The sequence below is a fragment of the Macaca mulatta genome, chromosome 6, assembly GCF_049350105.2.
Source record: "Macaca mulatta isolate MMU2019108-1 chromosome 6, T2T-MMU8v2.0, whole genome shotgun sequence".
Lineage (NCBI taxonomy): Eukaryota > Metazoa > Chordata > Mammalia > Primates > Cercopithecidae > Macaca > Macaca mulatta.
This window is the reverse complement of record NC_133411.1, coordinates 30489834-30561922: the sequence shown is the minus strand read 5'-3', so window position 1 is coordinate 30561922 and position 72089 is coordinate 30489834.

The following is a 72089-nucleotide window of genomic DNA, read 5'->3' as shown; positions in this document are numbered from 1 at the left end:
TTAAATAGTTATATATAGTATATCTTGACATTAATTGAAGTTCCCCTCTCTTGATTTGTATGTGATTTTTTCTCATCAATTATATTACAAAGATTATCTAGATAAAATTCAAGAGATATACTTACCTTCCTGATTGTCAGAATCACTTGTTAATTATAAAGATAATATTAAAATGAAATGAGAACTCTGCTTTTCAATATGATGGCTATTAGCCACATGTGACTAATGAGAAGTTGGAATATGGGTAGTCTGAAATGAGGTGTGCTATAAGCTCTGAATACACCAAATACACCGAAAAATACACACTGAATTCTTGAGACAGTTTGGACAAAAAAAACAGTAAACCCCACTTGAAGAAAAAACAAATTGTTATCAAGAAATTGACTTTGTTGCATATGCAATGGCCAGCATTCAAATGAATAACAAATAATGAATAAATGAGCACCAAGTAGGACAAAAGATAAGACCAAATATCTGAAAATCAGCAGAAACAAAACTAACAATGTCAGTGTCAAAAGTAAACAACATAAACTTTAAAAGCTGCAATATATTTAAAAAGTTGATTATTTCTACTCATAATAAATCTAGAAAAAAATAAATTTGCATTTTAAAAATGTAGAGTGTAATAAGTAAAATAAAGCACTAGCAATGTGACACATTCAATAGATACTTTATCAATATATTAGACAAAGGACAATATAAGGTTAGCGAACCGGAAAATAGAGCACTAGACAATACTCAGACTATTGATTACATATGCTTAAAAAAGGAGGGGAGACAGAAGAAAGAGGAAAAGAAGAAAGAAAGAATAGTATGAAGGGAGAAAAGGAGGGAGACAGAGAGGAAGAAAGAAAATTTCTTAAAAGTTTAAGAGACATATGATACAAAGTGAAAATGTGTAAAATACATGTCATTGAATGACCAGAGAGAGTAGAGTTTTAAGGAATAGAATTAATATTGGAAGTTATACACACTCTGTATATTTTCCACAATTATGAAAAACATCAAGCCACAAACTCAAAATTTTTTAATTATCACATGGATGGATAATATATATTTTTAAAGCATACGTAAGTACATTATAGTAAAGTGCATGCTATGATCTGAATGTCTGTATCTCATTCAGATTCATGTTTTGAAGCCCAAACCCCAAAACAATAGTATTAAGGGGTGGCATATTTGGGAGGATATTAGGTCATGAGGGTGGAACCTTTTTGAATAAGATTAGTGCCTTTATAAAATAGGTGAAAGTGAGTTTATGTTTCCCTTCCATCATGTAAGAACACAAGAAGGCACCATGTGTGAAGCAGACAGATCCTTTACCAAACACTGTATCTGCAGTGCTGTGATCTTGGACTTCCCAGCCTCCAGAATTGTGAGCAATAAATATTTGTTGTTCTTAAGTTACTCTGTCTAAGATGTTTTGTTATAGCAGTTTGAATACACTAAGACAGTACAAAACACACACACACACACACACACACATACACACAAAACAAAGTAAAACACCCAGAAGCAACCGATAAAATTTAAAACAATATAATGAAAATAGCCTGATGTACTAATATAATTATATTTAATATAATATTTTAAAGTACACAGAGAACATTTCCCAGAATTGATCATATGTTGGCCCATAAAGCAAGTCACAACAAATTTCCAGATGGTGTATAGGGCCATATATATTCTACTACTTGAATCCTTTTTCTAAACTCATGTCACAATTCTTTCTGCTTCACAGCTTAAGTTCCAATAATTTGTCCTTTCTGCCTTCTACATTGATATGATTTAGCTGTGCCCCCAACCAAATCTCATCTTAAATTGTAGCTCCCATAATTCCCACATGTCCTGGGAGGGACCCAGTGGAAGGTATTTTAATCACAGGAATAAGTCTTTCCCATGCTGTTCTTGTGTTAGTGGATAAGTCTTACGAGATCTCATGGTTTTATAAAGAGGAGTTCCCCTGAACATATTCTCTCTTGCCTGCCGCCATGTAAGACATTCCTTTGTTTTCCTTTTATCTTCTGCCATGATTGTGAGACCTCCCTAGCCATGTGAAACTGTGAGTCCATTAAACCTATTTTCTTTATAGGTTATCCAATCTCAGAGTATGTCTTTATTAGCAGCGTCAGAACAGATTAATACATATATGAAGTTCCCTTTGTATTAAAATGTCCTTTCCAATTCCTTCTCTGACCTAATTACTACCAGTCATATAAAAGTAATCTCAGTTACAGCTTCTTTCAGAAAATATTTTTAATTATTCCTGAGACCTCATCCAAACAAAATTAGGTACCTCACAGTTTTGTACCCCCAAAGCCTAGGGTCTTCATATATTTTTTGAATTACCTCAACTTTTCATTCTAATTAACTTATTCTTGCTAGAATGTAAGTTTCTAAAGAGATATAGTCAAATTTGTACATACTTAGTGAATGCATTAATCAGTATTCACAGGATGTCTATTTTTTATTGAATTATAACACTATATGAATTTTGGCATTGCACAAATTCTAAGAATTTTATGCTTCCTTACTAGAGATAATCATGCAACAGCTAAACTAATTAAATCAATATTCTCTACTATGACAAAAGATCTGACTTTTCTACACCAGAAACTCACTAGCATGGAATTCTGTCTATGTCAAGGGAGAAACAAGTAATGATGCATCTACCTGTATTTCTTCTCAATAACTTTGAGTAATTCTAGAAAAGAAAATACAGTATTCATTATTATTATGTGCATACTTTTTTGCTATAAAATGAGGTATTCAAAATAAGGTTAGTGTTAATGATACAATGAGAATTCAAAGAACAGGTGTTTTCAGGAATCAATAGATACCTAGAGTTGTTTTGTTTGTTGTAATTTTCCATAATTCTTATCTTATTTGTACTTGTTTACAATTTTATTATTTCCAAAGTTTCACCACAAATCATTTTTAATGTAACCACTTTTTATGTCTTTGTTGATGTGTAATTCTTTGGAACTAATTAACTTTTAAAATCCCTCATTCCTAATTGCAAACTCTATAGTAACATATCTACTTATATTTTGATATTGTCATAAATATGTAGTAAACATATTTCAAGGACTTGTATTCAGCCACTAAAGTCATTTTATAACTTTCATAATCCCAAGATGACAAAACAAACAAACAAATAACACATGTGTTGGGCCTTATATATATTTAGAAGGGGTTACTATACTTAAAAAGTCATTCTTTAATACATTACCCTTTATCACCAGAAGGAGAAAAATTGTTCTTATGGATATAATTTACCTCTCAAAGGAAGGACAGAGCAATTATCAGATATTTAATTCTGAAAGAAAAATATTGATCTTCAAAACAAACAAAAAACTATAGAAACTACACTGAAAAGACAGTTCACTAAGAACAAAGTAGGCAGTTTGAGAAATCTGAAAATTCAGCAAATACAGGAAAGGATGATCATACTCTTGAGTAACTAGAGAAATACTCAATTAAAATTTATATACTATTTTATAAGAGCTTGTCAAAGTTTATAAAGGTAGATAATATCTAGCATTGGTGAAATTATGGTATAATGGAAAGCTTTATGTACCAAGAATAGTATAAAGTGGTATAAGCATTATGACCAGAAATTTAAAAGAACTTAATAAAACTAAGTATTCTATACCCTATCATTCTTTAGCTACATTTCTAGGAATATATCTCAGAAATTTCTTTATATATGTCTAAAAAGGAAACACATGGATATGTTAGGGATTGTAGTCAAGATTTAGAGGCAACTTTATGTGTCCATTATTCTGCCAATAGCTACATATAATGTAGTCTTGTACTGTGGAATATTATGGAACAGTTAAAATCAGTAGGGGTAGAAATTAAAGACAATGTCAAATTTTAAAAATTTAACCATGGAATGGAATCTGTAGTACATAGTACTTATGCAAATTAAATGTATAGCCAGAACAATCTGCATAAATATCACATGATACATATCCACATATAGCACATGTCAAGCGTATGTTGAAGTAGGTGGAGGTGAATGAAAGTGAAGAATACCTTTAAATGAGAAGATGTAAAATAAAGTGGGGTCTTGCAAAAAGCAAGTATGCTAATATGTCACAACTCTTAGTACAGTGAAGCTGATTTGAAAGTCTTGGTGGTCCTATTAATTTTTTCATGAGTCAATATGAATAAGAGAGATGGAAATACTGGAAAGAATGGAGAATTGTTCCTCACTTTATTATATCATGAAGTTTCGAGTAAAGAAGCTTGGGACTACTGTGGAAGTGAGAGGTGGGGCTTGCTCTCTAATGACCCGGCGTGTTTAGAAAGACCATTTTATTTCAAGGGGTATGTAATTTATATCTTTTCCCCTACTAATATAGATCTGTTTTATGACATTTTCAGTATTGCAGTTGGTCACAATAGCATTTTAAAATTTCAAAACACATTTGGACATACTGGCTTTCATTTACTGTAAGACCTTTTGATCTTCCCATTTTCACTTTATATCGTACATTAACAGATTACCTATTTTACTGGAAATCCTATGAAGACTATTAAAAATTATGAATCAGAAGTTAAAATATAGCCATATAGGGACTCAATCTAGCTTATTTAAATGTATCCCTGTAAAATGGGAATTATGTTCCATAACGTGACTTTTGTCCAAGTAATTGATTTTAAATTGCATCTTAAAATGAACATTTGTAGGTGCTTTGGGATATTCTAGTCATTTACCCACATGGAATATTACAGATTTGGTGAAAATTACTATTATATTGTATGTGTATTAAACTTTACTTTTAAAATCATTACTCAGGTCTGACAGAAAAGATACACATGTACTAGAAAAACCCACAATTGGATAATGTTTCTTATCTTTAATAAGTAATCAGTATTTCTTAACAATTTTCAATGTTTTTAAATATAGAACTGTGTCCTGCTTTTTGTTTATTTAAATGCAATATAAATACTTGTGTGATTTCACTTTTATTGATAATTTGGAAAAGTGTATCTTCAGATTATATTATATTAACTTGTATTTAGACTTCCCATTTCTCTGATAACCTTTGCTAAATCTTTTGAAGAATAAAATTACTATACTATACAAAACTATTCCTGTGTTTTTACATTTTGCTCAATTCATCTTACACCGTAATTCTATCTCAATAAAACAATGCACAACAGTTACTGTGTCTTAATAAAGGCAAAATATTAATGCATATTCAAATACAGTTTTAACAGATAATATATTTACATAAATACATTCTAATATGTGTAGCCCTTTTATTTTAAAAGCAGCATGTTGTTTTGATCAGGTCTATTGTTGGTGAATTTAGTAGGGGTTCAGAATACCACACCTGTTATGTCCTTTAATTACAGATAATGCCTACAGCTACTGCCTTATACTCTACCATCTTCATAACCATAAAACTGTAAGAGTTGTTTTCATATAAACCCAGTGTTTTGCTACACTCCAGTCCATTTTGTTATACACCTTCTTACTTGGGATCTGCTACTATTGCTCAACCAAAATTTCTCCTACAGTCACCATCGATTTCCATGATACCAAAGTGAAGGGCAACTTTTATACATTTCACTTTAGCACACTTTACTAGATTTCATGGCAGCATTTATTTATCTCAGTTTGTAATATCTTTTTTAAATTATTTGTATGATATAGCTCGTCATGCACTTTCTCTTTTCTCCTTCTGCCAATTCTTTCTTCTCTCTCTCTCTCTCTCTCTCTCCCTCTCTACCACTCCCCATTCTTGTTTCTTCTTTCTTGGTGTCCTTTTCCACTTGTTCCCTCTTTAATAGTCATGTAGTTTTGCAGTAACTCAGGACTCAAGCTGCAGCCTTTTTGCTCCCAGTCTTTCCATAATTGCACAATGCAGTTCTGCAATTAAATTTCAAGGGCTTGATAGTTACGAAATGTAATGTATGTGTGTGTGAACTATATAGTTATTTTTTGTTTTTTTGTTGTTGTTGTTTGTTTTTTAGAAATGAGTTCTCACTTCCCCGGGCTGGAGTACAGTTGCATGATTATAGCTCACTGAAGCCTCAAACTCCTGGGTTCACGTATCCCTCCTGATTCAGCCTCCCAAATAACTGGGACTACAGGTGCACACCACCGTGCATGACAACTTTATTTTTATTTTTAGTAGAAACAGGGTCTTGCTTTGTTGTCCAAACTGGTCTTGAACTCCTGGCTTCAAGCAATTCTCTTGTCTTAGCCTCTCAAAGCGTTGGGATTACAGGAATGAGACACAGTTCCTGGTCTTAAAATTTAGTTTTTAAATAGACAATTTTACTTTTTAACTTTGGTTTCAAAGAGTAACACTGTGGAAAGAATAGCAACTTCCTTCTAGCACTTTATCCCAACCTAGTCTCTTGATGTTTGACAAGAGGCATTTCTTGTCTCCTGACATATCTTTGAGATCTCACAAAGCTCTCTAATGTACCCTTTCAAAAACTGAATTATATATTTGTTTCTTTTTATCCCCTTGTTTTATAGGAAGATCTTCTTCTTCTTTGCTGGAATTAGTATTCTAAGGAGTCTATCTTGTTTTACTTTTCCTTTTCTTACAGACTGTGGCTTATAACCTGCTTACTACATCATAATGACTAAATTATCCATCCAGCCTTCTGTTGAGCACTTTGTACTTTTTCACCATAGTAACTGCATCATTGCCATCCACATACACACATATTCATTTAATAAAACACACACATACATGTATCTATGATGTCTTCAAAAGAGCTATAACATAATTAATATAAAAATTTTAACTGACTGACTTATTATTTCAACCTCCATTTCTTACATCATATGTGACATACATTTCAATATCATTATACACTTGGAAATAAATGAACTGCAGGATTTAAACTCTTGAAGACCAGGGTTTTCCTTTTTTGGCTAACGCTGAATAGAGTTTTTCCACATTTTATTTTCTTCAGAATTCATAATACTCTGGTTTGTTTATAATAATTTCTATATCCTATTTCTCATCCATATGTTATGTTCTGTATATTATGTTTTTTAAAACTTTGCATACAGAACATAACAGATAGAAAATATTAAATACAAATGTTTTGAATTAATGAACAAAAGACTATAGTAAACATGTTATCATCATTGAAAAATAAATGCAACTGTCTTACAATGTTTTGAAGGACATTTCATTACCTGCCTACATGTTAAGAATGTCACCTAGTCATATAATAAAAGATAATTTTCCTAATAAACCATAATTCTCTGTTACTTTAGTATGTATTTCTATGGGAAATATATTTGCAGATAATTCCTTAGACATACAAATGATTTTTATGATAAACTAAAGCATTATAATTTTGAATTATGCAAATAATTCCATTAAAATTATAACTAAGCACATTTCTAGAACATGTTTCTGTCACTAAGACTGAGTTTTTAATAAATGATAGAACTTTAATATTGAAGAAAATCTCTCCCCTTGCCTATCCTGCGTCTAAATCTGCCTATCTAACAGCACAAACTTTCTCGAGAACAGGATTTATTTTACTTTAGAAATAAAAATGCATGCCTGTAATCCACTGACCCCAAAACTCAGGAGTTAAGCATATTAGTGTTTTCCCTAAGCTCTGAACACTTGTGAAAGTTTGCTAAATATAGAGCATCTTTTCCATATTTTGTTTTATCCCATTTACATTCAGAGCTACCGTTTCATCTTATCATTTTCTTTTCACTTGCTCCAGACAATAAAAAAGGGTTATCCTTAGCTTATAGCACCATTGTGATTTCTGTACTATATTACACTTCTTTCTCAAGGCAAGGCAAGGAAGGCGAAAAGGGTATGCAAACAGCGAGTAGAGACTTGCCAATGATATTGAAAGAATAAGTACATAATAGCCAACCTAATTTTAAATACATCTATCCATAAATGTATTTTAATAGTTATGTATTAAACATTTTGATAAAAATAAATGTGTTGATTATCCAATTCACTGAAATTGTCAATTGACATAAAAATGGTAAACTTTATAAAGCAGGCAGCAGGTTACATTTTATTTGATGAAATAATAGCTATATTTTTAAAAAGTTCTTTGACATTGATATTGATTTTCATTTTGTGTTCCTGACTTATTGTAGGCAATGTTTAACTGAGGAAACCTATGTGTGTGTGTGTGTGTGTGTGTGTGTGTACATATATATATAATTTGTTCTAATAAACTTAGATTTTATTTGGATATTAACAATTTTTATGTATTTCTTTGTTCATATATGTTGTGTAATTTGGTCTTCACCATACTCCTAGAGGTACAAGACATTTACTTTTACTGCTACTTTAAACCACACAAAGCTAAACCTGGGATCCAAATTTAGCTAAAAACATGTACAAAGATGATGTAAAAGATGCAATAGTTCCATTATTGTAGAACTGCCCCACAGAGAACTGCCTGTGATTCAAAGTTTTACCCTAGCTTTCTTTGGTGTTGGCTGTCCTGCAACAACACATTGCCTTCCTTGGATACAGCACAGTTCTATGGAATTATAAACATTTATCAAATCACTTTCATATTCTGTTACTAGTTTGATACTGTGTAAACTCCATGCTTTTAAATTCTCTCAAAGGACATTGTTTTGAAATTCTGATAATTTATAGCCATTGTATATAGGGTCCAAAATATTTTTTATAGATATCCTGCCTTATATCTATTCACAGGCCTGTGAGGAGACTTGGTGCCTATTGTTGCTTAATCTCCCATTCTCTTTCCCAATATACAATGAGGAGAGAGCAAGACTTTTTATTTCACTCCACAACAAAACCAAATATATATATATATATATATATATATATATATATGTGTGTGTGTGTGTGTGTGTGTGTATATATATATATATATATATATATAAAACATTGGTTGGACCTTGTTTTTTAGGAAGATCTTCTTCTTCTTTGCTGGAATTAGCTTTCTCAGGAGTTTATCTTGTAACGAAGACATTGGCTGTTTTTTCTTTTCCTTTAGGTCAGGCAATATAGAAACGATATAGCTGTGAGAAAAAAGAATATTCCAGCTTTCCTTACTGATTCCTGCGAAGTAACAATTTAAAAAAATTGCTCTAAACATGTGAGCACATATTTCCTTGATCCAGGGCCTCTGGCCTGTCTACATGATTGGGACACCTGGACCAGAATTACATTGTACTATAATTAAGAAATAGCATTTACATGGTTCAGACTAGTTTTCTAGGGCCTACAATTGGACATGGTGGCAATCCTCGTATCTCTATATAATTTCTTTTTGTAGAAATTTCTTTTTAAGACTTTCTTCTTAAAGAAGGATTATTGGTTTAAAAGAACACTTTGTCTTTAAAAAATATGGTCCCTTTGTGAAAAGACATAATATTATCTGGTTTCCTATATTTACTGTTCACTATCTAACCCAGACTGCAAGAATCATAAATCCTTTAATTCTGTTATTTCACTGTTCTTTATCCTCTAATGTCTTTGCCCGCATTTTTACCCAGTTGAAATCCATGGTCACAAACTTGATTCTCATGCTCTCTCTTGCTTCTTTTCACTCGAATGACAAAATCACACTCTACACCCATGAAGTTTGACATGAATGGAGAAAAATACACAACCGGATTGACAGGTCTCACTGAAGAATTTTGACATGAACTTCAAGTGGAAACTTAATGCATTTTAGCAACCATACTAAATATCCTTAGCACATTAAATCTTAATTATTAGCCATCCTTTCCTCTCTCCAAACGTCCATATTGCCTATTCCTTAGCTGCAGCTCATGAAATTATGGCTTCTACCACAGAAAGCAAACTTACAGACTCCAATCACCAAATCTATGCATGTATGGTATCTATACCACATCCTATAACTGTTCTTTGACCACTGTAGAGCAAGGTGTTAAACTGAATGCCAGTATCCCCCAAATTGGCTCACACCACTGGCAAGTGTGAAGGCTGGAGAGCAGCAGGCTGGAGATGAGGGGAGAGTTGATGCTTGAGTCCTGAATCTGGCCAATCTAAAGTCAGAATTCTTTTCCCTTAGTGGAACCTCAGTGTTTTTTTTTTTCCTTTTAAGGCCTTCAGCTGATTGGAGGAGGTCCACCCACATTATGAAGGGTAATCTGCTTTAATAGAAATTTACTGATTTAAATATTAACCATGTCTAAAACATACGTTAACAGTAGCCTCTAGACTGGTGTTTGATGAAGCAACTGTGGACAACGCACTCACCAAGTTGATACATAAAATTAACAATCCCATCAGGTCATTATCATCAGCATAATAATGAACTGAAATTTATCTCATTTAAAAATGTAATTTATCTTGACCTGATCCTATTTCCTTTACTAGGTATCAATCTACTTCTCTGCCTCCCTTTTCAGTAAACTTCCTTAAGAGAGTTGTGTACATACACTGTTCCCAAATTCCCTTTACATATGCTGTCATGAAGCTACGGTGATCATACGTTTATTCCCACTCTAGCAAAAGTGTTCTTAGTGTAATCATTGACCTCTACCTTGCTAAAGCTAATATTTGATTTTATATTGCCCATCAGAACCATATAATGCAGCCCACCTTTATCTCCTTCTTGATACACTTTTCTTATTTTGCCTGCAGGATACTACTCTTCTTATTTGCTTTCCTAACTCTTATCTTCTTTCTTTTCCTTCTTTTATACCTTACACATTATTATTACACAATAATAATGACTTCCAAGACCCAATCCTCAAATCTCTCCTCTACTTCTCCACTGCAGTGGTTATCTCATCCAATCAAATGGCTTATGTCCCAATGAATTCCAAATACCATCTCTAATACAGACCTCCCTCTTGAAAATACAGATTAGTCAAACTACTTACTCAGCTTCTCAACTAGAGTGTCTTATAGACATTTCAAATTCCACATATCTAATATTGAATTGTTCCTATCTTCCCTAAAATCTACTTCACCTACCACCTTTTCCAATTCAGTTGATGATAATTTCAGCTTTTCATGCCTTCAGACACAAATGGCATGTGATGTTATACTTAAGTATATCTTTCCTTCACATAAGGCACTCAGAAACATTTCTGCCTCTGCCTTTAAAAATGTAAACAGACTCTGACTACTTCTAACAATCTCATTGATATCTCACTCCCGTCATTCTAACCCAAGCCACCATCATTACTAGTCTAGATTTCTCCAATGGCTTCCTCACTGTCTCTGTGCTCTATCTTTGCTCCCATCCTGTCTATTTGTAGCAGAGCAGCTGGAATGATTCTTTAATTATATGTGAAATCATGCCACTTATCCACTCAAAATCCTGCTTATAGGATTCCATGTAACTAAAAGTAACAACGAAATATCCTTAAATTGGTACAAGTCCCTCCGTGTGGTTGGGCCTCTGATTCTTCTCTAACCTCATCTTCTGCTGTCCCGATAACTCATGGCCTTCATATCACAGACGGCACAGAGGGAGGAGTATTTCTTGAAATTCCTGGGACATGCCAGCCACATTTTCACTTTACAGCATTTGTACTTGTCGTCTCCCCATATACCTTCATCACAAATGCTTTTACCTCTAATCACTAGCTCCCACGTGTTCTTCTTACTGAGGCCTAACACAGTCTCACTTTTAAAATCATAATCCATACTTCCACTGTCTATACATAACATAATCTTGCTATGATTTTATTTTGCCAAAGGGCTTTTTTTCCTGTGTATGTCTCAAGATCTCTTTTAGGAGATTAGCTATCAACTTTGGCCCTGCCCTGATGGGGCTCCAGAGGATTTGTGTTTGGTTGAACATGTTACAATATGCCTTTCACAGAATGCTTCTTTATCCCTTCTTTACTAATGCTACTTTATTATTAGTATCCATTCTAATATTTAAGTATTCAATTTGCGACCACTTGTCCCTTTCACAGGAAACTTGTTTATACGGGCAGACATTTTGGTGGTTCTTGTCTCACTTGTGTCCAGTTTATTTCTACCATAGCCACTCTCTAGGAGCACTCTGACCAGGAAAGAAGACAAGTTTTGTTGTGTTGCTCAGGTGAGCCACAGTGGAGGCAACTCAAAAAACACATGAAATAGGCCGGGCGCGGTGGCTCAAGCCTGTAATCCCAGCACTTTGGGAGGCTGAGACAGGCGGATCACGAGGTCAGGAGATCGAGACCATCCTGGCTAACACGAACCCCGTCTCTACTAAAAAAAATACCAAAAAAACTAGCCGGGCGTGGTGGCGAGCACCTGTAGTCTCAGCTACTCGGGAGGATTGAGGCAGGAGAATGGTGTAAACCCGGGAGACGGAGCTTGCAGTGAGCTGAGATCCGGCCACTGCACTCCAGCCTGGGTGACGGAGTGAGACTCCGTCTCAAAACAAAACAAAACAAAACACATGAAATAACAGAAGCAGTTTATTACTTACGGATCCAGAGAAAAAAGAGCAAGTCTTGCAGGGGCAGTAGGAAATGGGAAACCATATAGCACACACATTCAACCATCAGGTGGAGAGCAAGAGAGGCAGAGAGACTTGTGAGTTGAAGCCTTTTTTGGTTGTTGAGGGCATTATTCAAGCAAGTTTCCAAGGGAAGTTTTAATGGGCAGGTGATATAGTTTGTCATTGTCCCCACTCAAATATCTTTTTTTTTTTTTTTTTTTTTTTCAGATGGAGTCTGACTCTGTCACCCAGGCTGGAGTACAGTGGCACCATTAGGCTCACCGCAACTTCTGCCTCCCGGATTCAAGCTATTTTTCTGCCTCAGCCGCCCACGTAGCTGAAATTACAGGCGCCCACGACCAAGCCTGGCTAATTTTTGTATTTTTAGTAGAGATGGGGTTTTGTCACGTTGGCCAGGCTGGTCTCAAACCCCTGACCTCAGATGATCTGCCGCCTTGGGCTTTCAAAGTCCTGGGGTCACAGGCATGAGCCACCATGCTCGGCCTTACAAATACCATCTTGAATTGTAGTTCCCCTAATACTCACATATCGTGGGAGGGACCCAGTGAGAGGTAGTTGAATCACGGCGACCTTTTCCCCCATGCTATTTCCCTGATGGTGAGTGAGTTCTCAGGAGATCTGATAGTTTTCAGTGGCTTCCCCCTTCACTCAGCTCTCATTCTTCTCTCTCCTCCCACCATGTAAAGATGGATGTGTTTGCTTCCCCTTCCGCCATGATTGTAAGTTTCCTGAGGACTCCCCAGACACGCAAAACTGTGAGTCAATTAAACCTCCTTTCTGTATAAATTTCCCAGTTTCAGGTATGTCTTTATTAGCAGCATAAGAAAAGACTAATACAGTGGATTTATAGCAAGCAGGCACGAGTTCAGTAGTCACACTGTAAGTGAGAGGGGGCCACAGCAGCATGTACACAGTCCGTTAGTGGTGAGAAGGCCGGAGGGATGGGTCAGGTAGGCCGTATCTGCTTTCCCACAGGGTGGTGGTCACCAGGAGACAGTTGTATAAGGCAGATATCGGGGGCGACCACATACAGGACTTTGGAGGAAGTGAAAACTCCTTCGAGGGTCACTAAGCCAAGCTTCTGGTATGAGCAAGTTAAATCTATATTCAAAATGGATGCTGAGGTAACATACAATTATAAGAATTTGCTAAATATTATACTTAGTATAACAATGGTGTAGTGTATGTCTCCCACAGATAGAATGCAAGCTCCACAAAGGTAAAGAAAGTGGTCTTTTTTCTTTTCTTTTTTATAAAAAATGGTGTGTTCACTGAAGTATTTCAAACATCTGGAACAGGTTCCAGTATAGAGTAGATACTCAATAAATACTTGTTGAATTATGTTGAGCTGCATAGCTCATTGCTTCTTCTTGTGAAGTTATTTAGGAGAAATTTTCCAGTTGTTGTTATTTAAGGAAAAGTGTAGTATTCCTTGAGAGATAGAAAGCAAATGAAAATTACAGCTGAATTTGGCTTTAACACTTCACTGTTTCATGAGATGAATGAGATGCATTCACCTCATTATTGGATAATGGTGACTTTTAAGCCATTCTGTTCCAGTTTTCAATATTGCTATATTAAAATCAGATTAGATTTATTTGCCTAGAATGAAAATAATTAAGCTCATATCAAAATACCTGTTAACAGAAATGCCATCTTTGCCTCAGCTCCCCACCCCCCAACACACACATGCCTTTGGACTTTTGAGAAATGCTGGCTTATTTTATCTGTAGGTATTCAGGTTTAACAGGGTACAAAATACAGTTACGTTTTTCTAGTTTTACTTAATTCTTTATCTCTCTATTGCTTCTCTCCTGCTTCTTCTTGTTCTTTCTTTTTCTCCTTTCATTTATAAATAATAGGTACATACTTTTTTTTTTTTCTAGAGAAAAAACTCTTAATTATTCCATCCTTGGAAATTTATCTGATTACCAAAAGGTTTAGGAGACCATTTTGGCAATATATAGCAGTGGTTCAAATCCCAGATCTGATAAAAATTAACCACTAGAGAATGCAAAATGATTGTGCTGTACTTCGGTTTCCTCGTGTGTCAAATTAAGAAAATAAGAGTATTTAAGAGTTATCTAGAAATTAAATTATTTTACACATTTGCAGTTTATAAAATTGTACATTGCAAACACTAAAAAGTCAATATTAGCTCTCTGCTTCTTATATTTATAATCCTAAGGGATGTTAATAAAAGTTCTCAGTACATAGACAAGGTGTTTAAGCTACTATTAGGATAATTAGAACTGAATAAAACACTTAGAAAACATATTTTCTTCTGCATTTGTTCGTATAGAATGACTGTTTTATTAGATAGTTAAGGCCATCTGTTGAATTATCATGTGTGACCAGTTAGAAGTTTATATTAATCCTGAAAACTTATTTCGGTTTTTAAAAAATCCTCCACTTTTAGCTCTACATTTTAAATTATATATTTAACTTTTTTCCATGGGAAAAATATAAACTTTATAATCTTGTAAAAATTGTCAGAATCAAAATGGAATTACTAATGTTAAAAAAATATCCCCCACAAATAGAGCCAGGAAAAGCCACGAAGAGAATGTTCTCATGCTTGTATGCCTAATAATAAAAATTATCACAGTAGCCTCTGCAAAAACCACACCCTTGTGCAAAGACCATCACAAACTTACACAAAACATACTCCTGCAAAGATATTTGCCCAGCAATTGCCTGTCCAAATTCAGACTGGCATCACCCTTGTGATCATTGTAACCAGGGATAATGCTTTCAAAACAGTTATGCAATTCTCCTCATTCTTTTTTTCTTTTAGAAACCATGGTTTTTCTTTACATCTCTAAATATCCACATGGTTTAATATGGCAAGAGTATTCTCATTGCAATGCTCTAGTCCCAAATAAACATGTGTTTCTCTTTTAGAAAGCCAAAGTTTGTTGTTTAGATGGTCAGTCTTTTTATGATCTTTTCCTGATCTTTGTTTTTACTTTTCTTTAGATTTATTTTCTTTGTTTTTATGAACTTAGACTTTCAAAGTTATCCTATGCGACCTTGAATATTGAAAAATGTTTCTTTAGGTTTTTTTTACTATCATGATTTTTTTTTTCCATTAAGAAAGTGCTCTGTGAAAAAGGGCAAGTGGGATAACATCCTATATTTTGAATTTGTTGAGAGTTCGTCAGAGACACAACACCTTATGGGGAATTACCTCCCCACCAAGATAAGAGTACACACTGAGTTTCAGTTGCTGCATTTCATCTTTCAACGTAAAGGGGGCTAAATATCATCTAAAAATACTCATGCACTTGGAAAGACTTTTGAACTAAGCTTCATTCCATATGCATGGCGGCTAGCTTGTCATAGGATTCCTTTCCAACTTGTCTGTGTGCTGTCCAGCAGGAAGGAGCATTCCCTAATACGTTGGCACTTGCTTCCTAGTTGCAGCAAGCAGGGAATTAACATCTGCAAAGAGGAGATTACACTCATGCATCATACTGAGATTTTTCACACACTTCTGTTACTCCTTCAAAAGTAACTCCCTTGTGACATATTCCATGATGGAACTAACAAATCTGCAGGCAGCAGACAACCTTGAAAAGTAATTAATGATAATATCTTTTCCTTACCACTATGCTTGCCTTTTTTTTTTTTTTTTTTTTTTAGCTCTTGAATAAATCCCTCATGTAATTTTTTTTTTTTAAGTTAGAAGTTTCCTTGCATAGTATTCCCTAAACCACCTCATTCTTTATTATTAATTCCAAAACACCCTCAGCTAAACAAAGGTATATTATTCTGTCAAATGAGAAAGTGTTTGTGTATATCAAGATACAAAGTTAGACTATATTATTAGAGTATAAATGGTGTTTTCACTTGAGTGTTTCCTTTTATAATATATGGTTTTATGTATCTTGTAATAATCTTTAAATTGCTCTGTGATTCTTCACCTGTTTATCCCAGAGGATGCTATTTGAGCTGAGAGAGAGAGAAAGAAAGAGAGAGAGAGGGAGCATGAGAGAGAGAGAGAAAACAAATTGATATCAAGATAACCTGATTATTGACTGATTACTTCAATGATTCTGTATTATATACAAACTGCATCTTGGAAGCATTTATCATATTGGTAGAAAATAAGCAAACTTTTTCCTCTACACGTATCAAAAAGTGTCATAAATTCTTATTTTTATAGGTAAAATACTTTTTGTTAGGGCCAAAAGTTCAAATTCTCAGATGATTGTAAGTGGGTGAGTGAGCTAGACTTATCTTTAAAATGTATATTACATCAAATTATTGGTATAATTCTATTTGCCTGATATAAACACGTTAAAGTTCATCTTGAATATCAAAGAAAAATGGATTATAAATATCTTCTTACATTATTAGATAGCCAATGTTCACTCAGTGTTTATTAAGTGCCATCCACTATGCAAAGCATTTTATATAAATTATCTCATGCAATTTTTAAACCAACCTTAGAAAATGAGTGCCATAATTATTTTCTTTTTTTCAGTGGAAGAAACTGCAGCTCAGAGAGGTTAAATAAATTTCCCAAAGCCATAAACAAAGTAGAGCCTGGAATTAGTGCCAGAAAATTTTTAAAATTCCAGCACCTACTATAATTGTCATATTTCTTTAAGTCTCTTTATTTTCAAGCAATAGTAATAACCATAAAAAGGCAACTAAAGTAGTTTCCCACATAGTTGAAAATGTTGCAAATTCTTAATATTCTTTTCTCAGAGGAATCTTTTTGAGTTCTTTATTGTCCTACTGTGTAAATTTGCTGGAGATTTTTAAGTTGTTCTACTTATGTGTCTTCGTTTTTGTTAATCAATATAATTAAAATATACTATTCTATAAATGGGAGAAGTCAATAAGGATATCAAAATTATTTATTCTTAAATTCATTTTATATAGATATTACTGTAGTTTTATGATTATACAAAATAGTAATTTAATAATCAAGTAAATTAAAATTTACCATAAAATTAATGTACATAACAAACATTATCAATCTGTATTTCACAAAAGAAAAGCCCCTCAACTATGAAAAAAATGACTGATATATTTAGTCTTTCTGTATTCTTTGTGTGAAAATGAACTTTCAGTAAACAAATTAAAAATAAAATTTGATTCTAGGAATTAAATTTATATTACTGCCTCCTGATGCAGATTCTAACTATAATCATGAATTAAAATATTCAGATCTAGTAAATTTTACCCCATAATCTGGCAATCCATTAAAACTGCCACATAAGTCCAGGCGTGGTGGCTCACACCTGTAATCCCAGCACTTTGGGAGGTGGGGGTGGGTGGATCACCTGAGGTCGGGAGTTTGAGACCAGCCTGACCAACATGGAGAAACCCCGTCTCTACTAAAAATACAAAATTAGCCGGGCGTGGTGGCGGGCATGCCTGTAGTCCCAGCTACTCTGAAGGTCAAGGCAGGAGAATGGCTTGAACCCCGGAGGGGGAAGTTGTTGTGAGCCAAGATTGCGCCATTGCACTCCAGCCTGGGAAAAAAGAGTGAAACTCATGAAACTCAGTTGTTTCCAAAAGAAAAAAAAAAAAAAAAAAAAAAGAAAAAAGGCCGGGCGCGGTGGCTCAAGCCTGTAATCCCAGCACTTTGGGAGGCGGAGGCGGGCGGATCACAAGGTCAGGAGATCGAGACCATCCTGGCTAACACGGTGAAACCCCGTCTCTACTAAAAATACAAAAAACTAGCCGGGCGAGGTGGCGGGCGCCTGTAGTCCCAGCTACTCTGAAGGTCAAGGCAGGAGAATGGCTTGAACCCCGGAGGCGGAAGTTGTTGTGAGCCAAGATTGCGCCACTGCACTCCAGCCTGGGAAACAAGAGTGAAACTCAGTTTCCAAAAAAAAAAAAAAAAAAAAAGGCCGGGCGCGGTGGCTCAAGCCTGTAATCCCAGCACTTTGGGAGGCCGAGGCGGGCGGATCACGAGGTCAGGAGATCGAGACCATCCTGGCTAACACGGTGAAACCCCGTCTCTACTAAAAATACAAAAAAACTAGCCGGGCGAGGTAGCGGGCGCCTATAGTCCCAGCTACTCGGGAGGCTGAGGCAGGAGAATGTCGTAAACCCAGGAGGCGGAGCTTGCAGTGAGCCGAGATCGCGCCACTGCACTCCAGCCTGGGGGACAGAGCAAGACTCCGTCTCAAAAAAAAAAAAAAAAAAAAAAAAAAAAAAACGAAAAAAGAAAGAAAAGGAAAACACCAAAACAAACAAGAAAAGCCTGTCACATAAATTGCATTTTCAATACTAATTTCTTTACATCATAATGGTGTGCACTCAATTCTTAGGTCTTCTACTGTTTCATGGCAAAAGCACAACATACCTTTTATCAGGTAAAGTTAATGGAAAATTGATTCACAAGTTGTATTAGTCTGCTCAGTTTGCCATAACAAAATCACATAAACTTGGTAGAATAAACCACAGAAATTTATTTTCTCTGCGTCCTGAGGCTGGAATTCCAAGATCAAGGTGCCAGCAGGACTGGTTTCTGGTGAGGCCCCACCCCTCTGCTGGCAGATGTTCGCCTTCTCCCTGTGTGTTTATATGGCCTTTCCTCTGTGCTCCAGCAGAGAGAGTGAGCTCGGGTGTCTCTCCCTCATTTTAAAAGGACATTAATCATATTGGATTAGGGCCCCTATTTTTTTTTTTTTTTTTGTTAGACAGAATCTCACTCTATAACCCAAGCTGGAGTGCAGTGGCTCAATCTCAGCTCCCTGCAACCTCCGACTCCCGGGTTCAAGCCATCCTCCAACTTCAGCCTCCTGAGTAGCTGGGATTATAGGTGTGCACCACCACATCTGGCTAGTTTTTGTATTTTTAGTAGAGACAGAGTTTCACCGTGTTGGCCAGGCTGGCCTTGAACTCCTGAACTGAGGTGATCCACCTGCTTTGGCCTCCCAAAGTGCTGGGCCACCTTTTTCAACTAATTTAACATTAATTACCTCCTTAAGGGCCCTGTCTCCAAGTATTTTCACATTGAGCATTAGGGCATCCACAGATGAATTTTTGAGAGAAATTATTCAGTCCAAAACACAAGTAAAACATCAAGATCAACAATCTAAATGGGATTGATGTCTTTCATTCAGGAAATGAAAATCACCTAAAATATATCTAATTTCATACCTACGTAACATGTTGAACCACAACACTTTGGATCCCGTTTACAGACCTCATAAATGAAAACAATTATGTGACATCTCAAATATCTACCTGAAATTTGGACTGTATGACCACAGAGTCAATGACCACACACAAATAATAAAGTGGTTTTCATTTGACAAATGCAAGTCTTACATTTTGTATTTCTTTCAAAGTCAGAGGTGACTTGTTTCTTTGAACTAACTTAATATTGAAAGTTTAAGTTCCAAGGCAAATTGTTTTTTCTGCAATATTATGCCAAGAGACATATCAATCTTAGTCTTTATTCAATATACAAAATAAGAGTTATCAATCTTAAGATATTGCCAACATTCATTTAAACCCTTAAAATATCACCCCACCCACAACACACATACTTTCAGGCACAGCGGTGGGGAAGATCACAGATCATTTTGAGTACATTTTGATGACTGCTTCGATGAAGTGCAGAGTAAACTTCTGATTCTTAGTAGAACATTGAGTAGGGCGTAAAGTATTTGTCATTGTTAAAACCATTGATACAATAAAATAGTTTAAGTAGTAGATTTTAAAAATTAATTTGGTGGCAATATTATGCTGCAAGTCGTCACAGTTTCCAAAGTAATTCCTCACAGGAAACTCAAAAGAAACGTATCTTCTAATTTTTTTCAATAAGACAAATTTAAGTCAAAAATTTTCAATGTCGTTTGTTTTCTAAGAAAACAAATAATGCCTTATAAAGTTGTGGAAATTATCGGGTCTGTTATAATATATAGATCTTGTCTATCATACAAAATGAGACCGCTGAATGTATACCAATTTATTCAGTGGTCTCATGTTAACACCAATCACAAATCTCTTGATGTTAAGCAAACATTCTGTAGTATCTATTGCAGGCTATGTAAAGTTCTAGGCTGCAAAGATTCAGAGAGAAACAAGATTTACTGCCTCCAAGTTGTTTGCATTCGAGCAGCTTCTAATAGCTCTAGAGATTTTCTAAGTAGATCATGATAGAGAAAAAAGGTGAGGGAAAGCTAATGCCACGGCCTGAATTTCTAGCATTGATGTCCCTTAAAAATTCACGTGGGTTGGATTTAGTGCCTGGGTGGGTTGTTGTTATTGCTGTGTTATGGAGTCAGGGGATGCTTGATTGTTGGCAGACTTTCAAAACAGCGCACATTGAGTTGTCTAATATATTTAATATATACCAGGAGGAAGAAGCAGGTTGGTACTGCATGTGAGCGTGAATATGGAACTTAGAGATGAAGTATAGATATAGTTTTGGGAAAAGGTAACATTTAGGTAGATGAGTGTGTATGAACGTGAATGTTATATCACATGAGAAGTGACGAACAACAGCCAGAGTCAAGCAAAATTTCAGAGACAGAAAAATAGTTAACCCAACACCCATTCCCAAACAACTGCTCCCTTGTCAACTTCACTCCAGAAATTGGAGAAGCCAAATACCTGTGCCTACTCTCCAGTGTTGCTAGAAATGACCACTGAAATAATTTATATTAGACAAACTAGAGAAGAACTCCGCTGGGAATCTTCAACGAAAACGAGGCTCTGTCGCCCAGTCTGGAGTGCAGTGGCGCGATCTCGGCTCACTGCAAGCTCCGCCTCCTGCGTTCACGCCATTCTCCCGCCTCAGCCTCCTGAGTAGCTGGGACTACAGGAGCCCGCTACCGCGCCCGGTTAATTTTTTGGTATTTTTAGTAGAGACGGGGTTTCACCGTGTTAGCCATGGTCTCGATCTCCTGATCTTGTGATCCGCCTGCCTCGGCCTCCCAAAGTGCTGGGATTACAGGCATGAGTCACCGCGCCCGGCCTCAAGGAAAACGTTTACTCTCCTGTTACAAGTGAGTGATTTTTCTGCCATCTTTTTCTCTCTTCTTTGTTGAATATGATTACGATGACTGAAGTTACAGGATAGATCTTATAGAAACGGCCGCAGAAATCTCAAGCAACGTTGTCCCTTTTACTCTGAATTGCTCACCAAACAGTAGCAGCCACATGCCTCCAGATATTATGTTATCTTGAGACGACACTTCTGCTTAAGGCACTAAGTAAAATTCTCACCTCTTGAAGATGGCCGCATGCTATCTATTACAATGAAGTAATTCATGAAACAAAGACAGCTCCAACAGAAACAGTCAATATGTTAATGTCTATCGCCAACTTTATAACAATAAGTCAAGGGAAAGCAACTCTAAAATGGTAACATAAATCAATAACAGAACATGATTTAATTTGCAAAGATTTGATTTATATTTTAAAATTTAGAAAATGTGCACACACAAACCTAAATTTATGACAGATACCTCTTTTGTTAAATAATGCTTTCCACCTGCTTTAAAAATTAGTTTTAAGTTCATTTTGCACAGATCTATCTGGATTAAATAAGACATTTCAATGAGCAGATTATTTATAAGATTAAAAGCTGTTTGCTCTATTTTTCTCCCAAGTTAGAAATAACCCCTTTAAATTTCTATAGGAGGAGCACGTGCACAATAGAAAAAGCCAGATATTATAGTTAAGTAAAATGCAATGACAAAAATATCTGGCACTCCCAATACCAAAAGAAATCTTTTCACGGATTGGTACTTCAGTTTCCAGATTTGTTTCTTTTGGTTTAGACACAATTTGATACATACCAACCTATAGTGACACAAACATGGTATATAGAAATAAATGGATTATATGAATAATAGTATTTTGTAGAGAAATATTTTTGTGACATAGTTCAGAGAGTAATATATTAGCTTTATAGTTACTTTTCCACTCATTGCTTTTTTTAAAATAAATATGACTTTTTTTTTTTTTTTTTTTTTTTTTGAGGCGGGGAATCTCTCCGTCGCCCAGGCTGGAGTGCAGTGGCGCGATCTTGGCTCACTGCCACCTTCGCCTACCAAGTTCAAGCGATTCTCCTGCCTCAGCCTCCCTAGTATCTGGGACTACAGGCACCCGACACCATGCCCAGCTACTTTTTTTGTAGTTTTAGTGGAGATGGGGTTTCACCATGTTAGTCAGGATAGTCTCAATTGCCTGACCTGGTGATCCATCCGCCACGGCCTCCCAAAGTGCTAGGATTAAGGCATGAGCCACCGTGCCCTGCCAATATGCCTTATTTCTAATAGTGTATTTCAGAAATAAGTCTTTTTTTTTTTGGATTGTATTATTGCAGGAGAGCTTATATTCCAAAGTACATTTGCTGTTAATTTGATAACTTTAAATTAGAGAAACAAAAAGTCATAGTTTGTACACCTAAAAATGTTTGAGAATACTATCCTCAATATTAAGGCAACCATGAATAGATTAATTTTCCTTTGGGGACAAATACTGCAACCTCTAAGTGAATAAAAATTGTGATTTTTATTGTTTTCTTTATTGTGCTTGTCATTGACTTAATTAAATACACACTTATCTTACTAATAGAATTATTTCAATTTATTTTATTTCATTATTATTCAAGATAGTATGGTTTATTAACAAGACACAAACAATGTAGAATTTTGAAACTTCATCTGAAGTATGCTAAGTCATATGAATAAAACATGTGGTTGACCTTTGCATTTTATAGTTTGTCTTTTTCTTTTTCTTAAATTGGGAATCATATAGTATATGTTTTTAATATGTGTACACCTCTGTTTCTCAACTAATATGGTCACAGAACAATAGATATGGATCCAAATCGTCAGTTCTTATTAAATGCTCCATTTGGTAGAGACATCTTAATTTGAAAGAGTAATATTTAATATTCAACTAATATGAAAACTTTACCCTGTCAAGAGATGGTCTATATTTTTATTGCTTTAATTTAATTTAATCAACAACAGTTGATGTTGTTTATTTTAAAAATTATATATTTCATTAACATGCTCCAAAACATGCACTTTGCAATTTTTTTTGATGGTAGAGACAAGTATTTTTGGTTTAACCAAAATAAGTAAATTAAAATCCTTATTCCGTTATTTTAATCAGTTTAACAATTGCAACATCAACTTCTCTATCCATTTTAATGTGTCTTTACTCACAATCTGAGCTAATAAACTAGTGACAAAAAGTTCTACTACAAGAGTAGAAAGAGTTGGTGAGTAAAGTGAAAGATTTGTCTATAAAGAAATACATGGTTTTAAATTTAGGACTTGGCTTATTAAATACTATCAGAAATAAAATATCACGTTAATATTTTTAGAACCATCCCACTACAAATAACCATTTGATTTCATGGTGATTATTAAATAGTTTGTGAAAAATAAGCACATAAGCTAGACTATTGTAATGAAAAATAGTTAATTTCAAATATATCTTTTTCTATGCGTGGCACTTAGCAGATTGATAAAAATAAAAGTAGGCAAACATTTAGAAACAATCAAGTTACAAGGGTATTTAACTAACCAAACAAATTAATCAGTCAAATTAGGACATCTGGTCACCTTTGCTTAGAAACAATTTTGTGGAGTTAATACCATCCCAATTTTAAAGCATTTATTTCAACTGCAAGTCCATTTACTGTCAAAATAATTCCTTTTGTCCTAGCTGTGGTGCTGGATAAGTGTTTGCTTTGCCCTCTGTACTGCTGTGTTTACAGAGAATATGTTGACATATCAAGCTTCAATGCACCAAAGGCAAGGCATCATAAAGCATGCAACAGGACTTTAGCAATCGTAGGTAGAAACAAATATTATCATTATAAGAAATGAATTTCTTTTACTGGTTCAGGAAAGTCAGGATCATCGTTACACAGATCTCAGAAGCATTAAACAGCCAAAACAGCAGCAAATGGGATTCAAAAAGCAAAAGCAGATACTTTAACAACAACTTCGTAGCTTCTTCTGCACATCCATTCAAAGGCTTCATTAAGTCAGCTTGCAATATCAGTGCCCATCATGTCTCAGAGAGCTAGAAAGACTAAGTTGCTAGCTTAAAACAAAGCATGTCCTGTGGCTTGCAATCTCTTTTTGGAGTCTAAAGGACATATAAAATTATTCAAACGGTTAAATTACAAAGATTAGGAAATTGTACTCGAATAGTGACGGGCTTTTGGCTCGAAATTCAGGCTACTGAAGGACTGTGCATAAAGGAAATTTGAAACAAAATTTGATGGAAGTGAGAAGACAGTTCCTGCCATTAACTATTTGAATATAAATTTGAAAAACTCAACAGTGTTTTACAAGCTTTAGTTTGAAGCACCTTTTTTCAACTTAAGCCTTTTGTGTTTTAATGTCTTGCACCACCACTTAGCTATTTTATGTTATCCATGAGAGTTTCTAAATTGCTGCCTCCACCTAATGGAAGCCTCAGGAAATTATGAAGCCCATTTCACTATAGTTTATTAAGCAGGAGTTTTCTAAATTATCCAGGAGACACTAGGTAGTAGCATGAAGGCAAAAGGTTAATAGAAGTTAGAGAGGTTAACTAGTGGTTTTTTGTTTTGTTTTGTTTTGTTTTGTTTTGTTTTTTCACATTCTCTTGCTTACTGCAACAGTGAAGAGAAAGGCAGAGTGAAGAGCAAACATATTGTGTAATCAGCATTCACTTGCTTTGCTTTTTCATGAGCCTTGGCCTTTCTGCAACATTCTAGCATTAGGTTTGGGCTCTATGATTATCACATATATGTATTTTTAACACTATTGATAACAAATTGTGCTAGGAAATCTGTGTTGAGCTTTTTGAAAAAAATAGTTAAAAATAGAGAGGTGGTTGTACAGCCAAGGTAGTACAGTGAATTTACACATCAACAATCATTTTTGCTGCAAATACATTAATGGACAGTATGCAAAACAAAAGTTACAAAACTGGGCTTATAAAATGAATACACATCTACAACTAAAAAAAATGACCACTACCAATAAATCAAAATAACATGAAAAGACAGCAACAATAAAAAAATAGTGAACATAATTATGCTATTGTCCAAAGGGGTTTTAGTTCCATAAGCAGGTGGCAAAAATTTGACTCTTGCAGCAAAACATGGACTAAACCCGTTCCATACATCGATGAGAACCTACATCAAGACTTACAGGTCAAATTTAAGAGAGAGAACCATAGGGAGGAAAGAGGGAAAAGCAGGCTGAGAGAGAGAGAGAGAGAGAGAGAAAGAGCGCAAGAGTATGCAAAAGAGAGAGAAGTCCAAAGTAACAAAAAAATATAAAATTAGAAGATAAATCTAAGAAATATAACCAATATAATCTATAATTAAAATATAAATTCACAACAGAAAAAAAAATGTTACTTAACAACATGAAAGATACTAAGAATATTGAAGATATATACAGGAATAAAATTGAGATCTTTATTTTAAAATATATAGTCAAAAATTATGAAACAAAAATATATACAGCTATTATGAGTCAGTTCTAAGTATTTTAAAAATTTTACAAGTTAGAAATCTTGGATAAGATCTAAATAATACCTACTATTGAAGATTTGAAACATCAAGTACACACAAACAAATTAGTACATTCCAACATAATTCCAAGGATTTTATGGCAATTTAAGCAAAGAGAAAAGCTGCTTCTACCTATCATGTGTAAGATAATTATGAATCTTCTTTAACAATAATAAGTAGAAAACCAACAAATTTTTAAAAGCATATAAGAACTCATGTCCCAAAAATCCCAATGAACTAAAGCACAATTTAATAAATACTTCTTGTCCACAAAGAGGCTCATAGTTGCTTTTATCCTTGTAGAGCAATGGATGCAAAAAGAAAAGACCTGGGTAAGAAAACAGAAAATGAGAATTCTTTTTATGACTCTTTTAAAGGCAAAATTATGGCTAGCGTAAGAATGTGCACTCTCTACAGGCATAGATTTAAAGACAGGAGATGTTCACAGACAGATTTTAGGCAAAGCAAAACACCTGGAGATACTCCCCTGTGTAGTATAGATGCATCAGGCCTGCAGGAAAGTTAGGGCAAGATTGGGAAACTGAGATGAACACTATAAGCACTTCAGGCTTTAACTGTGTCCAAGGCAGCCACCCTCTACAGTTGGGGAAACAGTGGATAAGTCTGTGCTCAATACACACAGGAGAGCTGACGGAGTCTGTGGCTCACTAATGACTGTGAAAAAGTCTCTCCTAGTCTTACAGTGAGTATTAAACACTGGATATCTGCATCTGGATGAGGTGCAAGAAAGTTAGGAGAGATCTCTCCTGGGTTGCAGTTGCCTCAGGCTAGCTGAAGGCTAAAAGCCAAAAGAGCTAATTGAAATACGACTTTTTGAAAAATAGAAGCTTCTGGTCCTGAAGACAAAAAAGCCTCAAGTATGCGATTAATTGAACCCCACAAAGCAAAATAATAATAAACAAAGCTGTTTCAATGCAGACTTGATTACCTCAAAAATATTCAACTTGACAGCAGAGAAAGCCTACAATTTTCTGTGGACAAATGTAACCTACTTTCATTTGTAAGACTATATGACCAAAATGTCTGGCATCCAATTAAGCAAAAGATTACAAAGCACATAGGAACAGGGCCCCATACGGTACATCATCAAGAAAGGAAACCATCAATAGAACAAGAGTGAGAGATAACAAATTCTAGAATTACTACAGATAGACTTAAAATAACAAGATAAATACATTAAAAAACCTTGTCAATAAAGACAATGTTCATTACATACAGGGAAAAAAAGTGAAATTTAAAAATAAATTAATAAAAGCAAAATGAAAATTATCAAACCTAAAAGTATTGGCTGAGTGCGGTGTCTCACACCTGTAATCCCAGCACTTTGGGATGCTGAGGCGGCTACCTCATGAGGTCAGAAGATCAAGAGCATCCTGGCTAACATGGTGAAGCCCCATCTCTACTAAAAATACAAAAAATTAGTCTGGTGTGGTGATATGCGCCTATAGTCCCAGCTACTCGGGATGTTGAAGCAGGAGAATCACTTGAACCCAGGAAGAGGAAGTTGCACTGAGCCCAGATTGTGCCACCGGGTGACAGAGAGAGACTAGGCGACAGAGAGAAACTCAGTCTTAGAAAAAAAAAAATCCCAAAAAAGTAAGTGTTATATAAATTGTTTGTTGACTCATTAGCAGAGAGAATAATAAATAACGTTGAAAACAGGTAGAAAATATAAATATAGTTTGAAATCAAAAATGAAAAAGAGAATATATAAACAAGAAAATGAGGATGAGTAATCTGAAATTTATGAGACAATATCACATAGTCTAATATACATAGTATTGGAGTCCCAGATAAAATATAAAAGATAATGAATTGGTGTTAAAAGTATTTGAGAAATGATGTTTTATAGTATTTTTAATTGATGAATGACATCAACCCAGATATTTAAAGAGTTCAGCACATTCCAACCAGAATATGTGCAGAGAAAAGCACACCTATGCACATTATATTCAAATTGAAAAAAAATAACATTTAAAAGTCATTAGATGTAGAAAATAAAACAGCATAAGGAGAAATGCAATGAAAATGACAGATCACTGCAGCAAATGAGCAATAGAGCTCAGAAAACAATGACATAAGAACAATTATAAAAAAAACAACTGTCAGCCTAGAATTTTCATGAAAATGTCTTTCATAAATAAAGTTAAAATAAATACATCTTTAGGTAAGCTGAAACATTTTTCTTGAACAGATCTGCTGTAGAGGAAATAAAATATAAAAACATGCTTTTTAATATTTTTCTTTTAAACCAGAGAAATGCTATCCGATAGAAACAGGCTTTTACAAAAACTGGGGGAAAAGAGTAATGATGATATACATGCAAAAGGAAAGATATTTTAAAAATAATTTTTGATATGATCTGGGATTTATATTATATATACAGAAATCAAATAAGTGACTTTAGAAGTATGCCAGAAAAGAGAAAACATATTAAAAGTTTTCCCTTGTAATGTTTTTATCTGTTGGTTAAGCATTAGAATATGTTTGAAGACAGATTGGTTAAGCATTAGACTGTGTTTGACGACAGATTGTGAAACCTTAAAGATGTATATTTTAGTACTGAGAGTGACTACACAAAAATTCATTGTGAAATTTTCTTCCGATTGCTTTAAAGTGTCCAGTGCAACAGTACATAATATAATTGGAGAATGTATTTGATATATGAGAAGATTAGAAAAAATGTGAAATGGTTGTTTAGAATTGAATAATGCTTTATGATTTCTGTTCAGTAAGAATCTACCTGAGGTACATTGTCAAGAATTTCATGAGAGCAGTCAGAAAAGTATTTTTGTCCAGTTGCTTCAGTTGCATGAAAATGTAAAGAATTGTATTTAAGTAGGGTTTTGCTCCTGGTAAGCAGGTAAAACAGCAAGGAAGGGAAAAGGAATTGAGCACGTCTGCAGATTAATGATTATGACAAAACATGAATTTAGGCAGAGTAAAGAAGATGAAAGGACTTGAGTTGGGTAAAAAAAGTCAGAGAAAGGTGGTCAGACCAATGGGTGGTTGTTCTGGTGGGACTGAAGTTGGAATTTTTAGAGAGAATATAATTGAAATCCAGCGGGTGCTGTTCATAGACTGGAGTGCTACAAATTAATGAAGTAGTGAATGTGTTAAATATAAAATTTTACACGAAGATTCTGTAATTAGCAGAGTGTAACAATGTTGGGACTTCTTTTAATTAGGTTCCAATGTCCTATTATGTCCAGGAGTAGTTTACAAGAAGAGTAGTGATAAACCTGTCTACAATTTCCCTCATGATCTAAAAACAGAACAAAACTCAATGGAAGGAAGTTTAAGGCATGTCATTCAATACTGCATAGCAAAAAGTGCACACAGCTTGTCCTGCAGTCCATTTGGAACTTAATTCTTTTCAGTGTAAATTTAGGTCTTCAGAACTTCTTAAACAATTAGGCTAAATTTTCAACACATCCTCAGTATATAAAATACTAGTATGCTAAAAGACTCTTTTCTTCTCTATATATCATTGTTTCTGCCATGCCAGGTTAGTAAAAATAAACTTACATAAATGATAATGGTCATTTGCAAAGGATATCATAGTTTTAGTTACCAGGCTTGCCAGTGACCTATTAAGCATCAGTCTTTTCACAACTAAATAAACTCTATGATTGAGATGAAACAAGAGTAGTCTTGAGTGAAAAGCTGCTGTCAAAACCTTGCCTGGACTGTATTTACTAAAATTAAAATTTGAAGCCAGTCACTCGGACGGCTTTAGATTGCTCCATGTCTGTTGTTTATTTTTCTTCTTCAAGGTTTCAGACCAATTCACTAAAAAGTTAAAATTTTAAGGTACTATTCTGTTATATATTTTTCTTCCCCTCCTGCTATGGTTTGAATGTATGTATCTGCTCACAATTCATATGTTGGAGTGTCAGACTCAATGTGATAGTATTAAGACTTGGGACTTTTAGGTGGTGATTTTTATCAGGGCTTGAGGCAACTGGCAAGACCCTTTTGCCCCTTCCACTTTTCGACATCTGAGAACAGCAACCGTTAAGTTCCATCTTGGAAGCAAAGATCAAAACTTCACCAGACACTGAATCTGCCAGCACTTTGAATTTGTACTTCCCAACCTCTACAACTTTGAGAAAATGGATTTCTGTTGTTGATAAATTGCTGTGTCTCAGATATTTTGTTATAGCAGCAGGAGCCTTCTAAGATACCTGCTAGAATACAAGCAAATTAAAAAATAAAATGGGACAGACAGATCATTAAAACTATGATGCATGTTTTAACACTGACAAATGCATTTATATAATATGGATTTACATTTATAGCCAAAAGACTAATGATCTATGAATTGCCATCTTTCTAGCCTAAACAATGAGATTCTCAACCTGGAAAATATTGAGGAGAGTAGCGTATTCTTACCTAACTAGGATTATTGCTTCATATCAGTTTAGGAAAGAGTCAACAACCTCCAACTCCCTGGTTCAAGCGATTCTCTTGCCTCAGCCTCCCGAGTAGCTGGGACTGCAGGCACGCGCCACCACACCCAGAAGATTTTTGTATTGTTAGTAGAGATGGGGTTTCACCATGTTGGCCAGGATGGTCTCCATCTCCTGACCTTGTGATCCACCTGCCTTGGCCTTCCAAAGTACTGGGATTACAGGCGTGAGCCACCGTGACAAGCCTTCAGGATTCTTATAGATTAATAAATTACTATCAGGAAAACTGGACCGGTAGATATCAGAGAGCAATCAGTGATCACACTCAGCCTCTAAGGGAGAGATGAGTAAGGAAAGTGAAGGGAAAATTTTATGAATTTTTCTTATCATGAAAGATATTTCCTGTGGAACCTTAAACACAGAAGAAATGTTAGCCCTCTAACAAATTAGAACTATAAGACATTTAGCCTCCAAATGCAGTAATCCAAATCAGAACTGTGGCATGTAGCAAACCAAAACATATTCAGTACAATGTCCTAGACTTTAAAGTATTTATTTAGAAATAAGTATATAAAAATTATTAGTCAAAATGACAGCATAAACTAAAAGAAAATGTAAAGAAAAATAAATATATGAATAGGAATATGAAGCAGAGGAGGGAGAGATAAAGGTAGTGAGAGAGAGAAAAATAAACAAGCAAGCTGAAACTGAAGTTTTTGGGGAAAAACCAACAAAGTAGAAAAACTTCTTATAAGTTCTAACTAATCAAGAAAATAAAGGGAAGGCAGAAGTGACAAATCAACAAAGTTGGAAATAAGAAACGTATATAAGCAAATGTGTATATGAAGATCATTAAAGTGCAGAGTACAGATCAGAATAGTCAGTAGAGAACACTTTAAAAAGTATGTTAAAGTGGTGAAAACCTAAGAGAAATTCAAGTCTCTGAAAAAATTAAAAATTAGAATTTCCATTTAAAGAAGAGCTAGAAAGCATCCAAAATCAGTCTTTATAACATGCATTGGTAATTTAAAGCATCATGCATAAAAAGAAATGTGGATCAGTGAGTCCTTGAGGTTTATTAAAATTAGACTTTAAGGAACACATAATCCCCACTTTGTATCAATGTTTTTAACTGAATATAAAGAAATCTACTTATTGTATTTTAGAAGAATATAATTACACACACACACACACACACACACACATTCATATATAGAGAAGTAATGAAAATAAAAGGAAAGAGTTGTTTTTAACTAGACTGTTAGTCAGATACAATCTCCAACTTCCGAAGCTAGTTTTCCAAGGCCTGGTACACTATCTATACAAACTCAACACTCACGGTGTACATACTATAGTACTGTATCTATAAAAACTCAAACTCCACAGGGCATTAATGGATGACTAAGAAGATAGAATTTAATCTTTGACTTCACAGAGCTTTTTATCTAGTAGAATTGATAATATTCGTATATAAATGTAGTAAAAGATGAAAAGTGAAAAATGTTATTATAAATGTACCAAAATCTGTAAAACTGGTTAAGTGGTAAAAGAGGGGAAGGGGAAGGGTGAGAGTGAACATAGGATTCATCAAGAATGCTCTAAATAAGTTAAGGAAATAGTATGATTAGACTCGAAGGCTCATTTAGGGACTTCTATTAAAGTTCTGATAACACAGCATTTCATACTATAGACTATTCAGCATTCAGTTAATTGAAAGTAATCTGGAAATTCAAAAAGGCCTTCCTTTGGATATTTGCTCACTTGCAATATGGTCTCATTTTTATGATGTATTTAGCTAGTGGATTAGTGAAGTGGGTATGTCAGAACCATTCAGCTTGCTAATTAGCGTTTTTAATGAGTTTTTACTGTGTCACTCCCTAGCAGTCTATTTACCATTTTCCATACTATAGTTCGGAAGCCAAAATCTTAGTGGGTTGCAATTAACTAAAATTATTTCTAGTGAAATAAGCCCAGTCAAAATATTTAGTAAATTCAACAATAGTAAACATAGTAATAACAAGACAAGGTATAAGAACAAATATATACAAAATAAATATAAAAACATCAGAACATTAAAATTATAAAGTCAGAGTAGAAATGTGTTCATGTAGAATTGAGCAAAGAAGATCTCTATATGTTACTATATATGAAATAATGCTTGTTTAAATGAAACATTAATGAATTTGCAGTTACATTTAAATAATTTTAGTTTCACAAGCTGTAGACTATGTAATAGATTATTTCATTTGCAAATTCTGTGGCTTTGATGAATATAAAGTAACTTATAAGCAGCACTTGTATATTAACTGAATTGATTTATTAGTATATTATTACTGCATTATTATACCTTTATAGTAAATCCTGTATTAGTTCACCACAAATAATAGCAAAATGAAGATATGTGTGTCAATCATGTGCATCTGAGTGTGTGTGGCAGTCTATAGACCAGAACAATGCAGGAGTAAGTTAATCCTAATGTACTATATATTATCATCCTCACTGTATTACAACCTCACCTCAGAGAGAGTTTAAAGTCATATTTCAGACTTGGTGAGTTCTAAGTTTTGTACAAGACTGAGGTACATCAACTGTGTCCAAGGTGAGATTTTCTTTTAACTTTCCTGAGTATTTGTGTGGAAGACGTGACATAGATGATAAGTTCTTCAATAATAGTATGTTTTTCCCTTTCACATTACATGGCTGTCATTAGGAAGCTGGCTTCTCAGCTAAGGATGGCATTCTCTTTGACCCATTGTCTTTGATGGTAGTGTGATTTCTCTCCAACAAAATCTAAGCAGAAATGGTAGGCATCCTTTCCAGGAAGGTTGACCAGGGAGGCATCTCCTTTTCCCTGTTGAGGACTGAGGGCAGAGAGTTATAAATACCGAGCGGATTGTAGAACTATACTCTGGAAGCAGCTTGGTTCCTGAATCAGCATAGAGAGCAAACAATCCCACGTTAGATAGGAATGCTTACATATATCAGCTAAATGGATGAGAAGTAAATTTCTGTTCTGTTAAACCACTGAATGGTTGTTTTATTTATTTGTTTATTTATTTATTTATTTATGTAGTTAGTTAGTTAGTTAATTAGTTAGTTCATTCCTTAGTTAATATTGTGGAGAGCTATTCTAACTACAGAAAAAAATTAGAATTCCTCTACATACATGATTATTTTTTTAAAAATTCAGTGTCTCAGCAATCATTTGAATGCTTATTGGTTACATTTACAAATTGGCCTCCTAATGGAAACCTATGAAATGAAATCCAATGTCTTTATATCCACAGGAATTATACATATTTAAAGAATGAAGTGAAACTAAATGTTAAATGTTAATATCTAGAAAAATGCCTAAAATGCAACTTCCCCTCCCCCAATGCACATTTTAATTCATCCAGCCTGTCAACAGATTGTGATGAAAAGGTAAACACAAATATATGTTTTGTTTCATTAGGGATTGCTTCACATCCTCTTTTCTCTTTATTTTATGTGTGTTGCTTTGAGGAATTGGGAGCCTATTATTTAAAAAGTTTTTAATCTTAAGAGAAAGAAAATAAACTGATGACACAGACGGAAATTATGTGAAGAGAATGAGCTACAAGGAAGAAAGGGTTCAACAAAATCATATTACAGAAATAAAGGTGCAAGAACTCTGGCTTCCCCATAGGAATCTCTGATTATACAAAATTAACTTGAAATCCCCTTTGTTTGTTATCACTTATTGATGGTTGGAGGCAACATAGCTAAAATGTGAAAAGTGAAAATTAATCACTTGACTCTACTTACAATGAAATGATAGTTACTTATTTACTAAATATATACATATAATAAAATTCTCAGGCATAATTATCGGAAGTTCCCTCAAAGAGTGAGTATGAGTTCAGTTTCTAACATTTGTATGGTGGTAGGATCAGAACACTTTATTTGCAGAGAGAGTCTACTCAATCCATCAGTTGCACGTAACTGGACAAGAAGTGGCTACCTATTCTAAATTAGTGGCTACCTATTAAATTTTAAATCAACAATCAGGACTTCTTTCCACAGAACTTTCAATTGATATTAGAATCACTTTTCCCATGTCCTTTGGATATTTAACTTGTAAACTCATGAAATCTGAATAGGCACTTTTGTCATATAAATTCAGTTGCCCATCCAGAGGAAGAATAATGGAGCAGGAGACCAGCAAAATAAGAGAAAGAGATACATGAATGACAAGCTTCTCAGGGATGCTTGAGGCCTTCCTGCTCACTAATTCTTCTGTCTGCAGCTTGGGAGGAGACCCCATAACCATTTTACTTAAGTTGACTTCATTCATTTTCTGTTATTTCAAATCTAAAAAAGTTCTAGGTAATAGAAATATATGATATAATTTTGGAAGAATAAATGAATTTCATATTCTGGGATCTCCTTGAATCATTTATGCTTCTTGACTTGCAGGAGAACTGCACCAGCAAAATTTCATAGCATCAATGACTGTTATTTCTCTATATTGGGAACAGAGGAAAGACAACCAACTCTTTATTTTTCTGAACCTTAGAATACATTTTTTTTTCATTGAAATCTGTGAAGTTATTTCTGTTTTATGTGCAAAAGTGTAACTTACATTCACCTGACAGCAGTTAAGAACAAAGCCTCATTCTGTTCTATGTGGTCTCATTCCATCTATTTAGCAAAGCACAAGACAATTAGCATACTTCTAAGTTTTACTTTCCTTTATGCTTAATATATTTATGAAAGTTTATTGAAAGTAGAAGTGTTCACTTGAAGTTAAACCTCACACAACTTAACCTTACATAACTTACCTGATAAATTTTTTAAATGTTTAAAATATGACTATAAACAACAAGGTTAGGTCCTGAGATTGTATGCTGTTGAAGCTCAAAAAAAATTTTGAATAACTTTAAATCTTAGACTAGGACATATACTTTATGTTTTAAGGTGTTACTGTAATTTATTTACTAACAGAAGTTGGTAATATTTAATACTTTTAGATTATTACTCTTGCTTGAGGAAAACTGATGAAACCACTTCACTATTTGTCTCATAAACATTTTTATTTAGAATGGAGCAAATAAGTTTCAGCTTATTCTATTTTCTGTGCATTCACTGCATGAAAGACTGCAAGACTCAACCTGGGCAGCAAGGACCTAAATTACATTTATGCATAATGGACAGAATGCATATCCCAAATGACAGATCTTATTCTGCTGATGGAGGAGGTCAGTGTCAAGCGGGATGCAAGAGGCAAGGGGATGAGTATTAATGACACTGAGATGCCTGCAAGTGGAAGAATAGTAATTAGTTCTAGAATTCAGGTAAGGAGTGGGTGATTCTGGAGATTGTAGTTCAGGCAGACTCCTGCGTTGGAATCTGTGGATGAAAACTGCACATGAGTTCCAGGGCATTTTTCTGCCTTGGTTAGGCTGTAAACTTGGCTTACAGTAGGGAATGATACACTTGGAAATGGAGTCAGTGCCCAGAAAAGGTGGTGCTCACAACATAAATTTTATTCAAGCTACTCAGCACCCACACTACGGAAACATCTTTTCAAAGACCTGGAAACTGAAGCACAACTGTAAATAGTTTTACAGCAAGTGATTCTAGCATCCTGCAAACACCGAAGCACTTTTGTTTTCAAGCCTTTTGAAGTGTCAAGGCACATGAAGATTGATAAAGAGGTATTTTGCCAACCCCAGCACCTCTTCCTTGGGGTACACCTGACTCTATTCAGAGTAACAGTCAACCCAAACTATGTACAGATTTGAGGAAAACAGACATCCACGTAACTTCACATGTCCACACCTAATGAAGTAGTGATTCTCCACAAGACCGCCCTCACTGCAGACACCAGCTACATGCTCCAAGGCCACTCTCAATTCTGAGCAGCCGGCTATAAACTCTGGGGCTCTCAATACCTCCTCAGGTTTGATAATTGGCTACAATTCACAGAACTCAGAAAGAGTTATAATTACAGTTTTATTATTATAGCAAAATCATACAGATCAAAATCAGCCAAAGGAAGAGACATATAGGGCAAATTCTGGGAGGATTCCAACTACAGACCTATATTGTTTCCTCCCCATGGAGTCAGGACACATTACCCTCTTAGAACCACGATGTATGACAATACACGGCACTCTCAACCAGAGAAACTCAGTCAAGCTTCCATGTCTAGAGTTTTTGTTAGATTTTCATTACCTAGGAATGATAGACTAAATCACTATCCATGCTATTGAGCTCATCCTCCAGCTTCCTTCCCGTCTCCAGTTGTCTGGCTGATATAATGTGGCTCAAAGCTCTAAACTTTACAAGGTTGCTCTTTCTGGCATGACCAGTCCCCATCTTAAATCATGTCTTTAGAACAAATTATCTAAAGGTACACCCTGAGTCACCTCCACATAAACTATCAGGTGTGGTCAACAGAGTCCACCATGAATAACAAACATACTTCTATCGCTGAAGACATTCCCAGTATTTAGAGGTTACCTCCCAGGAACTGGGGGCAAAGGCCAATTCTTTATCACAGAACTGCTCAATCACAACCAAAAATGAGTTAAAAATGATTTCTGCAGTGCGGGTCACATTCTATTATAAAAATTGAGAAACAAAATCAATGCTCTCACTCTCATAATAAGCCATTCAAACATTACAGAAAAGTTGACTGGTCACTACCTGCTGATAATGCTAGAATTGTTCTCTGAAAATATTTTTGGGTACATTCTAGTGTATGAAAAAAAATAAGAAAATATAATATTTTCTCCCAGAGTTCAATACCACAGCAGGTATCAGAAAGAGAAAATGTATTCTTAATCAGAAAATGTATACTTAATCATTAGTGAAGACTGTGTGTCTGAGGGGAGAAGAAATGTACTCAGGAATGACCACATAGGCCAGGAAATTCTGAAGGGAATTATGTCTACATTTGCCTACAGAACAAATTAGAAGTAAAATCATACCTCATATACTTGAACAGCTTACATTAGTGTACATGTCATTATCTGTGACCCACCTGCGGAGGAATTATGTCCAGATGTTGCTAAATCCAATGTAACAAAGTGCTTTGGAATGACTTTCCTGAAGGGAGCCTACCTGGGTTAAAATATTTATTCATTATTCACTTACCAACTGTGTGCCTCAGGAAAGTAATTATTTGCCATGTGGATATTAATAATACTCGCTAAGAAAAATTGTTAAATTTTACTAAAAAAATTTCAAGAAAATGATTAAATAATACCTGACTCAGCAAATATTCAATTAATGTAAGCTAATGGTAATAGTCGTAGTAGTAAAAGTGATATCAGTAGGACTTTTAACACACTTTCTTTATCTAAACTATGCAGGGTTATTTAAATTACCAATTAAAAATCCAAAAGTGTGCATGTTAGAACAGAGAGAACACTAATTTTAATTGAAATACATTTTTTTTTTTTTTTTTTTTTTAAAGAGGGTAGATATGTTTAGGGGGAATTAAGCTCCAGCTTTTACTCTTGGTGCGCAATTTTCGATAGTTCAGCAATTGTTCCATAGAGAGTAACAAGAAAAAAGTGCATGCTTGACAGTGAGGTCAACAAAGGGATTTCTCTTTTTCTCTCTTTTGCATTTCTTGAATTGCTCCACAACCGCATATCTCATTTAGCCACGTGGTCACTTCCAGTTAGTGAATAAGGGCATCCCCTTGTTTGTTTCTGACTGACACTGAATTGGTAAGGGTTTTGTTTTCATTAATACTGGTATGTCTACTTTGAAATTTCCTCTTCTTAACACATTGCCCAAAGTATGCGTATCAGTCAGGGTTCCTCAGAGAGACAAAAACCAGTAAGACAGATAGATGATAGATAGATAGATGGATGGATAGATAGATAGATAGATAGATAGATAGATAGATAGATAGATAGATATAGATGCATAGATACATAGATAGATAGAAGAAAGGAAGTTTATCAGGAAAATTGGCTCATGGGATTATGGAAGCTAAGAAGTCTCATGATAGGCTGTCTGAATTTGCAGATCCAGGGATATTAGTAGGTTGGTTCAGTCTAAATCCAAAAACCTCAGAAGCAGGGAAGCTGATGGTATAACTTTCAGTTGGAGGTCAAAGGCCTGAGATCCGAGGGGGCTGTGGGTACAAGTCCCAGAGCCCAAAGACCAGACAGCCTGATGATTCAATGTCCAAGGGCAGAAGTATGTCCCAACTTCAGGTGAGACTGAATTCACCTTTCTCCTACCTTTTTACTTTACTTGGTCCTCAGCTGATTCGATGCTGCCTCCTACATTGAGGGTGAATCTTCCTTACTCAGTCCAGTGATTTCAAATGGCAATCTATTCTGGAAACTCCCACAGATACACCCAGAAACAATGCTTTACTAGTTATTTATGTGTCCTTTAGGCCAGCAAGGTTGACACCTCAACTTAACCATCACGGTAGAGTTTCTTTTATCCTCCAGTCATCCAAGACTCATTTCCTTACCATATTGTCAGTCTCTCAGTTACTACCTAAGAAACTGTATAAACTCTTACCTTGCTATTATTGTTATTATGTATTTTTTTCCTAAGGCAATGGAAACACCCTTATAATTCTGCTCATTTAGAAGATACATATTTTTCTTCTTCAGTAAAATGCCCAGATCACAGGACACAATGTAGATGCCTTCCAGACTGAATGTGGAGTCTCCATCCTGAGCAATGCTGCCTGTTAGGAAGTCCTCTAATAACTGATTATACAAGAGAGCTTTTAAACTTTTTAAATTTATGGGGTTAACATCTAAAATTGAATTTAACACAGGACCCAACGACTTATGAGCTACCTGTTCATAGATGTGATCAAACTGCCTGTGGCCAATTCTGATGCATATTCTTAAATACACCATTTTCATTTGATGAGGGGGTTCCTCTGTACCTTTTTCTCTGTACTGGAATGTTGTTCTTATATAAATCCTCATATGAATGTTTCAGTTTCCATTAAAGTCCAATAAAAGGCCATTATTTCCCTTTCAAGGAGAGTAGACATGAAGGCAGCCTCAGATTATTTTCCAGTGACTACTACTAGGTGGTACTTATTGGCCTTTGCCAAAGGCTCCATCCAGCATAAGTGTCATTGCTGACACTTCTTATATCTTTTAAGCATAAGGGTCACACATGGTCTTATGTTATTGATCTATTGCTGTGTAACAAATTGTCATAAATGTAAGTGTTTAAAACAACACACGTTTGTTTTCTCATAATTTCTGTGGATCAGGATTCTCTCTATGCCTTCGCTGGCTTTTCTGTTTCTGTCTATCACAAGACTATAATACAGGTATTAGCCAAGGTTGGGGTCTCAACTGAACTCTAGACTGGGAATGAATCCGCTTTTATGCTCATACAGTTGTTAGCAAGATTCATTTCCTTGCGAGGTGTTAGAATGAGAGCCTCAGTTCTTTGCTAGCTGTTGTTCAGGGAATTTCTCATTTCCTTGTCCATGTAGACCTCATATATATGGCTGTTCCCTTTATTGAAGCCAACAAAATAGCAAGGCAGAACTCATATCTTGTATAAACTAATTAAGAAAGTGATATCCCATCTCCTTTGCTGTATTCTGTTGATAAGGAGCAAGTCACTAAACCAGCCTATACTCAAATGAGAGAGATTGCATAAGAGTGTAAATACTAAGAGGTGAAGAATATTAGGGGCCAAATTAAAATCTATCTGCTATAGTGATCAATGCAGCAATGACTCTCTAAAATTCAGTCAACCCTAGTGTTGTTTAGGTTGCCATTTAATTCCAGATTATTTCACAACTTTTTGTAGAGGAACTAAGACAATATCCAGATAGGGTACACGATTTCTTCAGAAACCAGACAACCAGAGCAATCTTTCTCTATCATCTTCTGATTTTAGAACTGGAAAAATACAATAATTTATTTTGGTTGATTGAGGAATGTCTTTAGCTACTCTGGCCCAAGTAATAAATACACATTTTACTATTTGCCCTGTACTTCATTCAAATTAATCCATATAATTAATAATGTAACTATTCCCCATGTAGTTATATAAATAACCATTACTTTTCATTCATTTTTAGCTTAATCTTCAGTTTAAAATATATATCAGCATTATATCATCAACATAATAAATTACAATAGCTTTCAATTAAATCAAAATTATTTATTCTTATTGAGTAGTGTCAACACACACACACAGATTTCAGTGTCCTTATAGGAGAACAATAAATGTGTATTTTATTTCATCTCACATTAATGAAAATTGGCCCTGAGTTTTCCATCACAAAATACCAATTTACCTTCACAAGCGAATTAACACCATATCAGGCATAGATGATGATGTTGTAGACATCACTTTACTCAGTATTTGACTGTCTATAGTTAATCTGCAGGATCCACCAGTTTTTCTCACAAACACTCCTGGATTCTGAAGCAATAAATGCATAGGTACTGTTATACCTGCAGCTAATATATAATTATTTAAAACCAACATTTCTGGATGGCCCCCAAATAAACAACATTGTTTCAAATTAAACATGCCGGTGGATTTAAATAATTTTTAAGCTCTCATTAGCATGCCCAACTAGAAGAAGATATGGACTCAATTTGGACAATATTTGTTCCCTTAATATTTGAGAGAGGGAATAATACTCATTTAAATATCACATACATTTAAACAATATATTCTGGTAAATGTGTCAGGATTTGACAACATCGTTGCTCATCCTAGAACACTCTCACCTTCGGAAAATTATTTTCTCTATTTGATTGATACAATATGTGAAATTTAAGAGGGTGCCATATTTTACTGGACACTATTTCGTATTTCAGGAAGACATTTTTACTATTGATTTCTAAGACAAAAAGCTACTGTGTTTGTGAAGGCAATTTTTTTCTGTAATACTAAAATGAGAAGTAATTTGAGATGCAGGATTTATCAATATTATCGATGGCTAATTTTCTACTTTTGTGTAGTAAAACCTTTGATTTCTCGAATTATAATTAATGCATTTAAAAACACATTGAAATCACAAAATGAATAGAATTATTTGTATATGTTCTTTCGTATCAATTCCTGAAATATTTTCAAATGATGATCCTTTATAATTACTGTGACTTTAAAAATTACCCATAAAGCCATTCATGTTTTCTTAGAATTTTTGTAGTTATACAATATCACATTATATTAGAATTGTTATCTATAAAATAAATGACCTCCACTAATCTTGACTTGCATCAAAAACAAACAATTTCAGTATTTTATTATATGATAAATGTGGTAACAAATATGGGAAGCATGCCCAAATATGGGCAGATGAGTAGTTCACTGTGACAGCTGTGACTTGACAAAATCATTATCAGTCTTACACTAATATTTTTTTTCCCTGTGTTTCTCTTGCTATAACTAAATTTCATTAACACTCTAGGAAATATGAGCCTTTCTCCATCTGGCACATGGCTTTTAAAACTCATTTGCTGTAATTTACAAAATCTGCAAACAGCTGGCAAAAATATATTTTTATTAAGTTTTTTAGCATATGATTTGAAAGATCTGTAACTTTGTCCCCATTCCTAAAACCCAGAATATTTTCTTCATTTTCCAACTCTGGAGTCTCCACAATTTCTTTCTAAATTGTAAGAAATTAGGTGGCTTGGTCTTTAATTATCAACTGGAACATTAAGTTCTCATATTTAAATTTTAAATGTGGATAATTCAACTGATCTTTATCCTTGAAAATATTTAAAATATGAGAGACCTCTTTTTTGTTTGTTTCTTTTTACAATAAAGTTTTTAAACTGTACCTCTCAAGACATAAAAGATCACTGAATGACTAATTACTGTGTTTCCAGGTTTAGACTTTCTTTTTAGATATATTATATACTATGTGAATTTTTTCTATTAATAAAATCAGTTTGTCTTTATAGTCCCTTATATCTTTCTAATTTTTCTCACAACCTTTAATAATAAACAATAATATTAGTAATTTTAATAGTTAAAACCTGTTACTAGAAAGTACAAATAAAGGAATAACAAACATGTCATATATAAATACAAACAATCATATAAGCATATGTGGTTTGTAAAAGTTAGAAATATTTGCAATAGGATATTGTAAAGAAAAAAGCATACTTTTTTCTCTCCACTTACACAGACATTCAAAAGAATAGTTCTGATTCCAGATTCTCCAGTAGAAACCAAACTAGTGTTTCATAATTTACTTCAATTCTGACACTGCCAACCTGGGAACAGCATCAGGTCCCACAGACTGAAGGCTCAGTTCCACAAGACTGACCCAACTTCAGACACCAATCTTGAGAACTAGGTTGTCACCTATACTTTTGACTGACCAGCTATAAATGGGAGGTCTCCAAGACAGCCTCTTGCGTTTTGGTTAATTTGCTACAGAATCTCATAGAGCTCAGAGAAACACTTTACTTACATCTGCCCATTTCTTATAAAAGGCATTACAGAGGATATAGATGAATAGTCAGATGAAAGTGGCAAAGAGCTTCCATGCCTCTATAGGTGTGGCATTCTCCAGAGGCTCTTTGAATCCTGTCCTATTGGGTTCTTATGAAAGCTCTGTTATGTAGGCATGAATGATTACGTCATGAGCTACTGGTAATCAACTCAACCCTCAGCCTTTCCTCCCTCTCTGGAAGTCATGGGGTGGAGCTGAATATCCTAATCCTCTTATTGCATGGTTGGTTTCCTTGGCGACCAGCTGCTCTCTTGAGACTCTCTGTAAGCCCACCAAGAGTTGCCTCATTAGAACAAAAGATGATCCCATCGTCCAAGAAATTGCCAAGGATTTAGGAGATCTGTGTCAGATGCTCCTTTAACTCTGAAATTACAAAGGTTTTAGGAGCTCTGTGTCAGGAACTGAAGTCAAAGACCAAATATCGGAACAGAAATTCTCTTAGTGCCTTTATCTATAAAAGTTTCAGGAGCCGCATGACAAGAACTGAGAGAAAAAACAAAAAATAGATATTTCTTATATATTACAACACTACTGATATTCAACAAGGGCAGGTAATAATAACTATAAAATATTTAAGTAAATAAATTTGGGTTATGTTTGTTAAAGTAGGTGACTAGATGTCCAGAAAACAGAAAGGCTTTAGTTAGGAGTATGTAAACTCTTTATAAAAGTTCTTGGCCGGGCGCGGTGGCTCAAGCCTGTAATCCCAGCACTTTGGGAGGCCGAGACGGGCGGATCACAAGGTCAGGAGATCGAGACCATCCTGGCTAACATGGTGAAACCCCGTCTCTACTAAAAATACAAAAAAACTAGCCGGGCGAGGTGGCGGACGCCTGTAGTCCCAGCTACTCGGGAGGCTGAGGCAGGAGAATGGCGTAAACCCGGGAGGCGGAGCTTGCAGTGAGCTGAGATCCGGCCACTGCACTCCAGCCTGGGCGACAGAGCGAGACTCCGTCTCAAAAAAAAAAAAAAAAAAAAAAAAAAGTTCTTAAATTCATTATAGAAGGGGCTACATAGAGTATTTAAGGGAACATGGGGACCCAGAATCAGAGACAGTTTTGTCCTGGAGACATTATCACAAAAATTATGAACTTGACAAACTTTGGTTCTCCTTGACACAATATACACCAAGAGATGAGAACACAGTCCCAAACACCTGCCCTAGGTGATTTCAATAACCTTTTAAAATAAATCTACTATCTGATTATTTCATCACCCAGGTACTAAGTCTAATACCCAGTAGCAATTTTTTTCTGCTATCAAACCCAGATGACATGAGTTTGCCTACATAACAAACCTATACATGTATCCCTGAACCTAAAATAAAAGCTAAAAAAAAAATCAAATATCTACAATCACACAAGGCTATAATTTTTGTGAAAGTGAGAAACAAGTCTAAAACCCTTTCAACTTCCTCATCTCGAGAAGATTACAATAAAAGTTACTCAAATCATTTACCCCAAATTATTTCATGAATAATTGTCATGGGAAAATGACATAGTCAAAAAAGAAAATCCAAATGGATGAACACACTTCCTGTGATCATATAAAATAAAACTTAAAACTGTAAAGCTGTAGTTATCTCTAAATTGGAATATAGATTCAAAACTTTATAAATCAAAATACTAATTCTAAAAATTTGCTGACATTCCTGAACAAAATTTTTAAAAAATATGTCTGAAAATACAAAAAAGCAAGAATAGTGAAGATGCTATTAGAGAATAACAGAGCTAATGAAATTTTCTTAATCACGGGATTTGTCATCATAGTACAGTAATTCAGACGGAATTATATTAATATCACTGCAGGCATATGGAAACATAGCAACGACATAGAAAAGAGAGATCAGAAATAGACTTATTTTATGGACCCTTGATATTTAATTGAGATTTTATCACAAATCAGTGAGCAAAGGATAGATTTTTAAAATAAATGGTGCTGAATGATTGAATCTATTATAATGCAGCTTTTCCAATTGACTGAGATAAATCTACTTTTCCCGTACATAAGGACACAAATCTGGAGCTAGATGCATACATCCGGGTCTCAGATTTATATTTACAGTTTCATAATCTTGAGCAGTTAAAATCAATGTGCTTTATTTTCTCTGTTCAGAAAGTGAGCATAACAATAGCATGCCTACCTCAGAGATTTATTTTAGGGATTAACTGAGTTAATACATTAAAATTTTGAGATGAATAGCTGACACCTAGTAAACGTGATATGTATTAACTATTATCTATGTCATGATTACCTTCATCATCCCTAACTATATACAATGTCATAATATTGGAAAAAAATAAATTTGTAATTTTACCTTATAACAGACCGGAATTATTTTCAGGTACATTAAAGGCCTAAGGGCAAAGGGAAAATATTAAAGATATTTAATTTCTATCTATGTATGAAAGATACAGGTGGTTTTGTAACATGGAGGTAGAGGCCATTTATATTGTATTGTCTGAGAGTTGATAAAACATTTGATATTTTGCAATCATCTTTTATGTTTATATCAATGTTGTCACATAACTGGAAGATAATTGTTTTAATGTAGATTTGTGTTTCAGTAAGTTTTACAAATTCTTTAAAATAGTCCCTCTCCTCATCTCAGCTTACCTAAGTAGCTCTCGTATTTCAAAAAGGCAATAATGCCCTCTATTCAACATGAAAGCTTTCTGACTCATCAAAATTCAGTTATCTCGTTTCTATATTCTATTAATATTTACCACACTCATGTAGCACTCATTATTTCTTTCCTGTGGAACTTTTAAATGGTTCAATGGTTAAAAATTCTGAATTTAGTGTGAGATGTATATATATGTGTGTGTGTATATATATATACATAAGCTTGAGAACTAATTCTACTAACTGAGGATCTAGGTAAAGAACAAGTTTTGCACCTTAGTTTTTTTTTTTTTTTTTCATTTAGTAATCCCTGCTTTATGAGATTTAATTAGAATTAACTTTAAAAATGTATCTATCAGAGTAGGTATATTTACTTACTAATTTCCAATTTTACTGTAAACATATCAGCAGAAAACACTGTGCTATGTTGTTTATATCCACATGAGCACCATTCAAAATATCTTGTACAGAGAAATATTTAATAAGAAATATTTAATAAGTTCATTATGGGAATTGACTGCTAAAGTTAACGTTCAGTTTTCCCATTTTGCTGTGCATTGTCTTTTGAAAGCTCTAATTTTACCAAAGATAATTTGCTCTTCCCCTATTTTCTTGCATTTACTGCTAACACAAAGATGTCCAGTTTCAGAGTTATTGAGGAAAGAAACATTTCCCTCCCTCTATTTTTTGCACGTAGTTATAAGATACAATTTTAAGGAGAAAGAATCCATGGAGTAATACAATTTTGCTTTTGTGTGTGAAAGGTATTATAGCTAATGGTCCTGGGTAGTCTAGAGTGTTCTCATTAGTTGTGATTATGCTTTTTCAATTATACCTCTTTCTCTTGTTACTATTATATTATTTGATTTTCTTAAACTCCTAATGTGTTTGAAAGAGTTTTGCCTTTCAAAAATTTTCAAAACAAGTTTTCAACTGATCACTGAGAGTTTTGACCATATTTATGTAAAAGACATAGAAAACAATCAACAAACACCACGTTGATACTGTAGACCGGTTTCTCTCTCTTTCTCTTGTTCTTTCTCATTGTCTGCGTGTAGGGGAGAAATAATTTTATCTGTATTATGTCATAAATAGAGAAAGATAGAATATTTCTTTGCCATTACTTGGGGTGCAATATATTCAGATTGTCTATGGAAGCTCTTGAGTTTTCTGGTAATTTATATGACTGGCATTTTTGTACATTTTTTTTTTCTGGAAACTTACCCAGTGTTTTTTAAGAGGCTAAAAGGTTTTGCTTTTAGTGAAGATTTATTTTCATGGAATCCATTTTGAATGTTAAGATAGAGCCAATTAATTCCACATAGACTTAGTGAACAGAAGAATTAGAAGAGATCTTAGTATCCATAAAAATCTAAACTTCATCACTGACAACTTGCTATCTGGCCTCTGTTTCAATACGTCTAAACTGGAAGTAGCTATTTCTCAGTGAGGCTCCTTCAACTTTGTCTATATCTAAATTCAGAAAATGTTCTCTTGTACAAAACCTGGAATTTTCTTCTTAATATTTCCACTCAAGCAAGTTTATCCTTAATTTGAGAGCCACTGAATATGAGCTTATTACTTTTTTCTTTATTAGATATAATTAAAGAATATAAGTTCAGTTATGATAGTTTTCTCACAACAAAAAATTATTTGTACCTTCTAAGTGTTTTGTACAAATTTTGCCATTTGATTTTCATAAAAATTTACTTGGGTACGTATTTTCACCCCAATTTTGCTTAGGAAAAAGAAATCAGGGCTTAATTTCTTATGTTAAAATCGAACTACCATTGCTTTCACATGACTTCTTTCTCTAAGAAAAATAGTAATTTGTTTATAAACTGACAATTTCAATACTCTTCCTTAGTACATTAATTTATATCCGTTAGCCATACTCTATTTTTCTTTACTTTTTGTAAACACATATTTTAGAATCATTGCCAAGAAATGGAAGGAAGGAAAGAATGAAGGGAAAGAAAGGAAAGGAAGGAAGGAAGGAAAGAAGGAAGGAAGGAAGGAAGGAAGGAAGGAAGGAAGGAAGGAAGGAAGGGAAAGAAAGAAAGAAAGAAAGAAAGAAAGAAAGAAAGAAAGAAAGAAAGGAAGGAAGGAAGGAAGGAAGGAAGGAAGGAAGGAAGGAAGGAGAAGAAGAAGGAAAGAAAGACAAGAAGAAGGAAAGACAGAAAGACAAAGAAAGAAAGAAAGAAAGAGAAAAGAAAAGAAAAAGAGAAAAAAGGAAAGGAAAGGAAAGGAAAAGAAAAGAAAAGAGAAGAAAAAAGAAAGAGAGAGACAGGGAGGGAGGGAGAAGGAAGGAAGGAAGGAAGGAAGGAAGGAAGGAAGGAAGGAAGGAAGGAAGGGAGAAAGAGAAACATTTTCACATGTAACTCTCTTTAACACTTGTGTCCTAAACTGTGAATAATAGGTATTCTTCATTATTATCTGTAATTGTCTGCATAGGTATAATTTTGAATCTCAAAAGTCTCCAATTTCGTATAAAATATTGTTGATGCACCTATGGCTCCTGGGTTGTAAGAGCATTCCTATCTATAGTATACTTCTAAGAATGGCATGAGGTACGAAAATGCCTACATTCCTAAGATTGTCGTCCATGAAACCAACTATCAAATAAATAATGGAAAAGACATTTCTAACCTTTGCAATTATTAAAAACTAACATATAATGCTTTTAAGTCACTTTTTTCTGTACGTTGAAATATAATTCTAATTCAATCTAATACCATTATATTAATACAATCTTTCCAATTATATTTGATATTATATTCACATATTTGGGTCACATACATGCATTTAACCTGTACTCCTAAACATTTATTCTTATATCTAAACATCTCTTACTCGAATAACTTTGGATAATTTATATACTTGGGTAACATAAATATTTATTGCCCAATAAGAACTAACAAATATTGATTGGCACAAATCTTTGTACTTTTTTAACTCGTAATTCCCATTACAATCTCTCTCTCTCTCTCTCTCTATATATATATAGATAGATAGATAGATAGATAGATAGATAGATAGATAGATAGATATATCCTCCTTTCAAAAAATGATGCTGCAGCACAGACAGGGTAAGAAATATATTCAAATTTACAAAGTTCGTTAATGGTAGTGCCTGGGTTGAAGTCTAGGTAATTTGGTTCTAGAATTCATGCTGTTAATCACCATCTCTTAGAATTCATTATTTTAAGTATCCTTAGTCCTTACAAATGCAGGCTCTATTAAGTTAGATTTCTTTTAGAGCCCATGTTACATGGCATAGTCTATCATAATTGTTCATTATAATAAAACTCAATGAGTAACCAGTTTTAACATTTCCAACCACAAACATGTGCACAAACACACATCCAGAATAATTCCTGGAAAATAACTTGAGGTCCGGCTGGGCGTGATGGCTCATGCCTGTAATCCCAGCACTTTGGGAGGCCCAGACGGGTGGATCACCAAGTCAGAAGTTCAAGACCAGCCTGGCCAGCGTAGTGAAATCCTCTCTCTACTAAAAATACAAAAATTGGCCTGCATGCACCTGTAGTCCCAGTTCCTCGGGAGGCTGAGGCAGGAGAATCGTTTGAACCCGGGAGGCGGAGGTTGCAGTAAGCCTAAACTGCTCCATTGCACTCCAGCCTCGGGGACAGAGTAAGACTTTGTCTCAAAAACAACAATAATAAAAAAAAAAAAAAAGAAAAGAAAGAAAATAACTTGGGGTCTAATACACTCTCAGATTTCCTACCTTTTGACAGCAATTGGTGGGGTGACAGATAACTTAGGAGCTAGTGCTAAGACAGACCTGAGTTTACATATACGGTTATAAATCACCTATGGTCATGAATTTTTTATTCATCTTATAAGAATTCCTGAAAATGACATTGTAAGAATCATTCAACAATTTGTTACCTGCTATTCTCAAGATATTCTGCCTTTCTTCTTAAAGTATGATCACCATGATACTTGACACCATCATACTGAACACCATCATTTAGCAATATTACCTGAGAACTTCTAAGAAACACAGAACCTCAGACCTCATTTGCGATCTACCAAACCCAAATTCTTGTTTTTCAAAGATCCCAGGCGGCTTACATGCACATTAAAAGTTAATATTCAATGCTTTAGAATATCCAATGGACTCTACCTTTTAGTAGCACACATTCTTCTCTACTGCACTGTATGGTAGCCACCAGTCACGTGTGGTGTTTACACTTATATGTAACTTATTTTAAATGAAACAGCAAGAAAATTCACTTCTTCTGTAATACTAGCCATAGCTTAAGTGTTAGATAATCACTCATGTAAGAGTGAATATTGTCTTGGATATCTGTGATATAAAATATTTCCGTGATTGTTGAAAGTAATATTGAAAGTGCTGCTGTGCTGCAAAGATCAACAATTTTTATTTTTACTTTTTGTAAAGAGTCAAGAAATAAATATTTCAGGCTCTGCAGTCTATATACAGTCTCATTTCTCCCTCTCTTCTCCCTACTTTTTCTTTAACAACCTGGTTAAAAAAATGTTAAGCAATACTTAGCAAGTGGGTAAAAAATAAATAAATAAATAAATAAATAAATAAATAAATAAATAAATGAAAATAAAAAACAAGCCGTGGATTAAATTTGGTCTATAGGCCATAGTATGTAGATGCTCACTCTAGGTAAGAATTTTGTAGATAAAACAGGTGATTAAATAATACTTACAGGAAGAGATGTGCAAAGTACTCTGTTGGGTGCGAAAAACCTAAAATAAAAACTAAAAACCTACAAAACTTCGAGATTTTATTGTTATTTAAGGCATTCCTTAATTTTAATCTGATTTTCTTCTAAGAAAAGACAGAGGTGGTACAAAACATATCTCAAGTTTCACCCAGTGCTAAATCAGCCTTGCCATCAAACACAGCTGCACCAAGGAGGAATGGAAGATTATCATTCTAAATTGACAACAATTTGACACCGGTAACTGGAGGCACAGAGTAGCCCTTTCAAGACACAATAATGATGATAACAAATTAACTGAAATAGTCTTCTTTATTACTGGCTCCTCTTTACAAAGACCTCAGAGCCCTGTAAAGTATTACAGAATTGCTTCTGTGAGAAGCTTGGGGTATTTCAGTTGCGCTTTTAACAAAAAACGCACCATTATAGTTCCCTTATTTACCGCTTGTGTGCATGGAAATTATGTTTCCTTCTGTAATCCTAACCCCAAAACCCACTCACAGTTAACTCTTTTTGAAATTACACTAAATTATAAAGTTCTCCAGGCAATAGGAAAAAAATGCCTTAACTTGTGTTTTTCATAAATTTAAAAGAGATCCCGTAATTTCAACCTCAATTTGACCTCAGACTGTGTCAGGAAATTTATATAAATCCAGTGGAAGACACCTGGCTCTAATCGGAATTCCTCTCATCCAAAATTGAAGAGTCTCTGAATGAATGTAGCTTTTAGAAGCCGGTCTAGTTTTCCCTTTGAATGAGTTTTCTTGTAAGAGGGGCCTCTGCTTCTCTGTAAAGAGGTTTCTATCGAACCTATAGAGTTTATTTTCCAATGTTCCTAAATATGTCTGGACCCTAGCACTGATAATAGCCCAGATTCAGGTGATATTCCTGCAACATATAAAGATGTAATAAAAATTATTTCTAAAATGTGTTCTGAATTACTAAAACTCAGAATAAAAGCAAAATAACTTTTGTATGGTATTTCTAACTGCTAAGTGAAATATATCATTTCATGATTAATATAAAATATATTTGTGTTTAGATGGTAAAACCATAAAAACATTTCATTTTATCATTTTGTTGAGAATCTTTCACATAAAAAAAAACCAGAAACACACTTTAATACTAAAAATATGTATTTCTGGCAGGGGGCAGTGACTTATGCCTGTAATCCCAAAACTTTGGGAGGCCAAGGCAGGTGGATCACTTGAGGTCAGGAGTTTGAGACCAGCCTGGCCAACATGGTGAAACCTCGTTTCTACTAAAAATACATAAATTTAGCCAGGCATGGTGGCAAGTGCCTGTGGTCCCAGCCACTTGTGAGGCAGAGTTGGGAGAATTGCTTGAACTGGGAAGACGAAGGTGGCAATGAGCCGAGATCACACTATTGTACTCCAGCCTGGTGACAGAGCAAGACTCTGTTTCAAAAACAGTCAATAAATACAATAAAAATACATTTTTCCACTTTATTTGGGTTGAACATCTCAAACTGGTTTATGGTGCTAACCTGTCCCTGCATCTAAAACTGGCCATTACTTCTGCTTGTAAATAGCCTTTTATTGTAAGTAGGAAAAAAACTCTTCTATCTCAAACTCATTAAATTATTTGTCTGATTATGTAAATTGTAAATGTTTTAATAATGGAGTTACATGAAACACATAATGCCACTGACAACTAATTATATTGTAAATTACATTATAGTATGTTTGCTATTTCAATTTTACTCCTCAGCCAGGAGGTATAAAATTTGTAGCTAAGTATTCAAAGTATAATTACTTTAATAAATGTGCCATTCCTTGCATATTTATTCAAGCTCCTATTCATTAAAAGAATTATAACTATGCTTCAACAAAAATAACTTGATTCTTCCTATATCTAAATATAATTAAATTTTAAAACTATCACCTTCAAATGGAAAAGTGTTAACCTTGAAAACATACTGATAATACTCACCAGACAGACAGATGTAAGTTAACTAAACTCTATTTTCATATTGTACAAGGTTTGTTCCAAAATGTTTATTAATTGATTTCTCATCAAAAAGACAAACTAAAATATTTGGGAACTAATATAAATATATAAATATCTGTAACTGTAGATATAGAAATAGTAACTTTTTAGGCAAAGGCTCTCCAAAAGAATTAGATTATAAATGAAAACAACTACAGATATAAACTACAAACCACTCAGGGCAGAGAAGGCAATAAGGCAAAAATCTATTTTACACATTCGTTGCTTTGTTGTTAAGACACTATACCTTGTCAATACAGTAGATCTGTTCCCCATAAGATCACCTCATCAATTCACACTACACAAAGAGTTAGAAGAAAAAGTTCAAAGTTGACCACTCAGATAAAAACCCAGACTCTGAACAGACAAGATATTTTGTAAAACACATCATTTGAATATTATATATTAATATCTCTATTTGAATATGTCCTATTATCTGCAGGTTACACAAGGAGTACAAGTCTAGGAAACAAATTCTAATGCCTTGCTAAAAAAAATCTTATGCTCTCCAAGTGGCCAAGTAATCAATCTAAACTTCAGTGTACACCTGTGGAAAAAAAAAAAATGAGTTTACACTGTTGGCTCAGACTTTTATCCTAAGCAATTCTTTGATTTATGTACTTTCTTTCCTCCAGATTTTGCTCAATGCACTTTTCTTCTGGTAATTTTTATATGTATAATTCTGCTATGATATACCATAACTTTGAGGGTAACAACTTTTGAGTGCTGTGAGCCCTTCTAGTCTGCTGGTCAGATTGGCCGTTGGCTGATGTCTAGAAACTTGCTGGGTAAATGGTTCCTCGTCAGCCTTGATATCCAAACCAAATTTTGGGTGCTTATCTATCCTGCTCTGTAGGTTGACCACAAGATAGAGGGTGCTTGCAGCAACAGCTTCTGTGCAAACCTTGGATACTGATTCTCTGATTATATTTCCTTAGAGACAACACTTTATGCATTTTGTCACACTGTTTGCTGGAAAAATTAAGTGAGTCCTATGCTGCACCACTGGGAAAGAATATGAACCTGGTTTCCTTCAGATTTTGCCCTATGCACTTTCCCTCTGCTGATTTTGATTTGTATAATTTTGCTATGATAAACCATAACCTTGAATATAACAACTTTTGAGTGCTGTGAGTCCTTCTAATTAATTACTGAACCTCAGTGATATTAGGGACCATCTCATAACATGTTAATATTTTTGCAGAGGACTAAATTAGACTCAGAAGTATGCATAACTCTCCTCTTGATGCCACATCTATCTCCTATTATTACTTACATAGAGCCCAATTGCGCAACTGATTGATCATGTTGCCATGCCTTCTTCGTCAGTAGAGATGTTCACAATCAAAAACAAAAAGTAGTTTTTCTATAATGTTTTCCAATTTTATATCCTGTTAAATTATGGCACTAAATTATAATTGTGAGAAATAACAAATCTGCATTTGGCACATCATTATAAATAAATGGCATCAAATTTATTTTCTAATAAAAGGAAACATTACAGAAAAAGTAGAAAAAGATTTAGAGAAACACTATTTTATTCTTCTGAAAACAAATATTGAAGTAAAAGTTGGTGTGTTTGCACATTTAGGAAGTTCTTGGAATACACAAAATTACTGCATTTATTTACATAATTATAAATATTATTTATAAATTGAATTCATTTTAAAACTGATTCTGACAAAACAGTGGTCTCCCATTGCTTTTTAATTTGAATCCTTACTCTCATTATGAAAACAATTTATGTTTATGGTAACCATGTAAAGTGTAGAAAAATAAACCTGTAATAACAAAGTGATATGCATTTTTTTCTTCCCATTATCCAGGGGTAGCTTTGTTACGACTTTAGTGTGTGCCCTTTGCCTGTGTATGCTTCACTATATTTTTTTCTTTCTCTGCATATATAGTCTAACTAATAAAAATTTTAAAGCACTATTCACTTAAAAAGTATGTTACAAATATCATTTTTGTTTCTAAAAATGATTTTTATAACCCAACATTACTTTTAGTATTTATGATCCAACTTTACTATTAGCATTTCTTATTGGTCTAGAGGAAACATGAACAGGCTTTCAAAAGATGGGGGTTAGCAGGAACAACTTTATGCCAATTAATTTGACAATTTTTGTGAAGGTGGTAGTTTTTGAGAAACACAATGTACCAAAACAAGTAAAGGAAGCAATAGGTATTCTGAAAGTCTGATATCTATTACAAAATTAAAATTGGTTATTTAAAAATCTATAAAAATAAACCCATATGCTTAGACTCATATAGATTCCTCATATTCTTCCAAATACTTAAGAAATTCATATCAAATTTATACATAACCATTCAGATAATGGAAAATGAAAGAATAATAATTATTATCATGAGGCCACAGTAGCAATGATACCAACACAAGATAAATTTATTACAAGAAGAGAAAAATGCAGAAACACCACTGTCCTGAACATAGATTTAATAATCATTGATGAAAAATTAGCAAAAGAAATTAGACAATAAGGAAAGGGATACATTCATCAACCAAAGAAGGTTAATTCCCAGATGCAATAGTAAGTTAGCATCTGCAAACGTTCAATATAATTCATAACATTAACAAAAATCAAAGGTCATATCATTTCAATAGATAAAACTCTCTTAATAAATAATAATAAGTGTACTCATAATATTCGCTTTTAGTAAAGCAGAAATAGAGAATGACCTTTTTATTAAAATAAAGAGTACTACTGGCCAGGTGTGGTGACTCAAACCTGTAACCCCAGCACTTTGGGAGACTGAGGCAGGTAGATCGCTTGAACCCAGGAGTTCAAATCCAGCCTGGACAACATGGTGAAACCCATTCTTTACAAAAATTACAAGAATTATCTAGGTGTAGTGGTGTGCACCTCTAATCCCAGTTACGCAAGTTGCGGAGCTAGGAGGATTGCTGAATTCCAGGATGCTGAGGCTGATGTGAGCCGTGATTGTGCTACTGCACTCCAGTTAGATCAACAGAGTTAGACACTGTCTCAAAAAAAAAAAAAAAAAAAGAAAAAAGAAAAAAGAAAGAAAAGAAAAAGAGAAAAGAAAAGAAAACAAAAGAGAGTAATACCTCGGTGGAGTGATGTCACCAAAATGACAGAATGCTAGTAATCGGGCTTCTCTTCCCCACAGAAAACCAAAACCAAATATCCAGCACCAGGATCATCACCAGCACCAGGAACATCACCAGCAGTATCACATGTACCTTAAAAATATGTATAACTATTATGTATTGATAAAAATAAACCAATAACAAAGTTCAGAAAGCTACAACAAAGGACAAAGATGACAAATAATAGTGAAGTATGAAAAAGTTAACTCTGAGTTCTGCATGAGACAAGGATGCCTGATACTATGTCTACTACAAAACATTCCACAGAACTGGGGCACAGCCAGACAAGAGGGCCAAAAATTTCCACCAACACCAGTACACTACAGTGAAATATAATACAATGCAATACAAGATAAGACAATACAAGACAAAACAATACAAGATAATACAATTAAAGACAATACAATGCAACACCATAAGAACATTTTAAAAATAAAAGATACATTACTTGGAAAAAAAAAAGATTATTGCACTTAACGTAACCGACTCAAGTCCAGCTGTTTGGTGCTCAGAGTCAAAACATGAGAAGCTAGGTGTGGTAAAGAAAAGCAGCTTTTATCAACCAAATGCTGACAGATGGGAGAATGGCTGAACTTAAGCTTCAAAGGAACCATGTCAACCTTCTCAGCTGAGTGAAGAGGTTTAGGAAGTAAAATTTGGTGTGGGAAATATACAGGGGTGGTGCAAGAGGGTGCAGGTCTGCGTATCTTGTTCTGAAGGTTATCTTGGGTAACCACCTGTCTGGAAGTTGGGTTTATATCATGCTGACTTTGGTCCAGTAGTGGTGGACTAAGCAGGGGATTTGGCAGCTTGATGTCTATCACTGATTTGATTCAAATTGGCCCCTGGAACTTCTGTCTTTTGGGAAAGGGGGATTTTTAAAAATTATTTGTAATTAACATATAATAAGTATGTATATTTACGGGGTAAAATGTAATTTTTTAAAAAATTCAACTTTTAGATACATAGGGTATATATGCGGGTTTGTTACATGAGGATATTGGGTGATGCTGAAATTTGGGATAAGGATCCCATCACTAAGGCAATGAGCATAGGACTCAATAGTTTTTCAACCCAGCCCTCTCTCACCCTCCCTATTCCAGTAGTCTTCATTGTCTATTATTCCAACATTTATACTCACGTGTGCTCAATGTCCAGCTGCCACTTATAAGTGAGAACATCCAGTATTTGTTTTTCTGTTCCTGCATTAATTCACTTAAGCTTATTACCTCCCACTGCATCCATGTTGCTGCAAGGGACATGATTCTATTTTTTATGACTGCATAGAATTCATGGTGTATATGTACCACATTTTCTTTATCCAGTCTACCATTGATGTACATCTGGGTTGATTCCATGTCTTTGCTATCATGAATAGCACAGCAGTAAGCATACATATGCATTTGTCCTTTTGAAAGAATCATTTATTTGCCTTTGGGTACATACCCAGTAATTAAATTGCGGGGTCAAATGGTAGCTCTGTCTTAAGGTTTTTGAGAAATCTCCAGACTGCTTTCCACAGTGGCTGTACTAATTTACATTCCTACCAACAGTGTATAAGTTTTCCCTTTTTTCCACACTCTCACCAGCATCTGTTTATTGACTTTTTAGTAGTAGCTATTCTGACTGGTGTGCAATGGTATCCCATTGTGGTTTTGATTTGCATTTCTTGCATGATTCGTGATGCTGAGCATTTTGTCATTTGTTAGCTACTTGTATGTCTTCTTTTGAGAAGTTTCTGTTCATATTTTTTTGCCCATTTTTCTGATTGAGTTTTTTTATTTTAATTTTAATTTTAATTTTTATTTTTTTGCTTATTGATTTGTTTAAGTTCCCAATAGATTCAGGTTATAAGGATTTTGTTGGATGTATTGTTTGTGCATATCTTCTCCCATTACATAGGCTGTCTGTTTGCTCTGTTGATAGCTTTGTTTGCTATGCAGAATCTCTTTGATTAACTAATTAGTAATTTAATTAGTAATTAGTTTAATTAGGTTCCACTTGTCTACTTTTGTTTTTGTTACAATTGGTTTTGCAGATTTACCCTCAAATTCATTGCAAGGCTGATATCAAGAAGAGTATTTTCAAAGTTGCTGCCTAAAATTTTTATAGTTTGAGGTTTTTCATTTAAATCTTTGATATATTTTGAGTTAATTTTTTGTATATGGTGAAAGGTAGGTATCCAACTTCAGTCTTTGGCATATGGCTAAACAGTTATGCAAGCACCATCTATTGAATAAAGAATCCTTTCTCCATTGCATGTTTTTGTCTGTCTTGTACAAGATCTGATAGTTGTAGGTGTGTAACTTTATTTCTAAGTTTTCTATTCTGTTTTCTCGATATATGTGTCTGTTTTTGTAGCAGTACCATGCTGTTTTGGTTATCGGAGCTTTATAGTATAGTTTAAAATTGCCCCTAGAATTTCTAAGCAAGCACGTAATTAGATAAGAGAGTGCTGTGCATGGAAAGTCCTGGTGGGAAAGGGATATAAACAAAAAGTTTTGGACCAGGTGTGGTGGCTCATGCCTGTTATCCCAGCACTTTGGGAGGCTGAGGCAGGCAGATCATTTGAGGTCAGGAGTTCGAGATCAGCCTGGACAACATGGTGAAACCAAGTCTACACTAAAAATATAAAAAATTAGCGGGATGTGGTGGTGTGAGCCTGTAATCCAAGCTCTTCAGGAGGCTAAGGCAGGAGAATTGTCTGAGCTCAGGAGATGGAGGTTGCAATGAGCTGAGATCATGCCGTTGCACTCCAGCCTGGGTGACAGAGCCAGACTCTATCTTAAAAAAAAAAAAAAAAGAAAGAAAGTACAAGGCTGTAATTCTGAGATTTGGATGGAAAGAAGAAAAATACTCAATTACATTACTTTCAAACGTCACTATATAAGCACCAGAATGGCTAATATATGAAAAATACACACAACAAAATGTTTAGGAAGTCTCAAACTGCTTAAAATATTGTAATTATTGTTGGTAATGAAATTTCATAGAATACCTTTGAAAAAGTAACTATATGAATATTCTATAACTCAGCAATTTTATTTCCAGGTAAATAACTAACACAAATGTGTTTAAAACTTTTATAAGAAGAAATGTACACTATACATTGAAATGAGAAACTGTATATCAGCTCAATGCTCATCAACTTCAGAATAGCATTTTGTTATGTAATAGAATATTATTTAATAATTAGATTAAGTACATAGAATAATATGGAATAGTCTTATGAGGATAATATTTATGAAAGACCTAGACCCAAGAATATGTTCTATATGAATGTATATCAAGACAGAAAATACTCATCTTTGGTTTTGAAAATCAAGATACGGCTTACATTTTGGTAGGTGGAGTTAGTGACAGGGAAGAGGCAAAGAGTACTGAAAATTTTCTGATTTTTGAGTGATTAAGTTTTAAATAGTTGCTTCTCAGTTTACATTTTTAATAAAATTATCAGTGCAGTATTATCTAAAAACTGTATATAAATTTTGATATGTATTAATTAACAATAAAATGTATGGTCTATATAACATTTTTATTATAACTTTTAGGTTCAAAGTTACATGTGCATGTTTGTTATATAGGTAAATTGTGTGTCACTGGGGTTTGGTGTACAGATTATTTTGTCACCCAGGTAATAAGCATAATGCCTAATAGGTATTTTTTTTCTGATCCTGTTCTTCCTCCTATCTCCACCCTAAAGTGGGCCCCAGTGTCAGCTGTTTCCCTCTTTGTGTCCATGTGTTCATGTTGTTTAGCTCCCACTTGTAAGAGTGAACAGGTCGGATTTGTTTCTCTGTTCCTCTTTTAGTTTGCTAAGTATAATAGACTCCAGCTCCATTCATATTGTTGCAAAGGACATGATCTCATTCTTCTTTAGGGCTGTGTATGACTCCATGATGTATGTGTACCACATTTTCTTTATCTAGTCTACCATTGATGGGCATAGAGGTTGATTCCATGTCATTGTTATTGTCAAGAGTGCTGCAATGAACATGCACGTGCATGTGTCTTTAAGGTAGGGCAATTTATATTCTTTTGAGTATATAACCTGTAATGGGATTGTTGGCTCAATTGGTAATTCTGTTTCAAATTCTTTGAGGAATTGCCACACTGCTTTCCACAATGGCTGAACTAATTTTCAGTTTCACCAGGAGAGTACAAGTATTCTTTTTTCTCTGCAACCTTGCTAGCTTTTGTTAAGTTTTGATTTTTTAATCATAACCTTTCTGACTGGTGTGAGACAGTATCTCATTGTGGTTTTGATTTGCATTTCTCTAATGATTAGTGATGTCGAACATTTTTTTCCTATGCTTGCTTGGCCTATATAGCTTTTATTTTAATAAGAGAGATTTCATCAGTTAAGTACTGTATTTTGAAAAGTCCCTTTGTTATGCCAGAAATTTTTACTCCCAGGTTACTATTCTATGGTAAGACTTCAAATATGTGAGAGATACATGAGAGGACAATTGTGAAAGGGTAGGCAAGAAAGGATTGGCAGATGAATTCCTGAAAAAATAAGTTTTAAAGAAGCATGTAAATAGAGGATGAGATTCTGAAACTTCATTATATTTACACATTTATAGTCTGATGAACTTTGGAAAGTTTCATGCTTCCTGACATAATTATACTACACTGTTTGCCTTTCAAATTCATCATTATATGTATATTCAACTATAAGAACATTTTACAGTAGGCAGAGATGTAAAGAACTGTTCCATGAAAGAGGTTCATTCAAAGTGATAAGGGCTGTGGGGTGAGTTAGAAAGGGTAATCCATGTGAATTTTCTAGAGAAATGGAGATTCATGTGTGATGGAAGTTACTTCTCTGGGACCACCTATATGCTATGTACCCTTTCTGCCGTAATAAATGGAGAGAAAAATGAGATGTAGAGAGAAACACATAATTAGCCAATTATCTAGAAAACAGATTAAATGACTGCTCATGAGTTTTATTTGAAAGAAAATTATAATTTAATTTGACCACATAAGGGCATTTTATACAAAAGTGGAAGAAAATAATTACAAAGGCAAACACGCTTATTTTAAAATTGTGTCTATCGCAAATTATTTGCATTTTTAATTCAGAGATAGTTTTTAAATTTCAGATAATTATTTTAATTATTGTTTTTATAATGCATTTTAAAATATTATTCATATTAAGAGTAATCATGAGCTATAATTCATAACAAAGTATTTGTTATTCTATACATGGTTCTACAAAAGCAAATGTATTAACTTTTGATTTTATTCATGTAAAGTGACATATTGTTAAGATTCCTTAGAAATAAGCTGGGCATCATGACTCACACCTATAATCCCAGCAGTTTGGGAAGCGGAGGTGGGCAGATAACCTGAGGTCAGAAGTTCGAGACCAGCCTAACCAACATGGAGAAACCCTGTCTCCACTAATAATACAAAAATTAGCCAGACATGGTGGTGCATGTCTGTAATCCCAGCTACTCGGGAGGCTGAGGCACGAGAATCACTTGAACGCGGGAGGTGGAGGTTGCGATGAGCTGAGATCATGCCATTGCACTCAAGGCTGGGCAACAAGAGTGAAACTCCATTTCAAAAAAAAAAAGGAAAAAAAAAAGATATTTTTCTTCAAGGATAAGAAAATATTTGCCATGGTGATTCATTTTTTTTTTCCATGTTTCTGTTGAAGTAGACAGTTTGGTCCCTTTGAAAAACATTTTAATTGAAAACCATGAACCTGAAAGCTCAACTCTATTTACTCACACCAGGAAAGCGTGACTGTTTTTTTTTTTCTTTTTCTTCTTCTTTTTTTTTTTTTTTTTACATCATTGTTATCTCATAACACCACTTTGATGATTTTGAATATATCATAGATGTTTAATGCTTATTAATATATTGTTATGGATTGAATGTTGTTGTCTATTCAACATTTACATAATGAAATCCTAACCTCCAATGTAGTGGAAATGGGGACTTTGGGAGTTATTTAAGTCATTATGGTGGAGCTCTCATGAAAGGAGTTAGTGCCCTTATAAGAAGATACATACGAGAGTTTGTTTTCTCCCTCTCTCTGTCCGCCATATAAGTATACAGGAAAAAAAAAAAAAATCCATTACAAATGAAAAAGAGTGCCCTTATCAGATCTTGGATCTGGTGGCACCTTGATCTTAGACTTAACCTCCAGAGTTATGAGAAATAAATGTTTATTGTTTAAGCCACCCCATCTATTGTATTTTACTATAGCAGCCTGGACTGACTGAGGCATCTATCTTATCTTCAACTATTTTATATAAATGTAACATACACAAGGATTTAAGTAGCACTGAAAACAGTAATGCAAGTCCTTTAGCACAATATTTTATAGCGTGGAGGCCATGTTATAAAGGTTACTAAAAATGTATCAACTTTATGGTTCCAGATTTAAATTACTAAGATTCCCTGCACAGAAAGTATGGGTATGGGCAGATGCTTTTTACTCACATTCGTTCCGTTGCTTTTTGGTGTGTTTCTTCAATGGTCTCAAAACAGTTTTATCTCATTCCTGGTAAAGTAATATTACTTAGAGAAACTACGACTTTTCTCTTGCCTAAACATTGGTGTTGCTGTGATACGCATTCCCTATAAGCTGACAGAAATAAAACTTAAAAGAAAGAATGGAGACATTTACCCTTAGCCTTGGATATCAACTTGCAGAGACAAAAATCATATTTCATTAGAAAGAATAGAAAATACACTGAAGTCTATTACTTAAATGGGAGTAGTTTTCCCCAATAAATAAAAATTTGTCTTCTATCCAGATAGTCAAATTTACTTCATTTGGAAGTCTCACTCTCCTGCAGAGATCTTCCTGATTGTTTTCTTTTCCTTTCTTTTATTTTTTTAATATGAGAAAAGAGTTATGATTAAAGTTTTCCAATGATTTACTAAACCGTCTACTCCCTTGTTGTGGACATTTTTATTCTTTTACTAATGTTATTATTTGCTAAGCAGCAGATGTCAGATGCTATGGCTGAATCTGCTTAGCTGTCCAAATCAACCCTTTAAAAATTAACTTTATATTGAGCGTAAACCGACAAAATTGGCTTAAGTGAAGCTTTGCTAAATGTCTAAAATAGGCTTGTAAAATAATTGACCACTGTAGCTGCAAGTCCAAAAGCAGGTTAGTACACATTTGGTTTCTTTCCATACCAATTATTACAGACCGAAAAGTTTATCTTTCATAGGACCATTCCCATTCTTCTGTCCCTGTCACTTTTCGACTTATTTCTAGTCACTGCTATCCTTTTTCTTGATAATATAAACGATGGGTTAATTTTAAGGATCTAGTTACCAAAAAAATTGTTACCTAAAGATGAATATTTAAATGTGGGAATTAAAATGATAGTGAAAAGCAGCCAGTGGTTAAAGCTGTGGCCATTGACAAAGTTCATATGCATAATTATTCTTTCTTGTTTTTTTCTTTAATTTTTTTTTTTACATGTTTGGGGGTAAATTGTAGTTTTGTTGCATATATATATATATATTGCATAATCAGCAATGGCACTTATTTTTTAAAACACTACCAACCATGTTTCTATAAGTAAATAGTATGTGGAATGGAACAGCCATACCATAATTATCAATTGAGATCAAGCATGCCGTACCTTTTATTTATATAAAGATAGAATTGTTAGGTATTTAATATTTTAAAATCTCATTTTACATATACAGTATCATCATTAGTATTATCATAAGTACATCCTTAAAAATAAACTCAAATATTTTATTATATTTATTACAAGAATTAACATGACCTGCCAGTTTCTTCTGTTGTAAATGAACTGTAGAGAAAAAGTACCTCAAATTTGAAAATGAGCAAAAGAAAATATGTGCAATATAATTTCAATGCCATATGAGCTATTGTTTAATAAGTCCACATTACAATTATTTAATTATCTGAGGGAATGTGTCTGTGTTACCATTATTTCATTTGACTCCAGACTATGTGATATACATGCTGGCATGAAGATTTCTGTCCCATAGAGAAGAATATAATGGTGTTCAAAATTTTATTGCCCCATAAGACATCTACTTGTTTTATAGTTAACTTGGACACATTATTTTAAAATCCTTTATTATTTTTGTCAAAATGACTTTCAATGCCCAGTTTTTCTAAATGCTCTTTAAGTTAGTTTTATCTTTTTACTGTTTTCCTCATTAGTGAATTAATATATTTTGGACACATTTTCCTGTCATATTTGTATGAGTCATGCTGTTAACTTTTTAAAAATTATATTTTGACAGTATAAAATGCAGTCCAGTTCCCCAGATATTTTCTATGTTTCATTACTGAGTTAAATTTTATATATTCAGTGGCCATAATTGAAGCTATTAAATCAAAAAGCCCCTTGCAACTTTAAAAAATGTCTAACTTTCTGTGATTGACCAAAAAATTTAAAAAAAGAACTTTTTAAGCTAAGCTTTGATTCCCATATGATTTCACAGCTGACAAAAATAGTGCAAATTAATGTTGAATTTTCTGAAACTCCTCTTTGATCTCAAAACAGTATAGCTGTAGACTTAACACAGCTCAATAATCATTTTAAGAGTCAGATCTGTTCACTCATTCGTGTGTCTTTATTTCCTTTTGTAAGTGTATAAACCCTTAACTCATTTTATCCCATCCCTCTGGCTTGGTGCTTTATGCTCTCTAATTGGAATTACTTTCTTCCAATCTCCTCTGTCCTGTGTTATTTTGCCCACAGAAATCTGTAGTCAAGTGTGTCTGTCCTCTTTCTATTCTTAAAATTCAACTTAGTTTATAAGAAGGATTTAAGCATGAGCTTCTCTTATCAGTCAGGAGCCAAAATATTTCTCATCACATTTCTTATTGCAACTACACACATACATTTAACTCAAAGGCAGCAATACATGAAAATTTAAGATTTAAATATTTTGTCTCATTTACAAAGTACAGTCAGCAGAGTATATTTCCTGAAGCTTATTCCCTTGAAAAAGTATAAACAAATCACAGAATAGATATGCAAATTGTACTTGGGTTGAGGAATCAGTGTCAGGAAATGATGTCGTTTGCACTGTGAAGCATTCACTGTCTTTAAAGTCAAAAGACACGTTTGCAACTATATGGACGTTCCTGAAGCCTGGTATGCTAAGTGAAATAAGCCAGATGCAGAAACACAAATACTGCATGATTTCACTCCTATGTGGAACTTAAGAAGGTTGATCTCACTGAATTAGAGAGCAGCATGGTGGTTACTAGAGGCTGGGGTGGTTCCACAGGGAGGGGCAATTGTAGAGATACTGATCAAAGCATTCGTGTTAGAGTTAGATAGAAGGAATAAGTCCAAGAGCTCTGTTGTACAGCACGGTGACTCTAGTTGATGATGATATATTGTATTCTTGAAAACTGCTCAGACGGTAGATGTTCAAATTTCTCATCACAGAAATGATAACTATGTGTAATTAATGCATTTGTTACTTAGCTAGATTTGAGCATTTCACAATGTATATGTACCGAAGAACATCATGTACACCATGAATATATACAGCTGTATATGTTAATTAAAAAATAAATTTAAAAAAGCAGTCACAGCTGATATAATGGTAAAATTTATACTTCTTACTCCATTGAGCATATTACAATTCTTATAGAGGAAGGCTGTTTATAAAATTTCACAGGAAATCATGTTAAAATTTTCATAGTATTGTGCTTGATGTGTTGATGCATTTCTTCATATATGTACTGGCAGCTCAGAGATTTCTTTGTCAATCAGAAGTGGGGGCATTGTTACTGGTGAAAAGCATGGGCACATCACAATGAATCTGTCTGTCTGCCAGATGCACCATCATTGTAAACCAGAGGACCGTATTTCTCCCTTAAAAAATAAGAAACTGACATTCTTAATCATCCAGAATGTCTTTTTCCCTCGTGCGCATCACCTTACTGAAAGGTTCTCTTTGTTCATTTAAAATCTATTCCAAACTCCATAAAAACTTCTCTATGTTTTCTCTTGCAAAGTAGAATATACTTCCTTGGAGACATTATGTGGTTGATGGTTTAGAAAATTATTTTTAATGTCCTTATTTACGTACCATCCTTTTCCCATACACAGATTGAGGAGATCAGCAAAGATTAGCTCTTTCTACTATACTCTATCCCATTCTATGCTTTCTCGTGATTTATTCTGGAAATTAGGATATATTTTATTATTACATAAATCATTATTAAATTATTTGTATTGAAGAAGAATAGAATCATTATGAGTGATACAAATGGATTTATTATGGGGATAGGATCTTACACAATTCTGAGACTGGCTTAAGCAAGTCATATAATTTGTTATCTTGTAACCACACGTAACCAGATGTTCTGGTCTTGACATCAGCTAGTCTGGTTGGCAGGGAGCAAAGACAAACATGAAAAGGGGATATCAGTTTTGGGCATGGAAGCTCAGCCGTGTAATCCCAGCACATTGACAGGCCAAGGTAGGAGGATCATTTGAGGCCTATATTTCAAAAAAGGAGTATCCAGCCCAAGTGGACCCCTCCAGGGTGAAATGGAATTCATTAAATGATCCGGAATCAATGTTTTTCAATGACCACTTCTATTCTCCAACTTCACTGATGCCAGCAACCTGCAGAAGAACTGGCACACTTTGCCACAGACTTACATATGAACCATGCCCTGAGGGATTGAGGAAAATAAACAAAGGAATGTGGTGGAAGCTGAAGGGATTAAAGCCCAGACGCTGCACAAGGAGATCAGCAGGGTTTAGAGAAGCTGAGAGTTCTGAAGCCACTAGTTGCCAACAGGGTGAACCAGCCAAGGTGTGACAATGTGTTTGAGCTGCAGCTGCACCTGATGTTGTATCAACTTTCTGTGATTCATTCTGAGTACTAAATCCTGTGCAAACGACTCTTGAAGCCTAACTTAGAAGCATGCCATCATTGCTTACTGCCTTTTATATCTAAATGTTCCCATTTGTGATGATTTTTATTTATCTCTCATTTGGCCAGGGTACAGTTTGAAAATATTTTTCAGAAAATTAATATGATTAGTAAACTTTCTACATATTGGAGCATAATTTCTTTTTGGAAATCTGTACTATTGTACAATTTTTTGGGTTTCGTTAATAGTGGCCTTGCCATTGTTGCTCCTATTTGCTGCGTTATATTGCTATTGTTATTGTTTACAGGAGCGGTCTAAATACAGATTCATTCCTACTATGCCTATATCTTCTTTTTTGTTTTTTCCTAAAGATGATTATCAGAGCTTCTAGTGATTTTTTGAAACTCATAGTTTTAGTGGTATAGTTAGATATTATTGCATTTCTTTTTTTTTTTTTTTTTTTTTGCTGTAGTAAAATAAACTTTTTTTATGTATGGATTCGTGTCTAGGTCACATCAAAATATTTTTGTTTTCTTTAGTAAATCTCTGAAGCATTTGTCTATCCTAGTGGCGAAGTATTTAAAAAAACTTAGAGTCAATTATTTGTGTGATGAAGCATCATCCATTTTCAGTTCCATGCAGCTGCTCACCTTTACAATTATTTTTTCTTTTCATTTTTTAAAATTGTTATTCTTGTCATCTGCAAAGTAGGAAGAACATCCTGCTTTCAAACACTGTTTCGCTGTATATTAATTAGATTTTCGAACTGAGTTTGTACTTTTCTACTTTTGAGGATAGTTTAAATTTATCACTGTGATTATTTGCATCATCATTCCTTTTTTCAAAAATCTGATGAAAATTTATTTCAATATTCATGTAAATACTTTCCTTCCTGTCTTCCACTTTTCTTGATCCTTTCTTGATCTTTCTCTCCCAACCTCACCAAGCCCAGACTTATTTTATGCATTTTTGTGAGGTGAGTGAGATAAATAAGAACAGCTAAAATCTACTCTTAGCAAATTTTTAGTACACAATACAATATAATACAGTATATTAACTGTAGTCATCATGCTATACTTTAGATCTTTAGATTTATTCATTGGACATAACTGAAAGTTTGCATCCATTGACCCATTTCTCCCCATTTACTGCCCCTCCCCACCCCTGGCTACCAATATTCTATTTTGGTTTCTATGTATTCAACCTTTGTATTGATTCTACATATAAGTGAAATTGTACAGAAATTTTCATTCTGTTTCTAGCTTATTTCACTGAGCATAATGTCTTCCAAGTTCACCCTGGTTTTTATTTTAAATAAATGACAGTATCCTCTTTTTAAGGCTGAATAGTATTCCATTATGTATGTATACTATAATTTTTAATCCATTTATTCATTGATGGATACTTAGATTGTTCCTATACCTTGACTGTTATGAATCATGCTGCAATGAACACAGATGTGTAGATTTCTCTACAAGGTGCTGATATTATTATCTTTGTGTATTTACCCAGTAGTCAGATTATTGGATGTGAAGTTCTATTTTTAATCTTAGGAACCCCCATACTCTTTTCTATAATGGCTCTACCAATTTCTCTTCCTACTGACAGTGTACAAGAGTTTTCCTTCTCCACACTCTTAAACAGTACTTTTTATCTCTTGTCTGTTTTATTGTAATCATCCTAACAGGTGTAGGGTGATATCTCACTGTGGTTGTGATTTATATTTCCCTAATGATTAGCAATATTTAGTATCTTTTCATATACCTGTTGACCCTTTTTATGTATTCTTTGGAAAAATGTCTGTTCAGGTTTTTTTGTCCACTTGTAGTCAGGTTTTTCTTTTTTTTTTTTTAATTACTATTAAATTGTTTGAGTACGTTACATATTTATACAAAATATTGCATACGTATTTTGCAAAATATTTTGCATAAATATGTAACGTACTCAAACAATTTAATAGTAAATAAAAGAAAAAAAAACCTGACTGCAAGTGGACAAAAAACCTGAACAGACATTTTTCCATTCTTTTGAATATTCTTGTTATACAATTATATCATTTGAAAGTAAAATATTTTTATCAGACAAATAATTTTCAAATAGTTTCTCCCAATCCATAGACTGTCTTTCCTTCTATTCATTGTTTTCTTTGTTGTGCAGAACCTTTATAGTTTAATGTTGTTGCACTTAATTATATTTGCTTTTGTTGTTTGAACTTTTGGTGACATATCAAAAAAAAAATTATTACCAAAGCCAATGGCAAAGATCTTTTCTTCTGTTTTTTCTTTGAGAGTTTTACAGTTTTAAATCTTTAAGTGCAGGCATTTAATCAACTTTAAGTTAATGTTTGTATATGGTATAAGAAAAGAGTCCAGCTTCATTCTTTTGCATGTTGATATCCAGTTGCTCTAACACCATTTATTAACAAGACAGTACTTTCCTCATTGTGTCTTTTGATGGCTTTGTGGAACATTAGTTGATCACACATGCTTAGATTTATTTTGGGGATCTCTATTCTGTTCCATTGGTCTATGTGTCTATTTAATTAAAGTATCATAATGTTTTAATTATAACTGTGTAATATAATTTGAAATCAGGAAGTGTGATGAGTTTGTCTTTTTCTCAAGATTGCTTTCCCTACTTGGGGTCTATTGACCTTCTATATAAAATCTTAATTTTCTTTTCTGTTATGTGAAAAGGCCATTGGAATTTTAATAAAAATTTCATTGAATATGTAAAGTGCTTTGGGTGGAATGAATATTTTAACTATATTAAATCTTTCAATCCGTGAACACAAAATAGCTTTCTATTTATTGTATCTTCCTTAATTTTTTAATTACCATTTTATAGTTTTCAGAGTACAAGTGTCTTACTTCCTTTGATTCCTGAATATTTGTTATATTTGAAGAATATGTTGTTATTGACATACAGAAATGCGACTGATTTTTGTATGTTGATTTTATATCCTGCTACTTTGCTGAACTTATGACCATATTAGCAAAAGTTTACAATATATTAGAAAATATAATCCAAAAATATATAAGATACATGATAAACTATGTCCAATTGTTTATTCTGAGGATGCAAGTCTGGTGAAATAATTGAAAATCAATCGATTTATTTTGGCATATGCAAAATCTAAAGAAGAAAAAAGATTGTATCAATTGATGCAGAAAAAGAATTTAGCATATTACAAATAATAATGGCTCTTCATGAAAAAAAATCTGACTAAACAATAATTAGAAGGGAATATACTTGACTAGAAAGGTGCTAACATAATGCTTAATGATGAATAACTGTAAGTTTTCACTATAAGATCAGAAACAAGGCAAAGATGACCTCTCTGATTACTCCTATTCAGTACTGCACTGAAATATTAGCCAAACGAAAAGGAGGAGAGAGCAGAGTGGAGGGGGAGAGAAGAAGATACCCATTGGAAATAAATAAAAACTTATATTACTTGTTCTTATTAAGCGTAGCATAGAAGATTGATAATTTCAACAAAGTAAGTTAAAGGCAATTAGTGGCCAATCTGGATTCTGTACACAGAATCAAAGGTATATCATTTCCAATTTCAGTTTTTATAAAAATGCAAGTTTGGCTTAAAATACAAAAGTAAATTACTAAAATTTTTCATATTTTCAAATTAAAGGAACACATCATATACTAATTATAGTAGATGTAGAAAAATAACTTTTAATGAAAATGAATAACCTTTACAGTAAAGTTAGCAAATTTAAGAATAGAAGCTAACTTTCCTAAGCTATCAAAGATATGTACGAAAACACTATGTTACTACTTTGAAAGCTTTGAGATGTTGAGAATAGAAATAAGATATTCTAGAAACTGAGTTTTATTGAACATTGTACTAGATGTCTTAGCCAGCTTATTAATGTATGGAATAAAACTATGTTAATTGGAAAGTAGGATAAAAATATTTTACTTTCAAATGATATAATTGTATAACAAGAATATTCAAAAGAATCTGTTATATCAAATTATTATAATTTATAGGATAATTCAGCAATTTGTTGGATACAAATTAAAAATGAAAAATCAAGTACAAATTAACAAAACTCAGTAATTCAACTTTTGGGTATATAACCAAAAAGATTGATGGCAGTATCTCAAAGACATATGTATACATGCGTGGACACAGCAGCATTATTCACAACAGTCAAAAGGTAGAAGCATAAACAAAATGTGGTATAGACATACAATGGAATATTATTCAGCTTTTAAAAAGAAGGAAATTGGCCGAGTGCAGTGGTGCACGCCTGTAATCTCAGCACTTTGGGAGGCCAAGGCAGGCAGATCACCTGAGGTCAGGAGTTCAAAACCAGCCTGGTCAACATGGCGAAACCCCATCTCTACTAAAAAATACAAAAATTAGCCTGGTGGGTGGTGTCAGGTGCCTGTAGTCCCAGCTACTCAGGAGTCTGAGGCAGGAGAATTGCTTGAACCTGGGAGGGAGAAGTTGCAGTGAGCCAAGATGGTGCCACTGCACTCCAGCCTGGGCAACAGAGCAGGACTCCATCTCTAAATAAATAAATAAATAAATAGAAGAAAATTGCATATATGCTAGGGTTAGGATTAGAGTTTACATAGATAAACTTGGTGGACATTATGTTAAGTAAAATAATCCAGTTGTGAAAATGCAAATATTTAATAATTTAATTTATATGAAATGACTAAATCAGTCAAATTTATAGAGACAGAAAGTAGATTAGTGGTTGCTAGGTGCTAAGGGAGTAGGTTATGAAGTAGAATTGTTGTTTAATGGGTGTAGAGTTTCATTATTGCAAGATGAAAATATAATTCTGATGATTGGTTTCACAATGTATAGATGTACTTAAAACAACTGAACTATACACTTAAAATAGTTAAGATTTTAAATTATATATTACATGTATTTTAGCAAAATTATTAAAAATCAAGGGCATTTCTATAAACCAGCAGTAACATATAGACACTGTATATTTTTAACAACATAACATTTTTTTTTTCAGAGTCATTGTTCTGCAAATCTCCCAGGTTCACCTTTCAGAAAGCTATTGGAAAGAGCATCCTTGAAGCTAAGTCATTCATATCCTCTGCGTAGGACCCTTATATATGGTTATTCCATTTATATATTTTTTTCAAAAATATCAAGTCTCCCTGAATAAATCTAACAAAATCTATGAAAGACCATATATGTATATAGGTAAATTATAAATTTTATCACACATCAAAAACAAAATAAATGATAAATGTAGATGTAAATATGCATTTTCATATTCATGGATTGAAATACTATATAAATGACTTTTCTCCAAGTTGATATACAGATTTAGCAGAATTCAATCAATACCGTTTTTTCTGTGATATATGCTTACATGAACTGATAGTTTTTAAAATTTGTATAAAATTACTATATAAAAATTATTTTTAAAATGTATGTAGAATTAAAGGAGAATAATAAACCCATAAAAGATCTTCACATACAGTGACATTATTATATATGAGAATTTTCAGATTAACCTGAAAAATGATTGACTTTTATAAATAAGAAATATAAGAAGAGCACCATTTTAATATTGTGACAATTTGATATTATAATAAGTTGATATTCCAACATGGTATTTCAAGGTGTAATAAAAAGATTATTGGATAATAATTGTGTGGTTTCTTTAGATTTTTCTAAATTTATAGTTTTTAATCTGTGGAAGGCAAAAATGGTGTTTTTTTCATCATCAGTTTTTGATGATCAGAGGAAATATTAAATAAGACATAATAGACATAATGTAATCATTGGTTGATTTTATTTTGTATAAAGAAAATACTGAAAATAATAAAAACTTCATACTTTGTGAAAAACAAACAAGCAACCAACACCAC